At 48.2% G+C, this 71,129-nt stretch overlaps 1 protein-coding gene across 2 annotated transcripts; it reads left to right on the forward strand.

Moving 5' to 3' along the window:
- The first annotated feature begins 1,254 nt into the window (after window positions 1–1,254).
- Window positions 1,255–56,620, forward strand: CTNNBIP1 (catenin beta interacting protein 1). 2 transcript variants are annotated; one of them, XM_036746621.1, is made up of 6 exons: window positions 1,255–1,558; window positions 9,332–9,415; window positions 25,271–25,353; window positions 35,011–35,132; window positions 35,789–35,879; window positions 53,916–56,620. In XM_036746621.1, exons 4-6 carry the CDS (start codon window positions 35,037–35,039, stop codon window positions 53,972–53,974), a joined length of 246 nt encoding a protein of 81 aa, XP_036602516.1. In that variant the 5' UTR covers window positions 1,255–1,558; window positions 9,332–9,415; window positions 25,271–25,353; window positions 35,011–35,036; the 3' UTR covers window positions 53,975–56,620. The 2 variants fall into 2 exon arrangements, with proteins under 2 accessions (XP_036602516.1, XP_036602517.1); XM_036746622.1 differs by lacking the exon at window positions 25,271–25,353 and having other exon boundaries at window positions 1,373–1,558.
- The last annotated feature ends 14,509 nt before the right edge of the window (window positions 56,621–71,129 follow it).

Here is a 71,129-nt window from a genome sequence, read left to right on the forward strand (position 1 = left end):
TCCACGCCCGATGTTTTCTCCCCTAAGCCACACTGCCTCTCCTGTTATTGTTATGGGTTATGGTTACTATTGCCACCCCTAGTTCCTAATCCTAGTACGGCATGGTTTCCAGTCCCCTTCCCATCTTTTTCATCTTTTGTTTTCCCTCTAGTTTGCTAATGTTCTTTCTAAAATGATCTCCAGATGTAGGGGTCCTGCAGAGTCGGCTTCTCCAGGCTCTCCAGGCAGGGAAGCTGCCTGTCAAGGAGGTCAGTCACCTCTGTGCTTCTGTCAACGCAGCCTCTATTGGCGTTAGATCGTTTGGCTGCAATGTCTTTTTTTCAGAACTGCTATCTAATCACGTTTCCACCCTCACCTCCAGCATACCCCTGCAGTGGAATCTTCGGACACAAGTTTAGGTTTCCCATTTATTCCTGCTCACCTCCATCCTATTAAATTCACCCCAGCTTTCCTGCCTGTGTCTCGAGCTCCCAATTCCATCATAGCTATTACCCCCAATTTATCCTGTATACAGCTTGTTTGTACGTAGTTGTTTGCATGTTGTCTCTCCCATTTGTGTGTGAGTTCCTTTAGGGCAGGGACTGTCACCCTTCTTTGAATCCCCAGGTCTTGCCTGGCATACAGTAAGCGCTTAATAAATGCTTTTGTCGAATTGAGTTATTCCCTTCTCCCCCTTCCCCCGCTCCAGGACTAGTCTAGTCAAACAAGCTCAAACCGGCTTTCTGGGCCCTTCCTGGTTTGGCTTTTTCCTGCTTTGAAATATAATTCTGTGCGTAGGAGAGGACATTAGTTTTACGGGATCACAGTGGCCCTAGAACCAGTGGTGATCCGCAGGTTCCATCCCCAGAAGCTCCTTCGCCGGACCCGCCTCCGACACGCCCCCGACACGCCCCCATCCCGGCCCACTCGGTGCCTCCCCTGGGTGCTCCCAGCCACTTCCCCAACCTCTACCAAGCTTTCCCCGTCCATACCCCGCCCCCGAGCTCCAGGTCACTCCCCCTTCGGGAGAAAGCGCCTGCTCCCCCTTCGGCCCCGCCCCCTTTCCCCGTCCAGGCTCCGCCCTCCCAGCTGCGGACGTCTCCTCCCCCGCTCCCTCTGCGGCCCCGCCTCTTTACCGTCCAGGTCCCGCCCCCTCCGGTGGAAGCTCCGGTCGCCTTCGCGGCCCCGCCCCCTGAGACCGTCCAATCCCCGCCCCGAAGCCTCCAGGTCCCTCCTCCAGGTCCCTCCCCCAGGCCGCAGCGCCCTCCTCTCCACAGGCGGGCGTGGCCGCCGCCGCCGCCGCTACCCGCGCCGCGGCCTGTGCGGGGCCGAGGCCGCCCTTGGTCGGGTCCCTCCCCCGGCGGCCTGGCGCCTCCCTCGCGCCCTCCCCGCCGCGGTGACTCACGGAGCTGGAGGCGGAGGCTGCGCTGAGGCGGAGGCGGCCCGGCTGCTGCTGCTTCTGCTGCTCCCGCTGCTGCAGCCGCCGCCGCCGAGAGGAGCCGAGCGGAGCCGAGCCGAGAGCGCGCCCCGGAGCAGGCTGGGCCCGCAGCCCCGCGCTCCGGCCCCGGGGCTGGCCCAGGTAAGAGGCGTGCGGGGCGGCCGGGGGACCGGGCCCGGCGGGGAGCCGCCGGCTCTTTGTCTCCCGGGGAGGGGCGGCGAGGCAGCGACCCCCCCTCGTCCCCCGCCCCCCGGCTAGAGCCCGACGAGACGGGGCAGGACCGACCGGTGCCTTATCCCCCAGCCTGTCCCCTCCCCCCGCCGTGTGTGCTCACCCCCAATCTGACCAGGCCCCCCCGTGTGCACACCCCTAATCTTACTCCTCCAGCCTCCGCCCCTCCCGGCGTGTGCATACCCTCAGTCTGACCAGGCCCCCACCCCCCAGCCTCTGTTCCCCCCGCCCCCGCCCCGTGTGCACCCTTCCAATCTGACCAGGCCCCCAGTGTGCACACCCCCAATCTTACTCCTTCAGCCTCTGCCCCACTCCCGTGTGCATACCCACAATCCGACCAGGTCCCAACCCCCCCAGCCTCTGCCCCCACCTCCATCTCTGTACCCCCTCCCCCCCCCCCTTGGGCATACCCCCAGTCTAACCAGGCTCCCACCCTCCCCAGTCTCTACCACCTCCCCCAGCTCTGTGCCCCACCCCCGCATTGCATACCCCGAATCTGACCAGGCCCCCACCCTCCCAGCCTCTGTGTGTTCTCCGCCCCCGTGTGCACACCCCCAATCTTACCAGGCCCTTACTCCCCCAGCCTCTGTTCCCTCCCCGACTCTCCCCGTGTGTGCACACCTCCAATCTGACCAGGCCCCCACTCCTCCAGGCTCTGTTCCCTCTCTTCTCCCCACCCCGTGCACACCCCGAATCTGATGAGGCTCCCTTCTTCCCCTCCCTGTGTGCACACCCGAATTCTGACCAGGCCTTAATTCCTCCAACCTCTGTCCCTTCCCCCCTGCACACCCGGAATATGAGGAGGTGTCCCCCGCCCCAGCCGCTGCCCCCTTGCACTTCCGCATGTGCACACCCCCATCCTGATCAGATTCTCCCCTCTCCTAGCTTCTGTCTCCCCCCCCCCACACTCCCATTCTGACCAGTTGGGGCAAACAGGCCCCCTCCTCCCCCACCCCAAGCCCAGGCCTTCAGACTACCCCTAAACCTTGTGCCCACCCCCATTCTGACCATGCTGGGGCAGGCAGGCTCCCTCTTCTCCCAGCCTGGGCTTCCCCGGCTCACTTCCCCGCCACCCCTCCCCAACCTGGCTTTGACAGACAGGCTCACTTTTCCACAGAAACACCCCATTAACCCATCAGCTAGGAGCTCCAATGCCCCCCTTATCCTCCCCTTGCCCAGACCTCAAGGGGGCACACTGGTCATTTTTCTCATTACACTCTGCCTCTCCTTGCTCTTCTTCCATCCATCCACCCATCCTGGCCTAGCCTAGACAGACTTGTGTGTTCCCCCACCTCCCCTCCTTTTCCCTTCAGTATCCCTTCTGACCCCTGTGTCTCCAGTCATTCTCATTTTCCTGAATCCCTGTCTGCCCCTAATAGCCACAAAATCACCTGAATCTGCTCTTCAACCCCTGAAAAAATACAGATTTCCATTCCCTCCCACTTACCTGAACAGATTTGTCCCCTGCACCCTCATTTGCTCCTTTCTTCTCCCTCAGTCCTCTGCACCCTCACCCAGGACATACAAACACTGCCCTTAGGTGTCCAGATAGAGCTGGCCCCTCCATTTACCTTTCTTCTTTGAACCCCATTGCCCATCAGGAGTCTCTGTGCCTTCTCCCCATGCAGTCATACATACCCCTTGAGTCTGTCTTGGACAGACTTCTCTCCCTGCTCACTCACCCCCAGGACTGTGTGCCCAGCTTCCAGCTTCCCAAAGTTCTCCTCTGTCTCGCATGTGCATGCACACACACACACACACGCACACGCACATGCACATGTGCACGAGTCATGGTCATGTCCCAGCCAGATTTGTCCCCCAGTCGTGTCGTCTTTCCTATGGGTCACCCCTGACTCTTCCACTGAGTTCTTCTGTCCTGGCCCTTCCCTGCCCCACCCTCAGCACCCTCCCTTCTCAGGTCTCTCACCCTGCTGACCCCTACTTAATACGCTACACATTTCTGACCCTGGACTTGACTAGGACCCAGTTGTCCTCATATCACCCCTTCCCTCTCCTCATGCCTGTAGGCAGGGCATCCAACCTATGGAGTCCTCCTCTGTCCCTGAGCCCCATCAGATCCCCCCAGTCAGCCCCGGACCCTCGACTGTCCCCCCCACAGTGAGCAATTCCTGCACTGGCCATCCCACAGAAGTCCCAGAGTCCCAGAGTGGCGATTTCTGCCAGCATTCTTCTCTCCCACCATTCTCCCTGACCCCATCCACCCCACCACAGCGTCTAGGCTCACTGCTCTCTTGACACCCTTCTCTGTTCACTTGCACCTGGTCCCTCTGCTACGCTTTCTCCCTTCCCCAAACTCTTTGTACCTCCTAAAAATAACCCTGGTTCACCTTCCTGCCTTCTGCCTCTGTCCCTGCCTTCCCACCCCCTTCCTCCCAGCCCCCCAGTCTCCCAAGTTGGAGAGAGAGAGGCCTGTTGGTTTTTTAAAGTCCTTCCTAGATCTCTTCTATCCTTCCCACTACAGTCTTCTAGGGGAGGGGCCCATTTAAGGCAGGTTTCTCACCTGCCTGCCTAGAGATGACAGCAAAATTCACCTCTCCAGCTAATTCCCCATTCAGCTTCTTACAATCTCTCTCCTTGGACCTAGTAAAGCCTAGAGGCCTGGGAGCTAGAGCTGTGTTAGGCCCTGCTTCCTCCCCTTGGGTTCTCCCTGTCTAGCTTAGACCGAACTTGTCTGAGCAGTGCCTGCTTCGGGGCTGCCAACTTGGCTCTGAGGCAGGCGGTCTGGGGACTCCCCTCCCTGGCAGCAAATGAGAAGCGTTATTAGCCCTGAGCTGGGAGGCAGCACCTCCCATCTGAAGTTCCCAGTGCCTCCTGACTGTTAATTACTTTAGCTGGTGTCCTTCCTGAGGTATGGATGGGGAGCAGGCCTGGAAAAATGGGGGTACAGGAAGAGCCCCTTGTGAGGGGCCTGTGGCCCATCTGGCTTGGGCCTGCCTGCCGCTCAGGCCTAGCCCCAGGCCCTGCTCACTTTGTTAGCTTTTTGCTTTAATGACCACTGAGTTCCAGTGCCTGACATTTAAAGCCTCAGTCATATTGACCTCGGGCTGTAAAGTAGCCAAAGAAATCAGCCATGTCTGACCCAGAGCAGTGCTCTGCACGTAGTAGACTTTCATGAATGAGACAGGCAAAACAGTTCAGTGAAAAGAGTACTGTCCGTGGAGTCAGAGGACCTGGGTTCAAATCCTGCCAGTGTGATCTTGCACAAGTCCCTGTAACCTTCCTGGCCTCAGTTTGGACTGATGACCTCTGAGGTCCTTTCCAGGCTCTCATTCTGTGATCCTCTGTCTGAATTTGAAGTTCCAAAGCTTTGTTCTGCTTGGGTCCAGTGGCAGCAGTGAGCTAGGATTGGGGTCCTGAGGAGTTACAGAGGCAGATTTCACCTTGATATCAGGAAAATCCTTCCGAACAAGTAGCGATGTCCCAAAGGGAACTCATTGCCGCAAGTAACCGACTTCCCTGTCAACTGGAGATCTTCCAGCAGAAGCTGAATGCCCTTTTTCAGGGATTTTGCACATGGGATTCCTGCTTAGGTATGGATGGCAATGAATGACCTCTGAAGGCCCTTCCAGCTCTGAGGTTCCTGGGTCATGAATGGTGCAGATTGTTCTTTGTGTGTTTAGCTCAGAGGCTCTAGAATAGGAAGGGGCCTCAGGGATCATCTCAGCCAGTCCCTGTGTTTCATATATGTGAAAACAGCCCTCCAGGGCTGAACTAACTTGCCCAGGGTCATACAGGGAGTCCACCACAGGGCCAGAATTCATGCCCAAGTTCCCTGGGACTGCAGTCCCACGTGGTACCTAAGAAAACAAGGTCCCTCTGTGGGAAGTAGGGTTACCAGCTGATTGGAATGGGAAGAGCAGGCAGTGAGGAAGCCCTTTGGGGAAGAGAGCCTGACGAAAGGAGGAGGCTTTGAGGTCCTAGCCGTTGTAACTTCAGTTTTGTCTCTGAGGTAAGAGAAGCCGTTTTAAGCAGTTTGGGTGGGACTCGTGACCCTAGAGTCATAGGTTAGTCGATTTCGACCAGAGATGTTGTGATTTGCTCAGGGCTGCACAGCCTTTTAGTGTCAGCGTTGGGATCTTGGTCTTCGTGACCCCTTTTTGGCACTCTGTCCTTATGCCAGTTACTCTGATAATTTGTCCACAGTTTTTCCAGTGTTTCAGACGCATTTCTGGTGGTCTGTGCTTGCATGTTGTGATGGCGTCTATTCCTGACCCTCTTCACTTAGAGGAATTGAGTCAGAGGACAGTGGAAGGTGGGGCGCTCCTCTTGGAGGGCTCATCTGGCAGTGCAGCAATTGCTGAGTTTGAGAATGGAGCTGGACAGAGTGAGGCAGGAAGTGTTCTCGTGGTCAGGAACATTGGAGTGGAATGAACTATTACCTAGTGTGAAACTAAAAGAATAAGTAAAACCACCTCCTCTCTACCTGTTTCACCAGGAGGTCCATTAAGGGATATTAAAAGAGGAGGTGGCATGGGGCCCCTTTGTCCCAAGAAAGCCTTTCAGGACCACCAGGTGACCAAGTCTTCTCTGTTCTCCCCGTGAGCTAACTGTGACTCATTGGCAAACCAGTTCTCTTGGGCTCTGGGGCCCAGAGATGTGGAATCTCTTAGATAGGTTACTGGAGATAGGCCAGGGAAAGGATGCATTTGGGGTCTGCAGGAATCATTGTGCTTTGTATTTCTTGACACTGCGAAGCTTTCAGTTTCTTGTTTGGCCCCTGCAGTGATGTTTGCTCATCCCACACCAGGGCTAGTGAAACGCTGAGGCCCAGCTGTCTCCTCTCCTTTGCTTGTCCCTGAATGACGACACAGAGGCTTACCCTCTTCATGTTTGCTGTTGATTTTGATGTGAATACTTGGGGTGGGGGGTGGGGGGTACAAGTGGAGAGGGAAGAGGGAGGACTCTATCAGTGTCCGAAGTTCTCTACAGAGAGTCAGGTGGTTCTGTCACCCTGAGCACTTCCTGTTTGATCAGCTCAGCAGGAGCAGGGTTGCCATGAAGAAAGCATTTTCCTTCTTTGGTCACAGGTGGACGGAGATGGAGAGCTCGGCCTTGCACTTTGTGGATGACACGTCTCAGAGCTCCGCTCCTTAGGAATCCGGTCTTAGGTGGTCCATGGACCACTGATTAAAGTGGGTATAGCTGACCAGCTTGTAATGTAGAGAAGTTAGGCTTTGACATGCCAAGTGGCCTCCTAGTACTTGCTTTTCTGACCTTTGGAGGACCAGGGGCAGACAATCAACGCTGACTTTCCTAGAAGATCCTAGATTTAGAGTTAGAAAGGACTGTGGAGCTTGTATAGTTTCATTTCCTCATTCTATAGATGAGGCATGAGGATTTGAACCCAGTTCTTCTGACTCCAGAGGCACTTTCAGCATCCTGGACATTTGCATCTGAAATGCATCTTAGTCAGTAGTCACCTGTAGCAGTGGAAAGCATGAGACTGAAATGAGATGGATGGGTTGATGGAGGTAGCTAGTGTCGCCTGGGTTGGTGGGTTGGTTTATTTGTTTGGTCGTGTCTTTTAACTTGTCTGATCTTGGACTCTTGGCCTTTCTTGGCCTTTCTTTCTCAACCTGGACAGGGGGATAAGACTTTTTCCTTGCCTAACTTCCAGGGGCATTATGTTGTTTGAGCTCCACTGCTTTGGAACACTTCTTATGAAGGGGGAGGGTGAGTAGCAAGTGTTGTTGGATATTGTTAATAATTTATTGTGGCCTGATGGCATAATCATCACTGAGGGAAAAGGATAATCCTGAGGAGGAGTTATGAGTGCAGCCCTGGTGTGGGTGGAGTTGGAGGGAGTGGAAGCTTCTAATTCGTTTTCACCTTCTAAACAATTTCAAAGAGTATGAGTCCTGGGTGCTTCCTTTCTTTTTCACTTTTTTGCTCTTTGTACCACTGTCACTCCCCTACAATCCTCCCTTCAGCCCTTTAGAACCTTCTGTTATAGCAGAGAATAAGAAGTAAGTGAAATAAACCTATACTCATCACACCCTATTTACAACAGTCCACACCCAGAAAGGGGGAAAGCTTGGTTCTTTACCTGTTCCCTGGGACCAAGATGAAGCATTGTACACAATCGGAATTCTCATGTTTTTAGTGCTGGGTTCCTTCTCATCCTTGTCATGATTCTGTATGTTCTCTTTTTGCCCTAAGTGAGGTCACACAAGTTCTCCTTTGGGGTGTTTTTCTTCCCTCACTTTGCACCTGTTTTTCCTTATGCTTCCAGAAGGACTATCACTGAGTGTGGATTGCCACAGCTTTGTGGCGTAGCAGGGGAGTCAGTAGAGGGCCAGTTGGTGGAGTTGGGACCTTTGACCAGGGCACTGAGCATCTGGATTCTAGCCCTGGCTGTGCCGTCTCACTGTCCTCACTACCAGCAGCAGCAGCCAATGCTTGAAGCCTTGTGAAATGACAGCCTGGGAATTGGTCCTGCCACTGACTCTCATCTTTGACAAGTTGCTTCATCTCTTTGGTATTAGTTTCCTCATCTGTAAAATGAGAGTGTTGGACCAGATGGTTTCTTAAGGTGCGTTACAGCAGTACCATGCCCAGATTCAGTGATCGAGGGAGCTACGTACCAGATGCTAGGAGCACAGAAGAGATGAGACACAGATATAAGCACCCGCTGGCTTTAAGGTGCTCACAGTCTAGTCAGGGCATCCTCTCTCTGAGCCTAATGTCTCCATGTCTTCATCTATAAAATAGAACAGTTTGTGAAGGAAAAACTGGATGGCCAGTGTTTTAGCAAGAATCCCAGGGTCATTGAGTTAGAACTGGAGGCTATCCAGTCCAACCTCCTTATTTACAGATGGGAAAACTGAGGCCCCCAGAGCCACACTGCCTTGCCAAAGGTCACAAGTGGGGCCTAACTTCAGACCGTTATTTTACACGACTTCTGGCGTTTAGTATGGGTGATAACAAGGAGTTAGTCTGGCCGGACCAGAGTCCGCATGTAGGTAATAAGCTTCAGCGGTGGGATTCGTACTCACGTCCTCTGACTTCACCTCTTGGGTAGAAAAGAAGGATCAGAATCCCAGGTTTCAACTCTGCCAGGTTTCCCCTTCAGTGTTTGGGAAGAGAGAGCCCAGGCAAAGGAGCTTGTTTGGAGTAACTAACGCAAGTGGAGGTAAGGCTCGTGACTAGGTTAAGTCCTCTCGGTGAACTCCTTACGTTATTAGAGTGTTGGCTCCTTGAGGGGAGGGGCCTTGTTTTATTTTTCTTGGTACCTCTCTCGGCCTAGCATAATGTTGCACACAGGTTCTTAATAAGTATTGAGCTGAATTCAGTATATGCCTAACAAAGGGATGCTCTGTTTAGCCATCATTAGAAACCGTCTGCACCTTGGCAGCTGTCACTTAAAAGAGAGCTCACTTCCAGTAGGTGTTTAGAGCTCTTCTGTTGAGTGAAGAGAAATGCTGATGGTGATGATGGTAAGACAGATACTGGGAAATTGTTGATGGAGTAGGGCCCTCTAAAGTTTTTGTTTAAGAGCCGGGAATTTAAACTTCTACAAAGGATCAGACGTAGTCTCTCTCTCTCTTTTTAAATTTCTTTTTCATTTGATCTTTTTTTCCAAGATTTTCTTGAGGGCTGTTGATCAGATACAATATTGTACATATACGTGTATATAACGCCCATTAAACCTCTTTCCTCCAGGATTCTTTCATCACTGCCAAGCCCTGGTGGGTCAATTCTCTCTCTGCCAATTGAGGACAGAAGGCACACGGAAGCACACGGAAGGTAGGTTGGGGGGCTGGGAGTGTCTGTTTTCTGGTAGGATTTATTAGCTTCCTGTAGTAATTGTGAGTTTGGGAAGTTGTGTTCCTGAGCCCCCAGGTTTGAGTGGATGTATTCATGGCATCACATGGTGGAGGAGAAGGCAGTTTGTGGAGGGGCGTAATGGAGCCAGAAGGAGATTTTTTCCCTAGGCTTCCCCAGCACCAGGTCCCCAAGTCTGTGGAAGGAGGCAGGGCAGTTCAGTGAGAGGGCACACAGTGTTCTTCCTGTCGCCTTCCAGTCAGGGCTCAGGTGGATCAGGCAGAGGACTGGATGAGCTTTCCACCCACAGTCTTCCCAAGAGGAACATGCAGGCCAGGGTAGCATGGTCTGTGGGTGCCTTTACCCCCCACAACCGGTGGATTGCTTCATGAAGGGCTCTTCATGCAACTAAGCTTCTATCTTCAAGCAGGAGCCCAGAGAGAGCTTCAGAATCTGATTGAAGCCGAGAGAGTCCTGAGGAGTACAGAGGAGAGCTGATTACCTTTCCTCTACATGAGCATTTGGAGCAAGTGAGAGTGTGACCTAGTTTAAAATCAGTATATTCCTGAGGAAAAGGAGAGGCTCTCCAAGACCTGCTTCAATTAAGTTTTTTGGGGGTCAGAGTACATTGAGTTTTTGACAGTCCAAGTCAGTAAGCATTTATTAAACACTTACTGTGTGCCAGGCACCGTGCTAAGTGCTGGAGACACAAAGGCAGAAACACAGTCTCTCCTTCAAGGAGCTCATAATCTAGTGGAGACAAGCCTGGTGCCCTGGAAAGAACACTGAATTTGGAGTCAGAGGACCTGAGTTCAGAACTCGCCTCTGCCACTTACTGCCTGCCTATGTGACTTTTAACAAGGCATTTCACCTCTCTGGGCCTCAGTTTCCTCCTCTGTAAAATGAAAGAGTTGATCTCTAAGGTCTGGCATTAAATCTGTGATCGTATGTCCCCTGATCTCTTGGTGCGGGAATCAGTGGGTTTGTGTCCCTGAATATTTTCTCTTGTGGCAGTTTCCTTCCAGGGCTCACTGAAGTAGAGGCCAACTTGAACCAGTTGGCAGGTAGAATTCTGAGAGGGTTTTCTTTCTCTACTTGAACTCTTCTGCTACAACCAGAAAAAGAGGCACCTGCCAGGCCTATTATTTCTTCCCAACCCCAAACAACCTTCCTCATTGTTGGGCAGGCAGCTCAGTTTCTCAGGCCTGTAGGCTGTGGTCCTGGTGATGAGCCTCCAGGGCCACCAGAGTCTGTCTGGGCTGACCTGGCTGAGGAGCTTCCCCCCCACTTTTTGTCTTGATCATCTTTAGCCTCCTGCTTTGCATTTGCTCTCAGCTCAGAGAGTTCCCATTTGGGAGACTTCTTTTATCACAAACCCATCCTACTTTACCTTTTCCAAAGACCTGGACAATATCTGTTGTGTGCTTTATCTAGGTTTCCCTTCTGACCTTTGGCTCCTGGTCGAAAGGGCCACCTTCTTTGGGAAGAGCACATTTACTGTGGGGCTAAGCTTGCTGTTCAGTACTAGCTGAGAACTGTTTTGTTCACCAGTGACATTTGAATGGTGGACACTTTCACTGGTAAATTACTTTCAAGTAATCCCATTTAGATCTGCTTTTTCTTATGCTTTTGTGCTGGAGATTTTTTGCATAACAAAAAATGTGTGGCCTAAATGAAATTTGTTTTGCAGGGTAGTTCTAGAGATAGGTTTTTGAGTGGCTTTCATCTTCAGAAGGAGGGACATTACATTACATTACGTTAGAGATAAATTAACTTTTTTCTTTTGTGCTTCTGGTTGGGGTTAGACTAAGTGATCACGGTCCCTTTAAACTCAAAGATTCCATAACTTTGTGATTGTAAGCACGTTAAGTTGTCACCAAGTAACTTCCTGTTTTTTCTTTTCAGTTGAGAATTTGTGTGTAAGAAGGACAAACCCAAAGTGTGCTGTCTTGGTACAGACTTGTAAAAAGCCTGCCAGGTTTCATTCTGGAAGTGAGACAATCTTTTTTAGCCTGTAAAACCTGGAGTCATTTGACCTGGGAGCTTTTGCAAGCTAATTCCTGCCTAGGGCTCCGGCTTCCATTTAATTTGGTGACTAATGGTTTCATGATTTTGGGAATGGGCAGCATAATTACTGATGGATGATGAAGATTTGGCTTCTTAACCAGTTAATCAGGGTGTGCCTGATTCTGGGTGTTTGCACCTGCATTGTCCGTAGCTTGTATCGCCTTTGGCCTTATTGCCTAGCCTGGATGCCGAAGCCAGTAAGGTACCTCCCTTTGGACCCAAAGTTCCTTATCTAGCCAGAAGAATATTTGGGTCGGCCAAACCCATCAGGGAGCTTCAGTGTGGATTGAGCTCTCCACTGATCGTCTGAGGATTTGGTGTGCCACCCTCTCTTTTTTCCCTTCATCTTGGTGATGCGCGTGTATTTGTTCTCATCCTCTTGTACCCACAATCCAAGGCTATCTATCAGGCTCCTTGCCTTCCTCTCAAACATGAGTAAAAGTGTCGCAAAGACTTAGGCTTTGTGATCTGTTGAGAGCTTTGGGTCATGTGATTGTGGTGTCCTGCTTCAACTGTATAATTAATTGTATAAACTTACAGGGGATTCTGACTTTCTTCTGTTTTTGGATTGCTTTGTGTATCAAATTGTTAAATGCTTGGAGAGGAAGGAAACTGAGTCCTAACCAAGAGGGTGTCTTGAGCTGAGATTTCCTTCCTCCTTGGATTATTTTATTTTGGGGCATTAAGAGAGAAAAGAGAGGGAAGGGCTTATGCTTGTAATACACTGGGAGTAGTTATTCAAACACAACTTATAACAGACTATAAATATATGTTTAATATCCACATCTATATATACATAGTGCATGTGTTTTTCTCTCTGTAAATTTGTAGTGTGTATATATATTTGTGTATGTATATGCTTCAGTGATTTCAAAAATCTGTGACTTCCTCTGTGGAAGCACTACTCCCTTCCATGCACATTGATTGCACTCTATTTACCTGTTAGTAGGTGGCATCCTGGAATTTAACTACCTTGTATTTATTTTGTTTATACTTCTGTATGTACATATTGTCCGTAAGCTCCTTGAGGGCAAGGACTGTTTGACTTTTGTCTTTGTTCCCTCCCCCTTTCCCCCCTGTCCCCCTTGCACTTAGAATAATGCCTGGCCCATAGTAGGAGATTAATAAATACTTGTTGACTGATTGATGATCTTGAAGAGCTGCTGTGGCCATAAAAGCTCGTTACCTGGTAGCCATGCTTCTTGTGATGAGCATTTGCACTCGGTTCCAGGTGGATCTGTGGATAACAGATAAGATCTAACATGGGCCCCAAGCTCTGCTTTTCTGGCTTGGTAGAACCTGCCAGAGCTTGGACTCTGCCGTCCTGGCCATTAAGAACACAGGGTCACCTCCCCACCAAGGAATAAGAACCAAACAGGTGGCTTGGCACAAATGATATTCTATAGCCAACACCATCTTGAGTCACACAATCAACTGGAAGATGTGGTAGAGGATACAGGATCTCACCACTGACTGAAAGATGTGGTAGAGAGTACAGGATCTCACCACTGACTGAAAGATGTGGTAGAGAGTACAGGATCTCACCACTGACTGAAAGATGTGGTAGAGAGTACAGGATCTCACCACTGACCGAAAGATGTGGTAGAGAGTACAGGATCTCACAATCAACTGAAAGATGTGGTAGAGAGTACAGGATCTCACCACCGACCGAAAGATGTGGTAGAGAGTACAGGATCTCACCACCGACTGAAAGATGTGGTAGAGAGTACAGGATCTCACCACCTACTGAAAGATGTGGTAGAGAGTACAGGATCTCACCACCTACTGAAAGATGTGGTAGAGAGTACAGGATCTCACCACCTACTGAAAGATGTAGTAGAGAGTACAGGATCTCACCACTTACTGAAAGATGTGGTAGAGCGTACAGGATCTCACCACTGACTGAAAGATGTGGTAGAGGATACAGGATCTCACAATCAACCGAAAGATGTAGTAGAGAGTACAGGATCTCACCACCTACTGAAAGATGTAGTAGAGAGTACAGGATCTCACCACCTACTGAAAGATGTAGTAGAGAGTACAGGGTCTCACTACTGACTGAAAGATGTGGTAGAGGATACAGGATCTCACAATCAACTGAAAGATGTAGTAGAGAGTACAGGATCTCACCGCTGACTGAAAGATGTGGTAGAGAGTACAGGATCTCACAATCAACCGAAAGATGTAGTAGAGGGTATAGGATCTCACCACCGACTGAAAGATGTGGTAGAGAGTACAGGATCTCACAATCAACCGAAAGATGTAGTAGAGAGTACAGGATCTCACCACCTACTGAAAGATGTGGTAGAGAGTACAGGATCTCACCACTGACTAAAAGATGTGGTAGAGGATACAGGATCTCACCACCGACTGAAAGATGTGGTAGAGAGTACAGGATCTCACCACTGACTGAAAGATGTGGTAGAGGGTACAGGATCTCACCACCTACTGAAAGATGTGGTAGAGAGTACAGGATCTCACCGCTGACTGAAAGATGTGGTAGAGAGTACAGGATCTCACCACTGACTGAAAGATGTGGTAGAGAGTACAGGATCTCACAATCAACTGAAAGATGTAGTAGAGAGTACAGGATCTCACCACCTACTGAAAGATGTGGTAGAGAGTACAGGATCTCACCACTGACTGAAAGATGTGGTAGAGGATACAGGATCTCACCACCGACTGAAAGATGTGGTAGAGAGTACAGGATCTCACCACTGACTGAAAGATGTGGTAGAGAGTACAGGATCTCACCACTGACTGAAAGATGTGGTAGAGGGTACAGGATCTCACCACCTACTGAAAGATGTGGTAGAGAGTACAGGATCTCACCGCTGACTGAAAGATGTGGTAGAGAGTACAGGATCTCACCACTGACTGAAAGATGCGGTAGAGAGTACAGGATCTCACAATTGACTGAAAGATGTAGTAGAGAGTACAGGATCTCACTGTGAGGAGTTTGACTGTAAGAAACTAAAACAACCTTGATTGATTCAATAGAGCAAAAAATCTCCTTAGAGCTCCTCTCCCAGTAGTGTCTACCATACATAGCTCAGACTCATATGGTGCTCCTTGAATGTTGTAACAACAGAAATTCCTCTGTTTGACCCTCTGATTCTATCTTTGTCCAGTCAAAACACAGGGAGTCCTGTGCTTACCAGAGGTGTTGGCCACCTACTCTCAAGAAGGGCATCCATCGTAGAGGGATTACCTATAGCTAGTGAGGTCTTTTGTGAGGCTGCTTCTGTTCATGGGATAATGTTGGTCTAAGTCAAGTCCTGAAACGGAGGCAGCGCAGTGGTTGGAATGTGGGGCCTGGAGTCAGGAAGATGAGTTCAAATTCTGCTTCAGACACTTACTAGCTTTGTAACCCTGGCCACATGACTTCACCTCTGCCTGCCTCTGTTTCTTCTTCGGTCTAATGGGGATAATAATAGCACCTACCTCCCAAGGTTGTTGTGAGGATCAAATCAGGTAATACTTGTAAAGTGCTTTGTAAACCTTAAAGCTGTATATGAATACTGACTATTATTATTATTAGTTCTTAAATAAATATCCTAAATTTCTTAATGAGACCCATTCCATAATCAGGCAGGAGACTTCACCATAGCCATTCATAATGAAAAATCCAAGTAGAATTCCACAGACTGTGTCATGCAGTTGGGTGGACTCATGTCAAACTCATCTGTACATCAGGATCCCTGCAGGCCTCATAAATGTAATAGTATCCATGAGTTATTGTATTTTTCTTTATTTTGTTAAGTATTTCCCAATTACATTTTAATCCTGTTCCACCCAGTGTTTGACCCCTCTTTGTCCTGCATGATACTACAGAGCAGCAGAGTGGGCTGGATTGCCCTTAGGATCCCTCTCCTTCTCCCTCTGTCTTCCTCTCCCTCTCCCTTTCCCTCTCCTGCTCCCCCTCCCTCTGGCACTCCTTCTCCCCTTCCCCACTTCCTCCCTTGTTGCTCCATGATTTTGTGTGGTTGCAAGGGACAGAATACTAGAATCTCTGATGGATGGAAGTGAAATGCCTGAACTGTATTTGTTATGGGGGGTTTGGGAGGGGAGGGAGTAGTCACTGAAATGTGTGAGAGAAGCCAAAAAAAAAAAAAGAGAGAATTGAAAAGCAATGAAATATCTTCAGAATACACAGAAGCAAAGTTGAGCAAAGGATACAAATAGGGTGATTTTACGTTAGTTTAAGTTAGTCAGGTAGTCACTTCTACCTTAAACCACCCAACAGGAATTCACAGGCTCACGTACAACCTTTCTTGTTCTTTCAAAAATGTTTTGAGCTTGTTGGTGATTAAGTTCATAAATAAAAACTTTTTTTTTTAAAAAAGGATTGAAGTTGAGGAGGGCTCAGAGGGCAGTGGAGAGAGGGGTGCAGTGGGTGGGAACAAACCAGTGCATGTTACCAATGAGGAATTGTGCTGGAGAAGTGGCCTGGGGGAGATTGTCGCAGAGAAGAATGACTGGATCAAAAACTGATGTTGTGTCATAACTCACGTTATGAGAGTATGCGGTAACCAGCCAATGGCCAGCCAGTGCCCCATTGGTAAACAAGGTCAAGAGAACTTGAAGAAGGGTTCTCACCATGTTGTGGGGACTCCTGGTACTCTTAGAGGACAAGGACCAGGGTTGGACTGGATGAACTGTGATCCGTACTGTTGGCAGTCATACCCACGTTAAAAAGATCATTGATCCCTGGGTCTCTGTGATTTGTACACCCGCGAAGTATTTCTGCTAATAAATCACGCTCGTGCCAACAACCTAAAGGACCCTAAGTCTAAGGAGTTTTAACGAACCTCACTCCGCTCTTTAAAAAGAAAAAGAAAAGCTCTTCAGCTTTGGTTGCGTGCTGTTGAGGAGCCCTTCATTGTGTTCAGCAGGACTGTGTATGTCAGCCCATGCTAGATAAAGTGCCCCATTATCATTGCTGATAAGGAGAGCGTCAGCAGGATTACAGGGCAAGGATCCTCAGGGCAGTAGTCTTCCTTCTGTTCTTCAGGTTTAACGAAAGGAGTAGCTTTGGGGGAGAAAGATGGTCATCGGCCTGCTGCATGCATGGAGTTGAGTCTTTGACCAGGGAGTTGACGGCTGGGCACTCATCCTACAGGCGACCCAATTGATTTAATGACCTAATCCTCCCAACAGGAAGCTGGAGGGGTTCCCAGTTGCTGTGATTCTTAGGGGAATGCAATGAACTCAGTGCAGGAAGCTTGTTTATTTGAACTAATTATAGGAAACTTTACTGGAGGAAAAGCAGTGGGGGGAGCGAAGAGAAGCAGAAAATGGGGAGGGGGCCCTGATACAGAACAGCCTGTAACTGGATGCTCCTCAGCAGCGTTGGGCGACTGGGCAGCAGGCCATGGTGCAGCTGGCTCCAACTTATGCATCTCCCCCCAGCAGAAAACAAGGCTTGCTCCTGTGTGACTGTCACCAATCCTAAGTAAACACATTGATTCAGCATGTGGGAAGTTTGAATGGTCTCCTCCCCATAGATAAATAGCATCGAATCTTCTTTTTCCCTTCCTGTTTTTGTTTTTATGTTTCTGATTTAATATCATGATTTTGTGGGGAAGGAAGAAGAACAGAGGATGACTGTAACAGGCAGGGTTGATGGAATTTCTAATGCATAAAATCTCTATCCCAGATTAATTCCCTAGGGGCAACATAAGTCATATACGTCCATGGTAGTCCTCCTCCTGAGACTCTTCTGGGACTGACTAGAGTTGATTTCAGCTTGTTCTGAGATTTGGGACCTTGGTGGACTTGGCCTTCAGACAAAGTAACCAGAAACAGAACCAGAATCTCACTCAAGGGCTGTCAGCTCACCATGGATGAGTCTCAGCTTCTGGATTAGAAAAGCCAAGTGGCAAGGTTGAAGGAGCCTTGGACTTGACCTCAGGGGTGATCTGGGTTTGGATTCTGGGTCCAGTTCTTATTACCTCTGTGATCATGGGTAAGGCATGTCATCTCTTTGACCTTCCTCTTTGTAAACCTGGAAGTACTATCTAAATGCAAGCTATAGCCTGGAACAAGAAGGGATCCCAGTCACCTGTCCCATGGGGATAGGATAAGGTATTCCCTGCCCCCCCATTGGCTAATGAAAAAACTTGCACAGCTTTTTCAGGCTGTCAGATCCCAAATGTGAGTTATTGGGTGAATGTCACTCAAAGGATAGGAGGCAATGGGAATTAGGGTGGAAGGTTGTGCCATTAATCAATAGCATATTGGGGAGATGAGCAATCTAGCCCTTACCAGTCACCTAAAAATAGATAGGTGGTATGGATTCTGCAGCATCCATCTCTGGGACTTCAGTGTTGCAAGGAAGGTCACAAGTCAGATTGAATTAGAGGGAAATTTGTAGCCAGGTCCTGCAGACCCCGGTTCCTGACTCCAGGTTTCATGCTTTAGCTTGGCCAGATTTCAGGACTCCAGTTGTTCGGGGGTGGGGGCGTGGCGGGCACGTGTGTGTGTGTGTGTGTGTGTGTGTGTGTGTGTGTGTGTGTGTGTGTATGTGTGTGTCTGTGAGAGAGAGAATCCTTTTAAACCAGTGGAGTATAGAGCAGCCTTGTTTTCTTTCTCCCCTGGCTCACCCACTTGTGAGCAGGATCAGAACCACTGAATTACTTTTGGGTAGAGCTGCCCTTGTCCTACTGATGCTTCTGGAGCAGCAGCATCCAGCCTCTTCAGGCAGGCCAGCCTCTGGCAGTGAGCGTGCTGCATTGGGCCCGGTTGGCTTGTCAGTTTTGCTTTTGAGCTGTCAGAAGGTGGGTTTCGTGCACTTTCGGACTTGACAGAGCAAACTGTGAACAGTATTTTCATTCTAAATTAGGGCAGGATCAGGAGGGCAACAGCTCCGTGGAGGCAGAGATTCTTAGCATGTGAACAGGGCCCCAGTATTAGCAGCAAGACTTCTTACCTTCAGCCCTCCGCAGAGACCTCACCTGTAGATTTACACATGCACATGCATATCTTCATACACACATGCACACACATCCTACAGTGGGGATACTTCCTTTGTGACTCTTCAATGAAATTGACTCTGGTTCGTCTTCCTCCCAGAGAGTCTGAGGAAGTGTGTTGGATAGCTTAATCTCCATGGAGGTGGGGAAATGACAGCTGCTCTTTCCTTTTCTTGCTGTTCAGTATCCTGTCTTGGAATGGATGTGCACGCTCTCTCCTAGCTCCTTTTGTCATGACTGCCTCCTCACCCTCTTTGATTTAGGCTGGGCCCTGGCCATGGCACCATGGACTTGCGCTGACGTGTGGAGGTTGCTGTAAGATGTGCGAAGTGCTGTATGTATGAACACCATCTCACAGGAGCTTCTCCCCCACAACCCTGTGAGTTACGCACCCTAGGGCTTCTTAGTCCCCCTTTACAGATGAGGGATTCCGCTGGTTACAACGTGGTAAATTCATGCTCCTAACAGATGCCACCTTCTATACACATGGAGCCTTTCATGAACCTTCCCCATTTTGGTTAGTGCATGCGCATATTTGTTGTCAAATGACTGTATCTGTTTTGTGCATGAAAGGCAGTATGTCATAGTGGATAGAGAGAGGTACCTCCAAATGGGAAGACCTGGGTTCAAGTCTCACCTCTGGCACATACTGGCTTTCTGGCCCTGGGCAGGTCACTTAACTTCTCTGTGCTCTATGCAGCTAAGGATATAAATTTCGAAGAAGGTTCTCAGCTGTGTTGGCTGACAAAGTTCACCACCAGGAGCTCCCTACACCCGTGAGCTCACAGGTCTAGGCTCTATTTCTACGATCCTAATTAGATCGTCTGAGATGACCCGCCCTGCCCCACCCTGCCATGATCTTGTTCCATGCAACTGGTAGAGAAAAAAAAATCACCCCCTCTCCCCAATGGATTAGAATCAAGGACCTCAGCAGGGCACATTTTGTACTTCTAAGCCAAGTCTCCCAGATTGTGCTGCTGTTGCTTGTAAGAAATTTTGTAAGAAATGCCAACAGGAAACCCACTAAACATACTGCATGGTGCCGAGTGCAGTTCATTCCCAAATTTTGTGTAAAGATTAATGTTTACAAGAAATATGGAATTATCATGGGGAGTTGGGGGGCGAGGTGGTTGCTCATGAGGTCTAAGAGGACTGATGATTGAAGTTTAATTACTGAGAGCAGACTATCTGGCCGTTCGTTCTCTCTGGTTTTCTGATTTTGATGTTGTGAGAGTATCAGAGCTGCCTTGAAGCTCTTAAGGTGCTGCCCACCTGGTGGGTGAGATCCCAGCAGGAGGCCACATTTCCATTTTCTGTTTCATTTTGTTGTTCTCTGAATTCTCTGGCTCTGAGGTCTTTTTATGGGGTGTGGGGGAAGGGAGAAGAGAAGGGAAAATAGAGAAATTTGGTCTAACTTTACCTGTTTAATTTTGAAAATTTGCCTTCCTCTTGGGAAGTGCCCAGCACTTCTCTGCTTGCCCTCGACCTGGCCTCCTTGGCACTGATGGGGAAGAATTCAGCAGGGATATTGAGCACTCCCACTGAACTTTTCCTCAGCTTTCTCACTCTTATTTCTGTGGCTCCCTAGCCCTGACAGGCAGGTAGTGAGCTTCCTCCCTGATAAAGTCGTTTTCCACCTCAGGTTCACTCCCCCTCTCCTCGTTCCTCCAGACACTCTCTTCCACGGTGCTCTTAGCTCCTATTTCTTTAAGGGTCTAATGAAATAAAATCAAGCCTGTGGTCAGTGATCATATGGCAAAGATCTATATATATTTGAGTGCTATTAATGGGAGGAAGTGGCTTCATTTGCTACCTCATACAACCTGATCACTCAGCCTGAATACTCTTTGGGATAAGGGACAAAACCAAAAAAATCTGTGTGGGAAGGGGATCAATTTCTCTCTTGATCCTTCCTGCTTGAGAGGTTTATTTCGGTGAGTGGTGGTGGCTCTAAGCATGGTGGCCTGCTCCTTGGGAAGTGCTCTTCCAGGAAGGATTAGGGGAGAGCAGGAGCTGAGCCTCTTGGGTTACCTCCTGGTAAATGAGGGTTCACCGTGGGAGCAGTGAATTCCTAAGCAAGAAAAGAGGGTCCCTGATCAAAGCATGTGTTCTCCCTTAGCCACAGCCTATTTCCATTCTTGCTTCACATGTGTGGTGCTGCATCTCCCTAGACACTCCATCTCCTGACTCCGGACATTCTCTCTGGCTGTCCCTCATGCCTGGAATTCTCTTCCTCCTCATCTCCACCTTCTAGTTTCCCTGGCTTCCTTTAAGCCCCACATTCTATAAAAAGCCTTTTCCAATCCCTCCTAATGCTAGCGCCTCCCCTCTGGATTATTGCCAATTTATCCTGTATGTAGCTTGTTTGGACATAGATGTTTGCATGTTGTCTCCCTCATTAGACTATAAGCCCCTTGAAGGCAGGGCCTGCCTTTTGGCTGTCTTTGTATCCCCAGCACACTTAGTGCAGTGCCTGGCACGTACTCATGTTTATTGACTGGTGGATACTGTAACAGTGCCCCCTATAGAAAGCACAGCCTTTTGGGACCATAATACCAAGGAAGGGTATGTTGGCCAAAGTAAGGTCTGCCTTAAACTCAAAGATATCTTGGTGGGTTTTTTTTGAGCTATGATTTGATGAATACTGCTATGTATGCCACCCTGGATTTCCCCATAAGCTAAGGCAGGGGTAGGGATGCGGCCTCAAGGCTACAAGGGGCCCTCTTGGTCCTCAGGTGCAGCCCTTTGAGTGAATCCAAACTTCACAGAACAAAACCAAAGGATTTTCCTGAGTTAAGGAATCCATCTAGCTCCCAGGTTATACCATGTACACCTGGGGAAAGATGTGCAGTTGGAAGACCTAGTTCCCTATAAGTTCATGCCATCTGGTTTTATCACGCCATTGAATTCCCTGCCCCACTGCTCAAATGCTTTCTGTTGTCATCAAGCTTCCATCGGCCCCTCTCCACCACCCACACATCCCAGTTCTATATTGATGAGAAACTGAGCTGCAAATCACCTCAGCCGCCTTGCCTTCCCCTCAGTATAGCTCTTTACTTCTGTCTTCTCCTCATCCCATTCCCAAAGGAGGAGATACTTCCAGTCTTTTCATATGCCCTTTCAAGGCTGACATTCAGATTTCTCTCTAATTTGGGTCTTAGATGCCATCTCTTCCTCCAGCTTCTTCCTCTCCACCTTCAGATATGCACAGATCAGCAATATAGTGATCCACAACAGTTCCAAAGGAGCCATGATGAAAAATGTTGTCCACCTCCAGAGAGAGAGTTGATGGACTGAGTGTAGATTGAAGCATAGTTTTTCACTTTCTTTCTTTTTTCCCCTTAATATGGCTAATGTAGAAATATGTTTTGCATGACTTCATATGTATAATGGGTATAATATTTCTTGCCTTCTCAGTAAGTCACCAGGAGGGAGTTGAGGGATGGAGAGAATTTGGAACTGAAAATAAAAGGGAAGAAATTTTTAATGCACACACACACACACACACACACACACACACACACATACACATACACATACAGCTTCAGATGGAAGCTACTTGAAAAGCCCTTCTCTTGGCTCTCCCATGCCCCATCACTAGCACCTTGTTCTCTCTTCTTCAGGTATGAAGGTGGGGGTCAGTCTAGACCAGGGATGAAGAACCTGGGGCCACCTGGGGCCTTCTAGATCCTTGATATCAAATGATGATCATGGGGGAAGAGAGAACCTGCTAGAGCCAAGTGATCCTAGTAGCTGCTCTGGGTATCCCACTGATTGAGGCGTTTGGACTTAAGACAGTTAATGCAGAGGGCGAATGCACCACACAGACAAGCTATGTATGTGTAAAGACCCGCCTCTATTCCCCAGCACCAATTCCACCCCAACCCTCTGCAGCCTAGCATCATCTCCCCGCCCCCAAAAGCTCTTCTTCATATTATCACCATCATCCTCATCACATCCTAGGATCTCTCTTTGGCCTTCATTTTCCTCTTTTTAGAGCATTTGACACCTGTTGACCATCTCCTCCTTGACCTTTCTTTACCGACTAGTACCTTTCTTCTTTTCCTTCAAGGTTCAGGTCAAGTCCCACTTTCTCCAGGAGAATTTCCATCTGTATTTATCGTTCCCTCTTCAGAATGCCTGCTACACTCATTTTAACACATAAAGAATGTAAGACGATGCATACATAACTTTCACATGTGTGCCTTGTCTCCCCATCAAGATGGTAATTTCTTTGATTGCAAGGGATTATACCTTTTACTTTTACCCCTCACAATGTCAGACAACATGTTAAATGCTCAGAAAAGATATTCAGTAAATATTATTCTAAGAACTTATATAGAATGAATTAAAAAAGCATTAAGTGCTTACAATGTGCCAGGTGCTATCCTAAGCATTGGGAATGCAAAGATTGAGGAGTTTATATTCTCACATGGAAGAAAACACCCATGGGGAAAAAGATATACTGGGCTAAATGGCCTGCTTCATCTGTACTCATTCTCCAGTCATCTGGGCTGGGCCCTGGAGTAGGGGCCCTAACAATGAATGACTTAACTTCCTGAATGACTGAGGCCTGGATTCCAGAAGATCCTAGGATGGAGACCCAGGCCCTGGCTTTGTGCTGGTGGGTAGGAGCAGGTGGTGAGATGGCCTGGGTGGGTCTCTGGATCGCTGGAGGAAATGGAAAAGTGAGCCAAGGGCCAGTATCTAAGGGGGCCAACCACTAGTTAGAGTGGTTTAGTTTTTGCATACACAGTCACCATTCAACAGGGATCAGAGGCAGAAAGGTCCTAGGATTATTCCTTAGCTTCCCCTCGTTCTCTCCGCCCCACTCTCCCCCAGCCATGGAAGACTTTCCTGGTCAGTGTCAGTTTCCTTTTCTTTAAATTTGGGTAAAGGCAGACAAGAGATGTTGGCCTGATGGATTGAGACAAGGAAAAAAGAAACATGGAAACATGGAAAAATCCATTTGTTCCTTCTTTCATAAATGCAAATGTGTCTTTTGGGTTCTTAGGTTTTGAGCCACATAAACATTGGTCATGTTGGCAGAAATTAAGACACTTCAGAAATGGAAGAAGACCAATTCTTTTAATCTCAGAAGGATTCAGGGGTTGGGGGGAGCAGATTCCTCAGAGTTCCTTGGGATTTTAGAGCTTTGACATCAGGAGGAGTAAAAAGAGCAGTCAGTTGTCATTATCCACGGGGCTGTCCTGAAAGTGGCGTGTTGATGCTGCTGGGGAAGAATCCATCATGGGGCCAGGCCTCATTGTGGAGCTCTGCAGCGGGAGAAGTCGTTCAACAGGATGAGCAGGGAGAAGGGAGAGTGAGACTGACCTTAGGGAAGGTAGCAGACTTGAGCTGAGCCAGGCTTTTGTGTTGAGGCAGTGCTGTGTGGTACCTTGCCCATAGTAGCTAGGTGTGAAGGTGAGAATTCAACACCTGTTCTTGTGCCAGTGACTCCCATTTGGGAGATGACTAGAAATCCCTTGCTTCCCTGATGTAGTAGGACGAAAGAAAGAATAGCAGGGGAGCAGAGACCCTAATCTTGGCCCCCTCCACATAGATGTTAGTGGTCTGCCCCTCTCCCCAAGGTGCCCAGGAGAGAATCTAGACCCTGGTTAGCTATACCTCTGGACGGTTCCTGGCGCATAGGTTTTTGTTGTTCTTTTTTTTATTAGTACTTGTTGGCCAATGTGGGAGGGGGCACAGTGGGCTGTCCTGGTAATCAGGAGGACTTACATTCAAATCTCCACCCTGGCTTTAATAGTTGTGAAATCAAGACCAAGTCACTTCATTCAGTTTCCACACTTGGACCTTGGTTTCCTCATCTGTAGAATGAGGGGGTTGGATTAGATAGCTTCTTAGGGCCCCTGCAGCCCCAGATCTATGAATCTGTGATCCTGTGCTGGCTTTAGGTTACTTTAGAAAGGGGAGAGAAGGCAGAGGGTATACACCACAGGCAGAAAATGTTATTTTTTTTAAACTTTGTTGTTCTTTGGTCTTTAAGGCACCTTCATTTCTGATCTTGTCCCTCTTCCCTCCCATACCCAAAGAGCTCTCTCTTATATCAAAACATTAAAAAGAGGAAAAGCAGTTCAGCAAAGCCAGCCTAAGTCAACATGAGTCTAAAGTATATGTAGTGTTCTGTACCTGTAATCTCCCACCTGGACAAAGAAGGAGAAGGTTGATGCATTGAGAAAACTTTCTTCATCATGGTGAGGTTTGGGTGAGTTAATGAGCACGTAGAAATTTTGATGGGTCAGCAGAAATTTGGCCTGGCTGGTAGGTTTTGCAAGTCTTGCAGCAAGGGTGTTTTTTATATGTAAATTGTGCATGCATGGATACAGTTATATAGATGCAATACCTAAGCACACAGAGAGATTAAGTACTGATTCCCAGCTTCTTTGCTCACTTGTGTTTGGGCAAGAATGGGGTGGAACTAAATCTTCTTTAACCTGAGAGTCTGTCAGTCAGCTGGCCTGGAGTGATTCACTGGGGCCTGGGCCTCTGCTGGGCTGGGTGTGTGATATCGGGCTGGCTGACCTGATTCAGCCGGAAATGCCAAGTAAGCATTACCGCCTTCACTGTCCTCTTCCCTCCAGGTGCTGGTTCCTTTGGGCTTGCCAGAAACACAGGTATTTCTGGACCTGTGGGGAACCAGCTGTTCTTGACTTTCTGAGAGCACTGTGAGGGATGCGGAGCCAGAGCTTTCTCAGGATTTGAAGCTGGCAGAGGGTGCCACCCTCTTTTCCCACCCTTCTTCCCCTGTGTGTGATCGTGTTATATTTTTCCACAGGCGGCACATCCTTTTCTCCCAGCCTGTGATTCTTCTGATCACAACTAAGCATCCATCTGGCTGAAGCTGATTTCCAAAAGCAGGTAAGAGGCCTGTGACAGAGGTGAGCCCTGGAGAGTGGGAATGTCAAGGCTGCTGCTTCTCCAATGCAAGCAAGGTTAAATGACTTCATTTTTGTTTCTCATCTTAATCTATAGTTTTTTATTTTTCTAAAGATATCTCAATTCTGCTAGGTTTTTAAGGTAAAAGCTATAAGGTTGAGACAACTGAAGAGATTTCTTAGGCTATGGTGGCGTGCTTTTTCTGAAGGAATCACCCTGTTGTTGGACTTTGCCTGAAATAGTTTCCCAGCAAACCCAAAAAAGCATTCTGTGTCATTGATATATTCATCAATGTGCCTATTTACGATTAAAAAAAAATGAATGAACTTCCAGTAGGTAAACTAGTAAAAACAGCACATTTATATTCATGGCTAGTTGTCCCTGAAGAGGAAAGGTCAGACTTGTAGTCTTTTTCCCCCAATGGGTGACATTTCTGGGACCCAAAGGGAAAATAGCCAGTTAGCCTTTGGTGAGTACAGAGGACTCTCAGTAAGTAGCCTGCTTACTCAAGATCAATCTCACAGTGCCCTGGGTGCGGTATAGTGGAAGCATCCTTGGATTAGGGGAGACAAGACACCTGGGTTCCCGCCCTGGCTCTGTACCTGCCTAGCTCTGAAACCCTGGGGAAGTCACTGAACCTCTCTGATTCTCATTCTCTTTCCCCCTGAGCTTTTTGCTCTTCTGTTTTCTGTCAAGGATACCACCATCCTGCCAGTTCAAAACCTCTGACTGCGTGTTTTCTCATCTGTGAAATGGGGATGATACCTTCTGGAATTGTTGTCAGGATAAAATGAAATCGTTTCTCTGAAGCGTTTAGCCCAGTTCCTGGCACACAGTTGGTACTTAATGAATGCTCGTTTCTTTTCTCCTTCCTTCCTCAACTCTTTCATCCTGTTTATCCCCATCTTGTTTCTCTCTTAGCCACATTTCCCCCATTCATCTCCTCACACTGGGTCAGGCCTGCATTCTCTTTAGACCCGTCTGTTACAATAGCCTTCTAATCGGTCTCTGTTTTTAAAGTGGCCTTGTACTCCATGCCATTCTCTCCAGGACTGCCAGAGTAATTTTCCTAAACTGTAGCAAACTGCAGGCCTGCCCCCGCCACTCCCTCCCCTACTCAATAAACTCAATGGCTTCCACTGCCCTTGGGAGCAAATCTAAGTTCCTCTGTTTGGCTTTTAAAGTTGTTTATGCCCTCGGCCCAGCCTCGCTTTCCAGCCTCGGCACACACCGTATCCCTTTCTGTGTTCTGGAGTCTAGCCACACTTGCTGTTCCTCAGATGTGGTGCTCCATTTCCCTTCTCCACGCCTTTGCACTGGCTGTCCCTCATGCCTGGAGTGCATTCCCTCCTCTCCTCCATGTCTTGGGATCCCTTGTCTCCTTCAGAACTCAGCTCCAGTGCTATCTTTTGATGAAACCCTTCCTGATCTCCCCCCAACTGAAAGCAAAAGACTGAATGAATGAGCACAAGCCAGTGAGCTATAGTCATGGAACTTTAACCTAATGAAATAGTTGCCAATTCTTGGCCCCTTTCGGCGGGGGAGGAATTAGAGCTGCTCCTGTGGCCTCGGTCCGGATGGTGACTGTGGCCCTGAAATACACTGGTGTGAGGGTGTCCTTTGTACAGACTCATTCTGACTTGTTTACGCGCTGTCACGCTCCTGACTCTGCCCACTCTTCTGGCTGGCTAGCGAAGGCATCATTTTTTTTTAAGACCATTTGGATTAGGATGAAAGAGAGAAAAAAGAATGCCTTTAGACCAGATCCCCATCCATTTAATAGTGAATTTGCAAAGAACGTGAGTACATGATCGCCCTTGAGCCTCAGAGCAGCTCACCCTGTGGGGTGTTATTTGTAAAGCATCTTGCAAAGTGCTGTAAAAATGCTCATCGCTATTGCAGCGTATTATCTGGATTTTACGGATGGGGAGACCGAGGCTCAGAGAGTTTAAGCGCCCACAGCCACACAGGGAATGAGCAGATAGCGCCAAGTATGAACCCAGGTCTTCCTGCCTCCAAGTCCAGGCCTCTAACCACCGGGCCTCACTGCCCTCTTTCAGTTAGCCTTTCTACCCAGTGAGGGAATATGAACCTTTTGGAGTCAAGGATGGGAAGAAACCAGAAACGCAGAATAAAGCTTAGGAGAAGAGGCCAAATATTGGGGGGAGTGAATTTTTTTGCTTATAGGAAGCAAATTAAAGAATTTCTCTAAAGGAAACATAGTTAACTGTATGATAGCCTGACTTCAGCTGGAGCTGGGTACCCCAATGGTTAGCGGGTTGGACTTGGAGTCAGGTAGACCTCAAGTTCAGATCTTGCCTCAGACTCGCCGTGTGACCCTGGGCAAGTGACATCACCTCTGTCTCAGTTTCCTTATCTGTAACGTAAGGTCAGTAATAGCACCCCCCTCTCAAGTGAGGCTCAAGTCAGCTAACATGCGAAAGAGCTTTGTCAGCCTTAGAGTGCTGCACCAACGCTGGCTAAATCTAAACCCCAAGTGCCGGCTCTCATGGGAATCGGTGAGGCAGGGAGCAGCCCCTGACGTTTTTGTTAGGCCCGGGCCTGTAATTACTTCTATAATTATAGCATAGAGAATTGAAGATCCTTGTGAAAGTGATGAGGGCACCAGAAAGAGGAAGAAAAGGCAAATAATATTGGCCTTTAAGATCATGGGAATATACATGTAGAGCTGGAAGAGAGCTTAGAAATGATTGAGTCCAGCCCTCCTCATTTTACAGACGAAGAAACTGAGGCACAGAAAGACTAAGTGACTTGTCTAGTATCGACGACCAGTAAGCGTCTGGGGCAGGATTTGAATTCAGGCCTTTCTGACTCCTGACTAGGGGTACCAAGATGGCTCAGTGGATAGAGTGCTGGACCTGAAGTCAGGAGGACCTGAGTTCAAAGCCAGCCTCAGACACTTACTAGCTGTGTGACCCTGGGCGAGTCACTTAGCCTCTGTTTGCCTTAATCCACTGGAGAAGGAAATGGCAAACCACTCCAGTATCTTTGCCAAGAAAACCCCATGAACAGCATTGGTGTGCAGTTTGGTCCATGGGGCCATGAAGAGTCAGACTCAACTGAACAGAGCCATCCAGGAGGCGTTGTGCTTAGTAGCTGTCTAATAACTCAGACTTCTGTCCCTATAGTGACATCACTGCCCATGTAAGAAAGACCCCACTTAGAATGGTCTTTTGGTGCCCTCTGCCTTTTCACTTTGAGCCCCACGTAGGAAGCAGAGTTTAAATGGCATTAAAGAAAAGAAAGAGATGTGGTTTGTTTTCCTGGAGGGCTTACATGTGTGGAAAAGGAATGGCTCATCAGTGTCGGAAGGGGAGCCTTCCAGGAGCCTGCTTTCCATGCTGCCCCTCCCTATGGCACGTTCCCAGCAAGACTTGGGCGCTGGGCCTCTGGTGCCCTGGTCAGGGCTGACACCTAGTGGCCAGCACTCATACGCTGTCCTGTATTCGAAGAAGCCAACATTAGAACTTGGGTTTTGGATGGGTTTGAAATTGTAAAACCACCTGGAACCTATTACCTGTCAGACTTATGGATAGGAGAGGAATTTATTAATAAACAAGAGATAGAGAGCATTGGGAGCTGTAAAATGGATAATTTTTATTATATTAAATTAAAAGGGTTTGTACAAGTCAAAAGCAACATAGCTGAGATTAGAAGGAAAGCAGAAAATTGGGGGAAGATTTTGTAGATAGTTTCTCAGATAAAGGTCTCATATCTCCAATATATAGAGAACTTCATCAAATTTATAAGAATAGGAGTCATTCCCTAATTGATACATGGTCAAAGGGTATGAACGGGTAGTTTTTTGATGAAGAAATCAAAGCCATATATAGTCATATGAAAGAATGCTCTAAATCATTTTTGATTAGAGAGATGCAAATTAAAACATCTTTGAAGTATTATCTCACACCTATCAGATTGGCTAAAATGATAGGAGGGGTAAATGACAAATATTGAAGGGGATGTGGAAAACCTGGGCCACTAATTCACTGTCGGTGGAACAGTAAACCAATCCAGCCATTTTGGAGAGCGGTCTGGAATGGTGCCCAAAGAGTTCTCAAGCTCTGTATACCCTTTGACCCAGCAAGACCACTGCTAGGTCTGTTTCCCAAGGTGATCAGAGAGAAAGGAAAAGAACCTATATGTTCTGAAATATTGATGGTGGCAAAGAGCTGGAAATTTCAGGGATGCCCACCAGTTGGGGCATGGCTAACCAAGTTGTAGTGTATGATTGTGATGCAGCATTACTGTGCTGTAAGAAACAACAAGCTGGCTGATACTAGAAAAACATGGAAAGACCTGCATGAAATAATGAAGAGTGGCATGAGAAGAAACATGAAAACATTGTATACGCTAGCAGCGGTGTTGTCTGAAGAATAAGTATGAACGACTAAGTAATTCTGAGTATTATACATACTGAAATCAACTGCAGAGAACCTATCAAGGAGGATGCCGTCCACCTCTAAAGAAAGACCAAATAAATAGAGTATGGTTTTATGTATACATACACATATACACATACATATACACATATACATAGAAATGTCCTTTTCTAGTACAGGGCAGGGAGCGGGGAGACAGTTTGGAACTTAAAATGTAATAAAAATAATCAATTAAATTTTAGAAAAAGAAAAGATCGTGAACTCCCCAAACTCCTAACTCCCAGGGGCCGGCTGTTGTGAGCATTTCTGGGGTCCCATTAGCATGTACAGAATGGCCGATGGAATGAGATCCTGGAAGGAGGCTGGATTGGAAAGAGTCCTAGCCTCGCAGGGTTGGAAAGGCCCCCCTCGGAGGCTGTCTGCTGGGTCTTGTACCAGAAGAAGAAGCCTCTCTGCAGCTCCCCCTAAAGAACTTATCCAGCCTTTGCCTGAGGCCTCCAAGGAATGGGCCGGCAGCCCCTCCCATCTGGGGACAGCTTTAAGTATTGGGAATTTTTTCTGGACCTCAGTCCCAAATTGCTTATTTGAAGCCCCCATCCTTTGCTCCTGGGTCCTCCTTCCAGGTCAGAACAGAACCAATTCATTCCTCTTACACATGGCAGCCCTTCAGATATTTGAAGACAGCTGTCATGTCATCCATGTCATGTCATCATCTCTTCACATTAAACATGCCCAGGTTTTTTTTTTTTTCAACTAATCCTCCTGTGGCATGATCTAGAGGCCTTTCCCCCATCCTGGTTACTGCCCTCTTCTGGCCATTCCCCAGCTTTTCAGTCCCCTTTCTTAAACTGCATTCCTGTTGCCATAGAGAAGGATTGGAGAATGGGCAGCAGTCCAAACCACCGCCCCCCCCCCCCAGCTATATGTTTCTACTTGTATCCCCAACACTTAGCATAGTGTCCTAGTGCGTAGTGTGGGCTTAGTCAATGCTCTGGCTACCTACCTACGTACTGACATTCGCGGGCCACATGGAAACACTGGTCTTTTGGATGCTTTAAGCTTCAGTGGCCCTGGAGCCATCTCTGCAGCCACTGGTAACCAAAAGAGCCGCATGTGACTATTTTAAGCCTTCTAGAGGCTGGTTCAATCTAATGTTTTAATACAGAGTTGAAGAGGTACAGATGTCACCTAAAAGAACTGAAGTGTGGCCCAAGCCTGTCATGGCCTTAGAGTGTAGGTTTTAGTGCACCTGCATATTTAATAGGGGGCCTGAGAGATCAGGAAACCAAGCACCAAAGTGGCAGGTTGTCCTTTGACCTGTCTCTGAGCTTTCTGGCTGGAGCTGTGTTAGAAAGGCCCCTTCAGCCTTCTTGCTGTGTGCTTTTCCCCGGCCTGTGTGGTACTTGTGATTTCCTCTTCCAGAGGAGTGCTTCACCACTTGCAAAGAAGGCTGCACAGGGCCCTTTGTCTTCCAGAGGCAAGGTAAAGGGAAGGTGGAGCGTAGAGCAGTGAGGAGCCAAAAGCCTCAGGGCTGGACAGGCAAGAAGCTGCAAGGAGATTCAGACCCAAAGGAACACAGGCCTCGCTTCTCTGTAAAGGGCTCCCCCTTTACGGGGCAGCCCCTGACCTCTCAACATGATCACAGCCTCAGAAGGGATGTCAGAGGCCGTCGAGTACAAGGCAGACCTGAAAAAAGGATCCCTGCTGCACAGTCAGCTGGCTTGTGCTTAAAGACCTTCAGTGAAGGGAACCTGCACCCTGCAGGGCAGCCTCTCCACTCTGGGACAGCCTCAGTTGTTAGATACCTTATGGCAGCTTCTCCTGTTGCTCCTGGTTCTGCCCCCGGGGCTGAGCAGAAGGTCACAGGTGACGGCCCTTCGCACACTTGAAGATGGCTCTCTGCTTGTCCCCCCAGTCTTTTCTTTTCCAGGTTAAACATGCACAGTTCTCCATTTAACCCACGTGACATGGTTGGTCCCAAACTCATCACTCTCCTACTGGACTTGCCAGGTTATCATTGTCTTCCCTAAAACGTAGCTACGAGAACTCGGCCTAGTCTAATTGCACAGATGGTCTGGCTAGGGCAGAATACAGATGAGCTGTCTCTTCTCTAGCCCCAGATCGTCTGCCTTGTAAGACAGCAGAAGAGGGCATTAGCTTTTCTGGAGGGTTTTATCACACCCGACTCACGTGGAGCCAGATCTTTTTTAGATAGGCCACAGCTTCCCTCTCTTGAAATGATGAGATTTGTATTTGGGACCCAAGCACAAGACTGCCTTTTTATCTCCATTAAATGTCACTTTACTAGATTCAGCTCTGTGCTCCAGTCTGTCCAGATCTTTTGGGGCCCTGACTCTCTTAGCTGATGTGTTAGCAGCCATCCCTTTGAGTTTTGTGTCATCTGCAAGTTTTATAAATGGGCCTCTGGGCCATCATCCAAGGCATTGCCTAAAGTGGCTTAGAGTTGACTCCTAGGACCCTGCCTCGGAGACCTTCTCTGTGCAAGTTGACATCAGATCAATCAATAAACATGAAGTACCTACTGTATGCCAGGAGCTAAAGATACAAAAAGACAAAAGACAGCCCTTACACACAAGGAGCTTTAATGCAGACAAATACAGGCAGAACAAGCTATATATAGGATAAATAGGAAATAACTAACTGAGGGAAGGCATTGCAATTAAGAGGGCTTGGGAAAGGCTTCCTGGAGAAAATGGAATTTGTGTTGGGACTAGAAGGAAGCCAGGGAGGTCAGGAGGCAGAGTGGAGAAGAAGAACGTTCCAGATTTGAGATACAGCTAGAGAAAATGCCTGGCGCTGAGAGGATGCCAGTGTCACTGAGTCAAAAACTATGTGTTGTGCAGTAAGGTATAAGAAGACTGGAAAGGTAGGAAGGGCTTTAAAAGATACCAAGCAGGGGCAGCTAGGTGGCTCAGTGAGTAGAGTACTGGCCCTGGAGTCAGGAGGACCTGAGTTCAAATCCAGCCTCAGACACTTGACAACACTTACTAGCTGTGTGACCTTGGGCAAGTCACTTGACCCTAATTGTCCTGCCTTCCCCTCTCAAAAAAAAAAAAAAAGATACCAAGCAGAGGATTTTGTATTTGGTCCTAGAGGAGATAGGAAGCCACCGGGTTTTTTTTTTAATATAGAGGTAACATAGTTGGATTTGTGTATTAGTGGTTGAATGGAAGATGGATTGGAGTGGGGAGACTTGAGGCAGCTAGACCCACCAGCAGGGGCTGGCAATAATCCATGTGTGTGGTGACGAGGGTCTGCACCAGAGAGATGACAGTGTCAGAGGAGAGAAGGGGGCGCATGTGAGAGATGTGGCAAAGGTGAAATGGACAGGCCTTGGCAACAGCTTAGACATGGGGGGTGAGAGAGGGGGAGGTGTCCAGGATGACTCCCAGGTGATGAGCCTGAGGGACAGGGAGCTGGCGATGCCCTCTACAGTAATAGGAGGGGAGGAGGACTTAGGGAGAGTGATGATGAGTTTGGTTTTGGATGTATTGACTTTAATATGTCTAGTAGACATCCAGTTTGAGATGTCTGAAAGGCCCTTGGAGACGTGAGACTGGAGGTCAGCCGAGAGTTTGGGGCAGGATAGTAGATTTGAGGATGGTTAATGACCATTTTTGGATCCAATTAATTGTATGATCCTCTAGCCCCACACCTGGCTATTTTGTCGATAAGAATGAGATGATTTGTCAAATGCTCTGCTGACACAGAGACTGTCTGTAACGTTTTCCGATCTCCCAGTATAGTAGCCTAGTCTCAGTTTGGCATGAGCTGTTGTTGGAGCCATGCCCCTGCTCATTGCTTCCTTTCCTAAATGTTTACCAACCATCCCTTTTATAATAGGAATTTTTCAGGACTGAAATCAAGCCCACAGACCTATTTACTCTCTTCCTGCTTTTAGAAATCAGGATAACATTTGCCCTTCTCCAGTCCTAAAGAGAGCTCTTCCTTTAGGAATACTCTGTCAAAGATCACTGACATCCATTTTGGAATTAGGGTGGGACAGTCTCTAGTGTAAAATGATGAGGTTGGAGTAAATGGCCTCTGAGATCCCTTCCCTGTGAACCCAAGCACTGAAACAGAGGGAGGCCAGTTCCAGTTAGTAGCCATAGACAGATTAGCTGCTGGCATCAAATATAAAGACAGCCAGAGCCCCAAAGTCTTTATTCTCTTTCCCAAATCATTTTTCTAATGAGGACAGGGCTTCCTGCTGCTTGACCTCCATATCATCTGTTCAGAACTCTCTTAAGACTGTTTTCTCTGTTCTAGCCTGGGGATTGTTGAAAACAATTGGGCCACTTGTCAGTCCATTTTGGATGGGCCTTGGAAGTAGGCCTCAATTTTTAGAGCCGAGTATCATTTGAGTTTATTTTTTTAAGGATTATTCTTTTTGTCTTCCACACCTCAGTCATGTCCTGATATACCTGTTCCTGAACTTGACTCCTCTCTAACAAAGAAAATCATTGAGCAAAACTGACTTTAGAATATGATTGTATGTTATGTGTATGTTACGTTGAGTTGGTTATGGGCTCTGTGTATGTCTGTGTGTGGTAAGTTTAATGGATTTCCTCTTTACGTAATGATAAACCTCCCAGCTCCTGGAGCCCAAAGCCCGGACAAATTTGCCTTTCTCTGGCTCTGGTACTTGGCTTTGGTTTAGAAACCCAGGGCCCTTAAAGTGTCCACTTCTTCCACTGTCCCCTTCAGAAGAGGAAGCAGCCCCGACACAAGACAGCATCCTAATCAGGCGAGATAAGAGAGGGCATCCACACCTTCGGACCTCTGCTGACTGACTAAAGCTGAGCTTGGGTGAGGGTGGGGGGAGAAGGGGTCAAGGAGGGCTGTGGCTCAGGGAGTGTTCCTGGGGAGGCAGGCCTGGCACTGTTGAGAAGAGCAACAGGCATGTGTTTGGCACTGTCTTCCATATCCCTTCCCTGTCCTTGGCTTCTGCTGTTGAACATAGCTTCTAAATCCAGCTGGCCAAGGCTGGCAGTGGGGAGGAAGAGAGGCATTGTCTCCAAGCTGTCAGTAATGAGATTCCCAAGCATCCCAGGCCAGCTGTCAAGTTACTAACAAAGCCTGGCCTCTGGGGGAAAAAAGGTGGTTTAGGGAGGAAGGAGTACAGTGGGCTCCCCAGCAGGGCCCAGCTCTGTAACTCTCTGCCTCTAGGTGTGTCTCTCAGCTTCACCCTTGGACTTTGTCCCTCAATCCGCAGGAATCTCTGGAGTTGGACTGAGGGGAATGAACCGTGAGGGAGCTCCCGGGAAGAGTCCGGAGGAGATGTACATTCAGCAGAAAGTTCGGGTCTTGCTCATGCTGAGGAAGATGGGATCAAACGTAAGTTCCGTGTCACGCTAAAGGCTGTGGGCCCCAGTGGGAAGCATTGTCACCCTGAAGTGGAGATGGGAGGAGCCCAGTGGGTGAGCCAAGCTGTGTCCCTGGGGATGTCATCCTATCCCAACTCCAGGACAAAGTGTATGACATTTCTTGGGACAGGGGAGGGAGGCAGTGGAAGCAGCCTCAGAGCCCTGGGCATAGCTCGGATATGGGCAGTAATGTCTGGGAAGGATCCTGATGGTGGGTAGGGAATGGGGGTGGGGCACTCTGGGCTGGGAGCACACAGCACAGGCCTCCCACAGGTGTGAGGTTGGCATGGGTGGCCATTGGGATTCTAGAAGCGGTTGGTATTAGGACCATGAGGCTTTTTTGATCCTGAGGCAACCAGGGGTCGTGGGTTGAGGATCAGGGTCTTGTCCAGCTTTGGGGCTGAAGCTTTTTAAGGCATGCATGTGGATTTCTTCCTGAGCCTTCTATGACTTGTTCCCCAAATGTCCCAGCCACCATGGCTCGGGTGCTCAGGAGAGGCGCCTGGTGGATGACATGGAGAGATAGCTGCTGCTCTAGAGAGGAGCAGTGCACCCCGGTGTTTGGAGACAGCAGGCAGGAATGCTTTGTGTCCTTCACCCTAGTGTCTGTCTCTCTCCGCCTCACAGCTGACAGCCAGCGAGGAAGAGTTCCTGCGGACGTATGCTGGGGTTGTGAGCAGCCAGCTGAGCCAGCTTCCATCACACTCCATTGATCAGGGTGAGTTGGGCCAGAGGTGCAGGGAGCAATATGACACGCGGGGAGACTGTGGCACCTCTGTAGGCTCCTTGAGGCCTTTCTGGGGCTTTTGGAAAACGACAGGCAATTTACCTGAGATGGAGGGGGAGACATTTGTGTGTGACTGCAGTGACATCAATGGGACAGAAGACATAGGAGGGTAGGAATCAAGCCTGGCTTAGTGGAATTAATAACTATAGAGACATTTCTGGACTTTTGTTCTGGCCAAAGTAAAGATGGTTCTTGTGCCTCCTGGGCAAGCACTGGGAGGGTTCTCAGGATCCTGAGAGGGCTGCTGATTTCCTGCATTTGCTTATCTGTGTCATCTGAGCTTGAGGTGGGCAGGGCAGTAAATGCCAGGGGCTTGTGGGAGGGTTACAGCTTCTCTATAAAACTGACCTAGATCCATAACCAAGTAGTAGTCTCCTGTCTCAGGGCTCTTTGCATCTTTTAGGGACTGGTTGACAAATAGTGAAGTTTGGGTGTGACAGGATCCATGTAGCCCAGCTCAGCAGAAATCTGTATTGGCCTGGGCAGCTGCCCATCACCCCCACCCCAACCCCATGTGGACTAGCCTGGGCAGTACACTATTCAAGGCTGGGGAGGAGAGAGAGCCCAAGAGGCCAGTGAAGGGATCGCCCTCTCCAGGGCTCATCTAGGGTGTGTTCCCCTAGGGCATCACTGGCTAGGCTGGGCACTTTAGCTTGGGGTGGGCTGCAGGGTGCTTAGCAGGCATTCCAAGGGGCCAAGCCGTCCTGGAAAAAGAACTGGGCTCATGCATAGGCTCTGTTGCTTTTTGCTGCAGCCTCTTCTTTGCCCTCATTCCCTATCACACACACAGTCTTTTGGATTTGCCAAACTGTGCCCACAAACCAAACCTTAGTCAGAGCCCCATCAAGTCTGGAATTCCTTGGGCCTCACCTTCCCTGCCAGCTTACCCATTTACCCTGTAGAATATGCTAGAAGCTCAGTTAGCCTATGTTTGAGCTGGGGAGAGGCCAGAGCTCTGTCTCACCCAGCTAGGCTAATGGGTGGGGACAAAGGTCAGCTCTGGTGACCTGAGAAAAGGAGGTCTCAGTGCCCTGAAACAGCTGCTGCTTTTCTACCAGAATGAGGAACTGCTCCCAGAAAGAAGTGAGCTCCGGTGGCCTCTCTGAATGGGTGCCCTTGGCCTGACCAAAGGCCAGCTCGGCCACGCCTTGTGGGTGGCATGATGGCCCAGGTCACCAGCCCAGCTGTGTGGTCAGCCTGACTGGATTCTCTTTGGGAGGGCAGCCAGCTGAGAGCCCCTGGGCTGTTGTCACTCATAGCTGGCACCAAAGTGTGGGACAGTGGAAAACAAACCAGAGGCCTGGGGGCTCTTGAGCACAGGAGGTGGAGGGGGGGCAGGCCCAGTCAAGCAGCTGGATCGCTCATACCAGCCAGCCATCTGAAAGTCACACAGGCACCCCATTGTTTCCCTTCTCTGGATAAAGAAACAAGAGGCAGGCTGCCCTTCTTGGAGGACTGGGGGCTGAGAAGAGGGGCCTGGGCTGGCCTCTCTGCCTGTCCACGCCTCCGGCTTCAGGCCATGGGACCATGGTGGGAGGTCCTCCCTTCTCTCCCCTGTCCATGGTCAAATTTTAAAAGAACTTTGGGTTTTCCCCCAAAGTCCTGGTGGAGGGGGCCTTGGGGGTCAAAGACATGGTGCTTGTCCAGTTGGCACAGTCACTGGAGGTTGGGGGTGTGTGGAGTTTGGGGGGGGTGGTGTCTGTGGAGGGTGGGGCAGGGAAAAGAGACAGATGGACTTGGGCCGAAGAAGTAGCCTAGAGAGCAGCCTGAAGTGGGAGCTTTCTGTCCACTAGGTGGCAGGCTACCTCAGCAGATGGGGCCACCCCCTCCTCCCCAGCCACATCCCTGCCTCTCCTCCATATTCCCTCCCTCCCCATGAGCATTCTTTCCTGACCCTGCTCTCTCACCGAAGGGACAAGAACCAGCCTGATCAGGCTCCTTGGCCCTCTCCTCCCATGTCCCCCTAGTGGGACCCTGGGTCCCCACTCCTTTGCTGGGGGGTGGGGTAGGCCTGGCTGCTGCTCTCCACTTCCACCCCCAGACTGGAAAGTTGTAGAAAGATAGCCATGGCGTCCTTGTCAGATGTGAGCCCAGGGTGAAAGCCTGGAGTCTGAGAGGGAGGAAGGGTACGGGCTAAGGCAGTAACAGTGGTAGCTGCCGCCCTATGCAGGGCCCAGATGCCCTTGGGCTTGCTAGGGAGGAGAGGGGCCTTAGTAACCCTAGAGCTGACCATAGGCCAGGATACCTTTGGCTTTGAAATGGAAAGGCAGGCTGGGATAAGAGTGGCTGATCAGGTCATGCGAGTTGCTTCCCGGAAGGCCCCAAAGTCACGGGGCAGTGAGCCGCTCTGATTGTTCCTTCTGCGGCAGGGCTGCTGTGAAGCCACCCAGGCAGCAGGCTCATCTCCTTTGTGTTGCCAGGCCTACTTTGGAAAGGCAGGACAGGCTGAGCAAAACTTCTGGTCTTGCCTTTCTATAGTCTTACCTACAAAGTTAAAGCTGCATTTATTTACGCTGCTATATTAGATGTTGTTTCCATGTTGTCTCCCCTAATAGACTGGGAGCTCCTTGAGAATGGGGACTGCCTCTTACCTCTCTCTGTATCCCAGAACTTAGCGCAGTGCTGGCCCATAGTAGGGGCTTACTTAATGCTTGTTGACTAATAGTTTGATAAGACTTTTGGAGGGGCAGTTGCCTTCTAGCTTCCTTCTGCCTCAGTAAATTTCCACCACTTATACAGAATCGAGGTTACTCATTGAAGTCAATGGCTGTAAATTCCAGGCCTCCCAGCAAAACCTTAGGATACCCTGTGAAGTCTTACCATCCCTTACCTGATATGGGTGCCATCTGCCACAGGGTCTGTTTGAGCAGCAGCTGAAGGTCCCTTCTTGTAGCTAAGACTGCTCCATCTTGTCAGAAAACACCTGGGACATGTCTAACATGGACTACCTGTCTGGCTACCTCTGGTAATAGGCCTCCTTCAGTCCCCCCTCTAAGAGCAGGAACCTTGGGCACAAAGAACTGACAGTTCTCCGCCTTGTTCCTTCAGAGAATGTTTCCAGGGCAGGTTTCTCAAGCCTGGAGCTGTTTGGGCCTGCTCAGTTGCTTACAGATGTTTTCCTGGGGCTGTGTTACCTTCCTTCAAAGGAAGCTGAGGTAGCCCACTGGGGAGGAAGGGGAGGAGAAGGTCTCCAGACTTGCCGTAGCTGAGGCTCTCACCCAGATAGCCAGACTGGAGGCCCTCACTGTTTACCTGAGTGCTTTCCAACATGCAGAGCTTGGTTGTGTTGCTTCTGCTCCACAGAGCCTGGCCCAAGGGGGCCGGGCTGGGTGGGAACAGAGATGTTCCTCTCTATCTCCTATCATAAACAGGAAGGAGATCCCCAAGAAAAAAAATCTCAGTCTTGAATTTCCGTCTGGGTAAATCAGTGAGGACAGGCCCAGTGAGGATTGCAGGGGCTCTGGGAAAGGAAATTAATCTTCTCTGACTTTAATCAACACTTATCCGAGAATTACCTGTAACCTATTAATAAAAAATGTATGACCCAGTGTGTGTACACACACATACACACACACGCACACATACACACACATACATACACACACACACAGAGGCATCAGCTAAGAGTGCACACACACACACACACACACACACACACACACAGGCATCAGCTAAGAGTGCACACACACACACATCAGCTAAGAGAGCATGCGTGCGCGCGCGCGCGCGCACACACACACACATGCAGAGTTTTAAGGGAAAAACAATTGAAGAAAGGACAAAGAATATGTTGAATAGAGGGCAAAGTGGTTCCAGATCAGCATTCTGGCCCTCTATTTGGCCTTCTTAGCTTGGGTGATGCGGTTTCGTGTCTCAGACTGAGGACCAGCAGCTGGAAGGTCTCTGGGCACCCAGCAGATAACAGCTGGCATTTCAGCTCACCGAGTTCTTTCCTCACAAGAGCCTGCTGAGCCCAGTCATATCCTCAATTTGTGGATGGGGAACCTGAGGGCTGAGACATCACACGGCTAGGAAGTCAGAACCTGAATCCCTGCCTCTCCCAGTGCCCTTTGAATTGTGCCAGCCTTCTTCCTGAAGGAAGACAAGCTGTTCCTAGTCCACAGACGGACTGAAGCATTCCAGGCTGAGGACAGGTAACAGCAGAGCAGAGGAGCACGGACTGCCCGGCCATCAGCCTGAAGCTCCGCACTGCAGAGACAATTGGCACAGAGCATGATGCTGAACTGCCTCACAGAGAGATGAAGATTTAACCTGGGCCATGAATGAGGGATTTAGAAAGACCTAAAAGCCTTGTGGAGACGGCACCAAGGAGCTGGGGTGCTCAGCCTGGAGAACCTTGATTGTCTTCTTCAAACCCTCTAGTTGAAGGGCTGCCACGTGAAATATAAAAACTGCCCTTGCTCCACCTGACCCCAGAGGGCAGAGCCAGGAGGAGTGGAGGGAAGGTGCGAACGGTCACATTTAGATTTGGTATAGGGAAAGATTCTTAACCCAGCTATCGTCTCGAGTTTGTATCATTCCCCTCATTAAGGGTCTCCATTCTCTACCCTGGGTATGTAGATGATGGTGACGTTGGAAGCGAGTTCTGGTGCTTACCTTGGGTCCTTCCTCTTGCATTCTTCTCCCTTGCCTATGGCCTCTTGCCCACCGTGGCCTGAAGAAGCCTTTGGCACATTCCTGCATATGTGTGGGACAAAGAGAGGCATGATCTGCTCCAAGGACAGTAGAAGCATGCTCTGGGGAAAGGCTCTGGCAAAGGTAGGCCAAGCTCTAGTGCCTGCCCTGGATCCTCCGTGCAGAGCTGCCAGGGCCTCCGAAGCCACGAGTCCAGCCCCAGGAAACTGAGGATCAAGGTGAAGCCAGAGGTGTCAGAAGTCGATGTCACAGTAGATAGAACGGATCCCAAGCCCTGGAGAGCAGTGAGGTTTGGGTTTTTTTTCTTTTTACATCCAACTCCAAGCACAGTGTCTGCACACACTAGGTGTTTACTAATTGTCCATGGCTGGATGACTTCCAGAAGTGATCCATTCCACGACAGAACAGAAGCAATCCCTTCCGTATATGAAGAGAAGTCCTTTCCTATCTGTTTCCATCTGTTGTTTTCACAGCATCCTTATGAGGGGAGTACAGTAGAAGGAGCACTGGACACAGTCAAAGGGTCTGGGTTCAAGTCCCAGCTCTGCCTTTTGCTGCTTGTGTCACCTTGAACCAGGAGGGAGGGGTGGGCACAAGCATTTATGAAGTATCTGCTATGTGCCAGGCACTTGTTAAGTGCTTTACAGATGTCTCCTTTGAAACTCACGACAATGCTGCTAGGTTGGTGCCAGTATTAGCCTCATTTTGTAGTTGAGGAAACTGAGACAGAAGTTGACTTGCCCAGGGTCCCACAGCCAGGGAGAGTCTGGGACCAGATTTGAACTCACATCATTGGACAAGTCACTGTCCTCATCTCTAAAAGGAGGGGGGTTGGAGGAGATGGCCTCCAAGACCTCCGTGATCTAGGTAGCATGATTCTGTTTCTCTTCATTTCACAGATGAACCTGAGGGTCTAGAGGGGACCTGTACGAGGTCATAAAGCTCAGGAGTTTCCAGGCTGGGACTAGAACCCGCTGTCTCAGCTGGCAGATTTTGCTCTTTCCATTGGGTCATGCCCTGATCTGCTTGGCCCTTGGGGGATGCTTCAGCTTCCGCTTGTGTTTTGGCCTTGGGAATTTGAATCCGTTTCCTCCAGATAAGATGATGCCAGAGATGCAGAGCCTCTGACAGGAGCTAATCCAGCTGGCCATGACTGCCACCCCCCACGCTCCCCGGGGCCTGCTGGCTGCTGTGGCTCCCACATCCCATCCTCCTCCTCCAAGTGTTCTGGGGGCCTCAGTGTCCTGGGTGGGTGGTTGTCAGGTTGGAGCTCGGCAGGTGCCCTGGAGCCTGGTACCTGCCCTTGGCTGCTGAGACCTTGGTGGCTCTGTGGCTGCTGTTCCCATGGCAACAGAAGTGTCAGGCTGTCTCCAGGAGAGAGCAGGGCCTCTGGAGAGACTTGAGGGCACTGAGCTGAGGCAGGAGGCAGAGCAGATCGAGGAGACCATACAAATAAGTCCTGGTGCCTAGGCAGGGCCTGGGGTCGGGGATGTTCTGTAACCCAGTCCTTTGAGCCCGCTAGAGCAGTAGTTGTGTCCTTTGTCTTTTCCAGCCAGCCCTGGCACCACACTCATTTCCTTGGTGGCTCTAGCAGCGCACCAACCTTTGTCGATAGCAGGGCAGCACACGGGCCTGGTCTTGGCTGGGGGAAGCAGGCATGTAGGGGGCGTTAGGTGGATAGGATAGGACTGATGTTCAGCAGAGTTTTTTGTTGGACTTTGTTGACGTTAGTTTTCCAGGCCCTGGTGAGCTGAGGAAGAGATAAGTTTTACCTCCTGGTTGTGGAATTTGGGAGACCTTTGAACTTGGTGCTAAGATTTCTGTCTTTGAAAAGGTTTTCTTGTATTTTACTTGTTATGTGGAAACAGTAACTCTTAAGTTTTCAAAGTCTATGAAGGGCTTAACATGAAATGATTGTCTTGAGAGAGAAAACCCCAAAGGGCCAGAGTTTTATCGGTTCATCAAGAGGATTGGAAGAACAGTTCTAATTACTGAGATCCCTCAGGTTCCCTGTTTCTAGGCCGCTCCATGGTGCCACCGCACACAGACCATTGGGCCTGGAATCGAAAGACTCGAGTTCACATTCAGCCTCAGGGATAGCTAAGTGACACAGTGGATGGAGCATGGCCCAGGAATCAGGAGGACCTGAATTCAAATGTGGCCTCAAACTCTTGACACTAACTAGCCGTGTGACCCTGGGCAAGTCACTTTACTTGTGTCTGCCCCGATTTCCTCATGTGTAAAATGAGGATAATACTAGCATTGACCTCCTAGGGTTCTTGTGAAGATGAAAGAGGATATATTTATAAGGAAGTGTTCCGCAAACCTCAGAGCTCTAGTAGGTATCAGTTATCATCAGTATGGTCATTATTCCTTGGGAGCTGGAGGAATATGTATGTTGATATTTTTTGAAATCAGAAAAGAAAAAATGGATGTTGGAGGCTCTGCCTCTCTTGTCTTCTGAGAGCATTCACCAAGCTGGTGACATGGGGCTGGGCTGCTCCGTGACTCAGCCCCAGACCAGCCGGTGAGGGGAGCCTCCCAGCATGACAGGTGGGCCAGCCTGCTGGGATCAGCTCCCCGTGAGGGTGGGGCTCACCTTCTGAATCACTGGGGTTTCCAGCCAGACCGTTACAGCCTTATGGGCAGGGGCTGTGCAGGGAAGCGGTGAGTTTGGGAACCATCGTTGGTTCTCACCTTTCCACCAGTTCCCCATTGGCAGATCCACAAAGGTCACCTTTGGTATTGAACAGGGCTCATCAGGTCATAGCATTTGGTCCAGAGGCACTTTACCTTTTCCCGGTAAAATTCTAGACTGTCTTACTGAGGGGATGATAAGCACAGCACTTTACCAATGTTACCTGATTTCATCCTCATAACAACCCTGGGAGGTAGGTGCTCCTGTTGTTCCTATTTTACAGATGAGGAAACTGAGGCAGAGGTGATGTGGCTTGTCCCTCAGCTAGTAAGCATCTGAGGCCACATGTGAGCTCAGGTCTTCCTGACTCCAGGTTCAACACTCTACCCGCTGCACTGATCATGAAGAGCCAATGTGATTGCATTAAGAATAGAACATGCTGGGCTGACATGAATTCTTTTTTTTTTTTTTTTGGAGGAGGGAGAGGAGGGACAAGGATACCCAACTGGTAGATGAGTCTGTGTTCTTGTGGATGAGGGAAGAGGATATGGGTTTAGAGAATAATTCAATCAGGTGGGGTTTTAAACTGGGTAAATGGTAGACCCAAGGAGCACTGGCTCATGACTCTTCATCTGTTTGGAAGAAGGTCTTCTGGGGAGTGTCCCAAGTATCTGCCCTTGAGCACCTGGATAAAGGCACAGGGGACATTCTTATCAAATTTGCATGAAAGAGTCAGGATCCCAAAAGATTTCTCCAGACTGGAGCATTGGACTGGACCTCCTAAGGGTGAATGTAGTCTTAGATGGAGTTAAACAAGGGCTGCTTGGCATGTATGAAATGGGGGAGAGCAGTTTGTGTGGAAAAGATCGAACGGGTTTTAGAAGCCAGCACGCTGGATGGGATATGGTTCCAGAAACATGCTATGACCCCCAGGAAAGCTGTCTGGGGCTCCATTCAGAGAGGTCAGGAGGTGCCAGTCCTGCCAGCCTCTGCCCCAGTCAGACCTGTCTAGAGCGTTCAGTTCAGTTCTTAGAACCGCCTTTTAGCAAAGACACTGACAAGTTCGATTCTCTTCAGAGGAGGGCAACCAGTTGGTGAACCATGTCACAATTCTGCCATAGGACGATCCATGGCAGGACCTGGGGACTGTGAGCCTGGAGACGGAGACTCTGTTGGCCCTGGAAGCTGAAACGAAGGATCAGCTTTGTTCCGATTGGCCTGAGAGAGTGAGAAGAGCAAGGACCCAAGGTTTCAAGGGGCGTGTTTTAGGCTGGGCTTAGGGGAAGTTTCCTGACTATGAGAGCTCTCCCCAAGAGGAAGGTTCTCCCTTGGGAGGGGGTGGTCTTCAGTCCAAGACCGGGTTATGCTGTGGCAAAGATTCTTGTGCAGCTCCATTTTGGCCACTCAGCTCCCTTCCAGCTCAGGGGTTCTGAGATTGTTCTCATTCCTTGTGTATAAGTGTTGAGCTGCATAATTACCCAAGTGAGCTCGGTTAAGTCTCTTCACCTTGCTCTGCCTTGGTTTTCCCTCCTACAAAAGGAAGGGATTGAATTAGATATTGTCCCTAAGATGCTTCCCAGCTCTCAGTCCTGTGATGTTCTGAGTGAGGCTTAGAATCACCCACTCTTAGAGTTGGGAAGGATTGTGGAGGTCATCATCTAGCCAAGCTGCCACGCAGTGCAGGATGGATGCCTTTGAGGACAGAGTTAATGTATGCGTAGACACAGAGATTGCTTCTAAGGCATCCCTGACAGACGAACATCCAGCTTTGGCTTTGAAGATCTCGGCGGACAGGAAGCACTTCCAGCTTCTGACAGAGCCACCTTCCTTGATGGCATGGCTGGTATGGTCCTGTGTCCTCTGGCTGAGGGAGTGCCCTTTGCATGGTGGAGGCCACATGCGTGGAACATAGGACAGCAGTGGCACCGATTCATGACCTCCAAGGTCGATGGAGCACCTCTGCAGAGCTAAGAGGTTACCCCTCCAAGGAGAGGGCAGGGAGGAGAGGGCCAGAGAGTCTCTGCTAGGATTTTCCCCAGGGCCACCTAGTGAGAGGGCTATAGAAGAGAAGGCTTTGTGTACAGTTGCACACATTTGCATATCTCAGCAGCCTTTAGGGAGAATGTTAACATTTATTCTCACCCACATTATTGCCTGAAATCCCCAACAATATGCTGCAGACAGCTGAGTAAGTGTTAAGAGTGGGGTGAAGGGGGGAGGTGTCAGAGCTTCGAGAATTATTTTATAGGCCATAGTTTGGAGACTCCTCGTCGTAATGCTTTGTGTGCTTGTCTTGACCAATGTGCCTTTACCTTCTTGTTATTCTGAGCTTAAATTAGTGGAAATGTAGGAAATGTCCACCTTGAGGATGTATTTTGTGGAAACAGGCTAATGACCCCATTGTCTGCCCCTCGGCCTGCTGGCCAGGAGCCAGCTTTCCTTTCTAAGCTCTGGAAGGTTGATCATTTTTCCCTCCCCAGCTCACTTGACCGTAAATGCTGAGTGTGGAAGAAGCCGGGCTGGGAGGGGACAGAGGGAACAAGACTGATAATCCCCAGCTCCGATTCAGAGAGAAATAGTGGGTAGGAGCAGCGGATTAGTGAGGAGCCTAGATCAGGAGAGGAGCTCTGGGCACGAGGGCAGTCAGGTCCCCTAAGCTGGAACTGTCTAGGGAGAAAAAATAAACGCTCCATCATTGAAAAAATAATAGTTAAAGAAAACAACATTGTGAGGCCTGGTCTTCAGACTGAAACTGGCTCTGGCCATAGGATCGTAGAGTTAGAGGTGAGGAAGGCCACCCTACCCACCCCCATTTTACAGATGAGGAAACTGAGTCTACAAATAGTTAAGTGACTGTCTCAAGTTACATTGCTAGTAAGTATTTAAAGTGGAATTCGAACTCAGGTCTTCCTAACTGCATCCAGCACTCTGTCTAAGACATTCCCTTACCACAGTGATAAGAACATCAAGGAGATTTTGTCCAGGGGGTCTCAGAAGCCCATTCTGTGGTCTGAGTTAAAGGCTTTCAACTTCAAGAACCCAGGTCGTGGGATGAAGGACAGGACGTCTGACACCTGAGCTTCCCCTGTCCACTGTGGCAGGTTGGCAGGTCTTCCAAGAGGCCATCGCTGAGAGACAAGGACCCTCATTCTACACCCACAGTCCTAGACAAGAGCAGCCTCCAGAGGTCTTTCTTGCCTCTGAGATGAATTATGCATGGTAGCTGCTCTCTGGACAAACAGTAGCATTCCTCTGAGCCCTTGTTTCCCAGCTCCTCTCTACTACCCGCCCCAAAGAATTAGACTTTAAAGGCACAGACAAAGGCAGACCTGGCAGCTCTCTGGCTGTCCTGAAGCGAGTTTTGCTCATTCTCTCCCCCAAACTCCATTCACAGGAATTCCTCCTAAGCAGAGCAGTTCTGTCATGGAGGACAGTCCTGGGCATGTCTTTGCATCCTGTGGTTACTCAGTCTCCATTCCTAAGGCTTTAGACTGACCTTTAAACAATGCGTCATGGCCCTGGTAGGTGCCCTTTTCAAATGGGTAGGGCTGGTTTGGGCAAGAATAACTTCAGATAGAACCAGGGGAGGGGGAGGGCAGGAAGCTGAAACTCAAAGAAGTGGAGATGACAGATGGCAAAGTGGGGGGAGCCTCTGGGACTTGGACTATCACTAATAGGGCTGTATAGCACCCCCCCCCATCTAGCATCACCAAATGAAAACAGAATCTGTTGATGGTAAGTAGTAATAAAGAAGTTTTAACTGGTCTCATCCCTTAGTGGGTTTGTGTTTGCTGGAGCAGTGATGACCTTTAGACCTCTTCCCTTCAGGGTCTACCCTCACTCTCCTAGGAGGGACCAGGGTCAAGTTGGTAGAAGTGTTTACCTCCATCATTTGACCTTTATGGGCCCCCATTGGCCTCCTGTAAAGCTGGGACCTCACCACTCTACCTTTCTGCAGGCAGAGGGAAGGACCAGATGATCTGGCTCCACCTCCAGCTTTGAAATTTATAATCTTGTGCTTAACCTTCCTCTCTGAGATAACCTCTCATCTCTCTGTATTTAGAGCTCGTAGGTGCCTGGCTATTTTCCTGTTGTCTCCCCATTTGAATGGGAGGTCCTTGAGGGCAGAGATTGCGGTTTTGCCCTTCTTTGTAACTCCAGGACCTTAGTACAGGGTCTGACACACACTAAGTGCTTCCTAAATGTTGTTATTAAACATTGTCGGTAAATAAGTGTTGACTGAGTGCTTGGGGCACTATGGCAGCAGGTATATTCTGGCCACTAAGAAGAAAAGGAAGAAGGAAAGTAGAGTAATATTCGCAGCCCTGAAATTCTGTTGGCCAGTTCAACCTGATAGAGAACTAGACATTTACCAGCCTCCCCCTCTGCGCTGGAGCCTGCATCTGCAGTGCTTCCCAGAGAGGAACACAGAGAAAACAGTTACCAGCCTGGCAGAGGGCACAGGACTGTCTGCAAACCTGGATCAGTGATGAAAGAGCTTGAGGTGGTGGTCTGAGAAAAGCTGGGCCTTGTTAGGAAATCCCCAAAGGAAAGAGATCCTACTGCAGAGCTGTTGAAAAGAAGATAGCAAACCCATGAGGAATAAGAAAAGGGACCAGGTGATCGAAAACTCTGGAATCCCCCCACTCTTGGAGAGAGCCTTAGCCATGCCTCCCTTGGCATCACATGGGGACCCTACACAATGACATTCATGGACTCTGGAATCACCAAAGGAAGAAACCATTTGGCTGGGGAAGGGAGGAGAGAATGCTTGGAAACTGTGCTGAGACTTCTCCTTAAACTACTAAGACCCCTCAAAGGAAAGCTTCCTTCCTCACATGTCAGATTTCTGTCTACTTGTTCAGAAATAACTGTCCATCATTGTGTAGAACAAATGTGCCTGGCTTCCTCTGCTCAGAGAACACCCTCTAGAGATGTGCCAGTATCAGACGCTGAAGAAGCCAATGAAAAGCCCCAGAATGGAGCCAGGTGAGAGATCCTCTGGCAAGGTCTTAACTGCGGACTTCCCAGCATTCCCCTGGAGGGGCCCAGGCTATTTTTGATCTTGTGGCCCGGTAAAGAACTGCAGGAAAACTGAAGAATCCCAGGGAGAGATGGAGGCGGGCAGGGGCAGAACTGAGTAAGCTTAGTACCAGTGGTTCTGGGCTGCTGCTGCCGCTGCCGCAGCTGATTCCTCTTTACTGTCCTGAGATTCATTAGTAAACATCTCCCCTCTGCCTCCAACCCCCCTCCCTATCTAGTGGGATAGGAAGGAAGCAAATGGAAACAAATTCAGCATCTGTTAGGTCACCAGCTCAGCTCCCATGCAGAGTATGATGTAATCTTAGATTCTGCTGTTGCTAGGAAATTCTGCCTGCAGTGATATTGTGTGGTCCTCAGAACGAGGAGGGAACAGTATGTTCCTGGGATCCTAAGGGAGAGACTGCGGGGTTTCCTGAAAGAGAGGAGCCTTTGATGGCCCTTCTGAAGGAGTCCTAGTTTCAAAAAGTCAAATGACTTTCTCCTCAGAAGCAATTTCTCTGTAAGGATACGGAAGATGTTGGAGAGGGTGGAGCCCTCTTTTTTAAGCAGCATCTTGGGTTCTCTGATGTTGAATCAGGGACAGGCCAATAAGATGATGTTAAGCTCTGTAGGTTTTTCTGCCTGAGAATGGAGAATTGGATTATTGGGTCTCTGTAGTGCTTTTTGAGCCCAGTGCTGGGACCCTAATCTGATTTTCCAATTACAGCAGAAAACAGCTAGACAGGATTCTTGTTGTGGCCCATTGGCCGATTGAGACATTGGAAGGAAGATGCCAAGGAAGGGGAACCAGCTTCGATCATATTGGAGTGAGGCAGGACCCTACATTTGGGTGAGGTGGGACAGGACTTGCTCTCTACTGTGCCCACTCACATGCCAAGAGTTGAACTGCAAAGCAGCCCACACCAGCCCACTGGGCAGCCCTTGGATTGCCTCTTCTGTCACACCATTCCAATCCTCCCCCTCCTAGGAAGAATTCCTCCTTGAATGCTCAATAGAAATGATCCAGAAAAGCCTGACTGGTGTTGTTTGGGTAGCAGCTAAGAGTCCCTCCAGAGAGGAGAGCAGCAGTCCAGGCTGCCAAGTATCAAGGCCCTTGAGGGCAGTTTGAGTCAGATTGCCTGGAACTCAGCTTGAGCCCAAAGAGGACTTTCCTTTTCCCTTTCTCCTCCCCTTAGTGGAGGCTTGGGGGGAAGACTTTTATTTCCCCTCCAGGTGTCTGGAGTTGAACAAAATGCCTTCCTAGAGATTTGGGAATGAGTGGGTGTGGATGAACATTTTTGTTTCTCTTTGTCCCTTCTCCCTGCCCTCCTCTCCAATCCTCGATTTTGCTGGCCCATCATAGAAAACATGACAAAGGAAGTGATTTCATGGAGGCCTAGACAAGAATCCTAAAGTCAGAAAAAAAAAATTTGTATGTATTGGAGTATGCAGGAGCCAGGCAGACTCCTGGCCAGAAGTTAGCCCAGACTTTGATCCTCTGAACGAGCTGTTAAGATTTGGGGGGAGGATGAGCTACCCAAACATTTTCTATTTGCCCACCCTGCACGTCCTCTCTCATTCATTTTATTTTGAATGTCTTATTGATATATTTTGGTTTTTGACACCACAATCACTTCCTGATAACTGTCCACCCCCACCCAGCCCACTCCTGTTAAAATTGTCCAATAAATCAGCAGAGCCTGACCCAGTTGGTGTCTACACACACCTGTAGGTCGTCCTGACTGCCGAGGGAGCAAGTGCGCTCTGGCTTCAGGACTTGGGAACTCCCTTGGGTTGTTGTATTCAAACCAGCATTTATTAAGTGCCTATTAGGAGTCTATGGGAAAAAGCTTAATAGTCCTCGCTCTCAGGGAGCTTCCATTCCATCCTCTCCAGGGAAATAGCATGAGAGAGACAGAGACAGAGAGAGAGAAGAGAAGGGAGAGAGAGCACCCTAGTCATTGAAGGGAAACATTCATTCGACTGAATTCTGTTGTCTTTTAGCGCGCATTCAGAATGTCCTTGTGTCTGTTCATGGTCTTCTCTGCATTAGTTTAGGAAACATGCGTCCTCCCCATATCCTCCCTGACTTCCCTGTTTGTCATGACTTCTTGTAGAACACTATCCCATAATCCTCCTGCATTCCAGCTTGTGGAGCCGTTCCCAGCTGATGGGCACCCACTTCTAGCTTTTTGCCATTTCAGTTGATTAATCAACCAGCATTCATGAGAAGTGCAGCTGTGAATCTTGTAGGAGAGGCAGGAGGGGGAAGTAGATTGAGCTGTGGACTTGGAGTCAGGAAGAAAAGGGGCCAGATCTCGATTCAGACACATCCTAGCTGTGTGACCCTGGACAGGTCATTTAGTCCCTCAGTGTCAGTTTCTCCATCTGTAAAATGGGGTTTATTATTATAGCACCTACTTCACAGGAGATCAAATGAAGTAACAGACATACAGCGCTCTGCAAACCTAGAACCTTTCTGCCTCTGATTTCTTCTGGCTCTCTGCCCAGTAGTGGGAGGCTGACCATGGTGGCTGGTGGCTGTGATTCCCTTCTGCTAGGATGGTTGAGGCTGGTGAGCCCAGGAGCCCTGAGCTGCAGTCAGGCTAAAGAAGATCAGAGGTCCACACCAAGTCTGGCACCAGTGTGGTGACCCCCTGGGAACAGGGAGCAATGAGGCTACCTAAGGAGGGGCCAACCTTTGCCAGTTAGCCAAGTCAGCAACCACTGCAATTCCAGGCTAGGTGGGATAGGGAGACCCCAAAAGATAAACAAACAACAAAGTGTATGGATTGTTCTCACACAATTCTAAATTATTTTCCAGCATGGTTGGACTAATTCACAGCTTCATCAAGCATGTGTTGTTAGTGTGCCTGCCTTCCTACAACCCTGCCAGCATTAGTCTGTTTTTATCTCTTACCATCTTTGCCAGTCTGACAGGTGTGAAGTTACACCTCAGAGTGGTTTACATTTGCATTTCTCCTTTTAGTGATTTGGAGTGGTTTTTTTTCATTTGGTTATGAATAATTTTAATTCTTTTGAAAACTGTTCATATTCTTTGACTACTTTTTGATTGGGGAGTGGGTCTTTCATGTCATTTATTAAATTTAATCAATTCTCAATCTCAGATGAAAGAGTTGACTTCATTTGAACCCTCCAAAAATACTGACTCTTTCAGAGAATTGTGCTCATTTTGAATGCATTTCTTACTGCAGTGTGTCCAGCCAGCCCAGGTGAGTTTCTGATTGTTTGCTAAAATGCTTCAGATTCAGTTCTTGTTCTTATTGTCTCTGGAACTACCCGTGACATTGGCAACTTCACAAGCCAATTATAACTTAGCCTCAAAACTCTGTGAATCAGAAACTGCTGGAGGAGGGAGGTTGTCTGCCCTGTTGTCTGTGCCGTGAAGGACAAGTGTTTTTGGAGCCCAAGCTCCAAAGGTCCCTTCTTGGCTGTGTGGCTTTGGCAAATCACTTAACCTCTCTGTGACTCAGTTTCCTCATCTGCAAAATGAGGTTTGCTTCGATATCCCTAGTTTCTCTTCCAACTTTCATCTGTTATCCTTTAAGCTGTTAGTCCCAGTCTCTTCAGGACAAAACAATGCAAGAGAGTCACTGGTACTGAGTGAAGCCTTTTTTCTTAGTGTTTCCTTTAGATCCCAGAACTTTTCAACCACAGCTTCCAGTCAGTCAATAAACATTTCTTAAGTACCTTCTATGTGCCAGACTCTGTGCCAAGTGCTGAGGCTAGAGAGAAAGGTCAAAGGTAGCCCTTGTTCTCAAGGAGCTCACCGACTAATGCAGACATGCAGAAGACTATGTACAAACAACTATAGGCGGGGTAAAGCTGAACAATTAACAGAGGGAAGGCACTAGAATGAAGAAGAATCAAGAAAGACTTCCTGTGACGATAGGATTTTACCTGGGACTTGAAGGAAATGAGGGAGATTGGTGGTCATAGCAGAGGAGAGAGAGTGGTCCAGGCATGGGGGCAGCCAGAGAAGATGCCCAGAGCCTGAATATGAAGGGTCTTGGTTCACTGGTCAGAGAGTACATGGGGGATGGGGAAGAGATGTAAGAAGGCTGGAAAGGTAAGAAAGGGGGCATGATATCAAGGGCTTTGAACATTAAACAGAGGATTTTCTGTTTGATCCTAGAGGTGTTCATGGAGAAGCTTTGGAATTTAATGGGTATGGGGATAACATGGTCGGACTGGCACTTTGGCAGCTGATTGGGAATAGACAGGAAGCAGGCAGCCCACCACCAGCAGACTTTTGTAAATAACCCCGGCATGAGTTGATGAGGGCCTGTACCAGAGGGGCAGTGGTATCACAGGAGAGAGGGGCTCATATTTAAGGGATGGGGCAAAGGTGAAATCGGCAGGCCTTGGTGACAGCTTGGCCATGGGGGAGTGAAAGAGAGGGAGGTGCCAAGAATGACCCCTGTGTTGTGGGCTTCAGTGACTGGGAGAGTGATGGTGCCCTTAACATCAAAGGGAAGCGAGTTTAGTTGAAAAGACAGTGCACTCGGGTTTGACATATTGGGACAGTTCAGACTACCTGAAAGGCAGGTGCAGATGTGAGACTGAGAGGTCAGGGCTGGCAAAGTAGATCTGAGATTTGAGAATCGTCAGTGTAGATGTGCCAATTGAATCCTCGGGCACTGATGTGAAGTAGAATTAAGGGAGAAGAGGAGTTAGCCTAGGAAAGATGAGCGCAAGTATGACCCCAGAGAGGATCAGCAAAGGAGATGGGGCAGGATGGTGGAATAGGTGTGGCCTGCTTTGGAGTCAGAACACTTGGCTTTGAATTTTGGCTTTGCTACTTACTGTGTGATAAAGCACTACACCTCCCCGACCTTGCCATTCTCTCTTTTCTAAGATGAAGGATTGGACAAGATGACCCTTCTAGCTCTAACCCAAAGATCCTGCGAAGGCCCATATGCTGACATTGTTCTCAGTGGAAAACACTTGACTAAAGCAACTTAGATGATTTAAAAAAAAAAGTGACCCTGGGCAAGTCATGTCATCTGTAAAAATGAGCACAGTAATTGCCCCTCCCCCCTCCCCCAGTGGTATAGCGCAATGCCTGGCACATGGTAGGCACTATATAAATGCTAGCTATCCTCATTATTCTTAGCAGGAGCAGCAGTAAAGGAGGTCCACATCTCTCTTTTCCCCTCCAGCCTCCTAGAGTCTCCAGCAGGCCTGTCCTTGGTTACTCTTATGCCAGTTTGTTAATTACACTTGGTCCAGACCTGGCAAGGGTATAAACGATTGAATGAACTGAGCTTCCAGGTGATTCACTCATCCCTATCCTCGAGCCTACAGGGCAGCTCCTCAAGTCAGCTGCTTCCAGTCCTTAGCCATGGTTATTCAGGGTGGTTCTAGCCCTAGAAGGCATGTCCACATCACTGGGGAAGGCATTGAGGACAGAAGGAGCAGGACCCCCTAAAGACCCATCAAGGCAATGTGGAGTGTGCTGAAAAGTTTGGGTCAGAGTGGCAGAAGAGGCTTCTTGGGTCATGGGAGGTTTGGGATGGGGCCCATTTAGGGAGCCCAGCAGGGTCAGTGGCCATGTTGCCTCCTCAGCCACCAGCCCCACCCCTTGCTGGTGCCCTCCCTCACCCAGCTTCTGTTTTTCTGTGATGCAGGTGCAGAGGACGTGGTCATGGCATTTTCCAGATCGGAGACAGAGGACAGGAGGCAGTAGCTACAAAGCATCCTGGAATCCCCTGGAAGCCAACAAGGGCCATGAGAGCTCTGCCAGCTCGAGAAGTTGGCTGACTGCACCGGGTCCCCTGCCCTTTCCCCCCTTCCCAGTCTTCAGGCCCCCAATCCCCCACACCCCACCCTGGAAAGCACCTCCCAGCCCCACTCCTCAGCTGGCTGTCTTATCAAGGGAGAGACCAGTGGTGCACATGGGATTGGTTCAAAGGGATGGACTCTGCAATTGGCTACAGGGAGAAATCTTTTTATTCTTTAAATCCTGACCAATGGAAACCTTTTCTTTTTATTTCTGCTCTTTTACCACCTCATCCCTTTTCTGGCTGGCTGGGCATAGAACTTCCCAGGAAGCTGTCCTATGCCTTGGTGCTTTATTTAGGTCATTTTTTAGGAATGTGAAAAGGTTTTGATTGGCTGCCTAAAACTGGAAACAACTCTTGATTGGCTGGTGAAAGGAAAGCGCCTCTCTCTTTGATTGGTTTCAGGTGTTCTGCTGATCTCAACAGCTTGATTCTGAGTAAAGAGGGTTTGGGGCATTGGCTGTTACATTTGACTTGAAAAAAAATACAAAACCAAGTGTGCTTTGCGATATTTATTACACAAAGAGCTGCTGCTGCTTTTAAATTTTATTTTTGAATTCGATTGGCTTATGGTCAATGTGTTTGATTTCCCGTTGGCTCCTCCATGGCTCCAGTAACCATAGATTCCCCCCCCAAAAAACAACAACAAAACCACACCGCCTCTGCTGCTTGAAATCTCTGGTCCCAGGGGGAAGCCAACTCAAGAGTGTGTTTGCATTAATAACCTCACTGGAGCTGGAAATCTAAAAGGACCCCAGGAATCAGCCTTGTAAGAGTCAGTGTTAAGAGGTTACCAGGAGCTGAGGGCAGGGGTGTGTGAGTGTGGGTGTGTGTGCGTGTGCGTGTGTGCACTAGAGCTCACTCTGGAGCATGTGTGTGTGACACTTTGTAGAGTGAGGGTGATGTTGCTGGGAAAAATCTAGGCCTCTCTCCACCCTAAAATCTTGTTTGTGCTGCAGCCCAGAAGCTTCTTATACTTGGAGGGGAGGTTTTGGTCTCTCAAGCTCTTCTCAGTCCTTGTCTAGAGATTTCTGCTGCTTTTAGGAGTAAAGGACTAAATACCGTGAGGCTGCATGGGAAGCACACTGGCCCTTCCCACAGGACTACTTGATGCCTGGCTCTGGAACCTGTGGCCAGCTGAGGAGATGGGGCTCAATTCACCAGTCCTCGGGGTGCCTTTGGTCTGCCCCACTTTTCCCACCCCTCCCATCTGCTTCCACCACCCCAGCCCTACACTAACAGTCCTGCAGTAACTAGAGTGTCAGGAGAAACTAAAACCTCTCCCCCAAGGGGCAGTTCTCCCAGTTTATACTGCTCCTTTTAAGATCCCACACTTCGAAAAGGAAACCATCCACCATAGTTGCCAAGGTTTCTGCCTGGCAGGCCCCTACCAGGGCCTTCTCCCAGGTTGGCAGGTAGGGCAGCATCAGCTCACATTTATCAATTCCCCACCTGTACATGACCCTGGGCCAAGGCCCTGTGGAGCCAGGGCTTGGTGCTGAGGGAGCAGGGAGCCCCTGGTGCCAAACCCCTGCAGTCAGTGTTAGATCAGAAGCTCCTCGTGACCACCCAGCCCTCCTCCTGAAGGGTCCCTGCCCCCCACCCCATCTCTCCTGCCTGCCTTCCTGTGGCATGCACAGGACTGTACTTTCAAGCAGGTAAACAGGAAAAGATGCCAAGTCCATACGAAGGTTTTCTTGGGGAAGAGAAAGCCTCAACCCCATCCCCAAACAAGTCCCAAGTTTTTCATAAAGGGTCTAGCTCTAACCCCTTTACCCAGAGAGTGAATGAGACTAAGCCAAACAGTACTTCCTGCCCAAGGGCTTGGGGCCAACCTACAGCCACCAAGGCATGAGTGTATAGATGCCAGTGGTTTAATGACCTCAAGCATATGAAGAGGGAGCAGCCGAGTGTTCTGCTGTCTGTGACCAATTAGTAGTGCTAATGAGGCTGCTACGATCTCTGGTCCAAGCCCTTTAAGGTCAGTTAGTTTGGTACAATATAAACCTTTCACAGCCACACACCCACCAGGCCATAACCTTCGCCAGGCTCCCTGGCCATGTTGCCAGTGCTCTTGGTCACCAATGGGACGGGAGGAAGGAAGGGTATGTGTTACCCTATCAAGATATCAAGACACCTCGATAGTGGGTCAGTAGCAATACCTTCGCCTACAAAGGACAACATGCAAGAAATTCTCAGTGTCATCAGCTGGAATACCAGTCACAGGGCATGAACTCTGAGAGCCCCTGACACACCAGGGTCTCCTTCTTGGAGTCAGGTTTCAGTCACAGTATTGCCTACAGTACTCATTGCAAGACTGCAGCTCTCCTCAAGGGGAAGACCCTAGATGTAGTGGCTCTGTGTTTCTTTTCGGCCCTAGGCCTGCTGTGTCAAGCTAACATGCATCTCTCTTGTGTCCCCAAATGATGACTCTGACCTGTCTCATCTTCTGAAGAAAAGTGAAAGTGTTTCTGTGGTTTAATCTTTTGACTAAAACTGTAACTGTTGGGGAAAAAAAATAACAATAAAGGTTTTTAATAGCTTGCCAGGGATCGGACTGAGTTGATTTCTTCCAGGGAATTATGCTCTACATAATTTCATCATCCCTGGCCAGCCTTGGGGAGCACTTCCTGTTTCCCAGTGAGATGGAAAGAGGAACCAAGACAGCTGAGGAAATTCAGTGTTTTGAGGTTTCCTAGAAGTCAGGAATAAAACTGGGGAGCAGAAATGGAGAGTCTCTGTAACAAAAAATTCATAGCAGCAGCGCCTTGGTAGCAGAAAAGGTGGAAACTGGAAAGCCCTTGGCTGGGAGCAGGCTGGTCACACTGCTGTGAAGATGTAGTAAGTGAGTGAGTGAGGCTCCCTTCGAGGCAGCTCAGATCTCCCCCTTCTGCAGGAAGGTTTCCAGTCCCACAGTAACGGGCCTTTCCTCAGAGTTTACCTTCTGCGTGCTCTGTAGCTTATTTGCATGTTGTCTCCCCTGTTAGACTGTGAACTCCTTGAGGGCAGAGGCTAATTTTGATTTTTTTTTTGGATACATTCTCTGTATCCCCAGTGCTTAGCCAAGTGCCTGGTACTCAGTAAGCACTTAATAAATGATTGTCGCCTGATGGCTAATAGGAATTCAGGGCAACAAGGGAAGGTAAGGGAGCTGGTACCAAGCAAACAAAGAACCATGCCATGACTCCTTAAAGTCACATCAATTTCGGTAACCAATCTTGGCCCCAGACAAAAAAGAGAAAAAGACAGTGGGAAGAGTATGGACTGAACAGTCAGAGGATCTGGGTTTGAATCTCAGGTCTATCCTTCAATAGCAGTATGACCTTGGGCAAGTCACAACCTCTGGACCTTAGCTTCCTCTTCAGTAAAATAAACTAGTTCAGTTAGATAACCTCCAATGCCCTTTCTAGTCCTACATTTGTGATGCCAGGAGGCCTGTCAATCGAGAAGCATTTGTTAAATGCCAGCTATGTTCGGGGCACTGGGGAATACACAAAAAAAAGCAGTCCCATGCTCTCACAAGAAGTATATGTCTTATGAGCTTCCTCTCCATAGACAGCTAAAGGACTATGGATGCGGGATGTTACGTGGACTGCCAGACAACAGTGTCTGTCTTTGGGGATTAGGTTTTACTCAAGTATTTTTCTTTATTGCAAGGGAGGACATAGTGGAAAGTATTCGGATGATTTTTTCCAAGGCACAAATAAGCTATTTATTGGGGAAAATAAAGATAAAGCCATGAGAAAAATGACAGCGAGTAACTGCATGTTCATTTATAATAAACATGAGTACATTGCATTGGGTTTTGTGGTATTTGCTGGGGCACCTGGTTATGGAAGAGGTATGGAAGTACGTTGGGGATCTTCACTTTGTAGGGACAGGAGGAAAAATCAAGTGTCATTTTCTTGCTTAGACCTGAGGAGAGGCTTGGGGGTGGGGGTGGGGTGAATGGGAGTCACGGTTAGAACTAAAAGGAGCTTCTTTTATCTCCCCACCCCCACCTCCCTTCAGGTGAATAAATAGTAGCTGGGAGAATTGGCTGAAGCCAACCCAGCTTGAACAGGCCCCTTTGTAACAAGGAAAAATGATCCTCCGAATTGTTCTTTGTTCTAGTGGCTGACCACTTCCTGAAGGAGGGAGTGGTACAGGTTCCCAGAGGGGCCCTCCCTTCCCAAATGCCCAGAAGGAGATCCCAACACTACATTCTGCCTTAGATTCTCTTTGCCTTACCCCCTATACCAGCACCCACTTTGAAGAGGTGTAGAGTGGTTCATTTTTTCAGAGGGAACAAGTTGAGAATCATAACACAAGGCCAAAAAGGTTACAATCCTGGAGCCCTTGCCTTTAATGTGAGACTTTTCTGGGTAATCTACTATACCAACGATCTAATAGAGAAGTCTCCAAATTTGTTAGGGTAATTGATCTGGAGTCCAACCGCCTTGAAACTGTTGCCCAGGGAGGGTGACTTCCCCAAATCCTATAGGGATCAGAGATGGACCTTGAACCCAGGTCATCTGATCTTGATTCCAGAGTCAGAGCTTTTTCATGATGGTCCCCAAAAGTTTTTAGAAATAACTTTCTTGTCTAGAAGCAAGGTTTTGTTAATGGTGGTAAGAGGATTGGACTTGGAGCCAGGAGATGTAAGCGTGAATTTCACTTCTGACCTTACATTCTCAATCAGCCAGTCGACAAGCATTTATTTAGTGCTTATTGTGTACCAGGCTGTGATAAGTGCTGGAAACAGAAATACCGGCAGAAAAAAAAAAAAGGACAATCCTTACCTTCAAGCGGCTTACATTTTAATGAAGAAGGACAATACAAGAAGCTGAAAGGGAGGGGGTGGGGAAGGAATGCTGGAAAAGTCCGGCATTCAGCCTGGTGAGGCACTAAGAGGTGGTGGACCATGGCATCCTCCACATATAGAGGTTTTGAGAGGAGACGTCCAATTAGAGGGTGGGGTCTCAAGGGTTCAAAGTATTGCCTAGGTGTGAATTTTAAGGTTGACGAACCAATTAACAAACACTTATTAAGAGGTGTATTAGATACTGTGCTGAGCCCTGAAGATAACAAATAAAAAGTAAAAATGGTCCCTGCCCTCGAGGACCTTGCATTCTAATGGACAAGACACCGAATACACAAGTTGGTATGGTCAATTAGCAAGTTTTTATTAAATGCCTATTATGTGCCGGGCACTATACTAAGCAATGGGGATACAGACGAAGGCCAAGACCGTGTTCCTGCCTGCAGATAACTAGGCATATACAAGGTATACATACAGTATAAATAGGTCATCTCAGAGGGAAGGGTCTCCTACAGAACGTCAAATTTGAGTTGGGTCTTGAAGGAAGCTAGGAGGCAGAGGGAGGCATTCCAGGAATAAAAGGACAAATGCAGTGGATTCGAGAGGCGCAGAATCTAGTGTGAGGAGCGGCAATGAAGCTTGTGTAGTTGGTTCACAGAGGAAGGAAGTAAAGTGTCAGAAGACTGGAAAAGAAGGAAGGGGCCCAGTACCCCAGTACAGGTCTGGGGGTAGCCTGGTCTGAGCCTGAGGCTTTCTCTCACCCTTGTACACAGCTTTTCTCTGGATTCTGGAGTGCTCCCCATAGGAATCTTGAGCAAGAAAAAAAAAATCACATTAAGTAAAATATAGTTCGAGTCAAATATAGAAATACAGGAAAGAGGAGTAAAAAAGTAGCCATGCCATTTTCTTTTGGACCACTCCCTTGGAGGAATCAATGGGACTCTTTCTTCCCAGAAATAGAAATTGAGACTCCAAACTCTTTTCTAAGAAGGAGGCGGCAAGGGTACTTCCCTTCTTATGGAATAAAGGTCCCCTTAGGTGAATAGAGGTTCTCTAAGCTTCTCTCAGGTGAATTCTGGGCTAAAGCCTTTAAGTGATAAGGAAAAGATTGCCTTTGGATGGATCAATATCCCAATCCCTCTGAAGGGAGAAAGAGAAAGCTATAAACAAGGCAAGAGTTATTCTTTATTCAAAGATTTTTAATTCAATTCCCTAAGAAAGGCCTTATCTTTTGTTCTGCCCACTTTCCTAAAAAGAAAAGTTTCAGGTTGGTGAGATATTTATTATTTCCATAGAAACTAAAATATTTTAAAATATGCTTCCACAAGCTAGCAGGCAAGTCATTTAAATTTTCTGAATCTCAGTGTCCTCATCTGTAAAATGGGGTGATAAAACCTCTAAGCATTTATTTCACAGGTTTTTATGGAAATCAAACTATATAAAGTATTTTATAAACTTAAAGCCGGCCATTATTGGGAGGGGTTTGGGGACCAAACAAATAAATGCTCCTGGAGTTTCAGGACTGCCTAAGACCAACTCTATTCTATTCAAAGTGTGACAGGCAGTGGACTGGGGCTATATGCCCTGAGAATTCACGACTGATGTGGAAGCTTGAAGGAAGAGAGATTGTTTCTGCAAGGGAACATCTCAGAAGCCCTGAACTTTCTGGTCCAGGTATGGATGCATACCTGGAGACTCTCTGGTGCCTGAGGAATGGAGTGAGCACTAGCATGTGAGTGGTGTGTGCCCAAGGAACTGCTTTTTCCTGTCTTCAAATCTGGCCTCAGACATTTACTAGCTGTGTGACCCTGGGTACACTTAGCCCCTCTCTGCCTTATTTTTTTCCTTCATAAAATGAGGATAATGACTGTACCTGCCTTAAAAGGGGGTTGCAAAGATCAAATGAGATCCCCAGAGAGGTCTTTTTACACACCTGGCTGTAGAAAAACTAGCTCAGATGAATCGCCTTACTTCCTCCTACCTGAGGGAGCCAGGAGAGTCACAGCTCCTTCGATTCTCAGTAGCTCAGGAACCCTCCAGCTATGCCTTCTGAGGCCCCACCCCTTGGACTCAGCCCGGGAGGTAACTCTACACCAGAGATGCCGCAAGGCTTCTTCCTGCTCCTTCCCTTGGCCTTTGGATGGGATGGCAGCTTTAGTTCTACAGGGAAGTTAAGGAAAGGAGGCTGATTTTTACTCAATGTCTTTAAGTCGAGAAACATCCTTGGCTCCAGCCTCTAGCCTCTGGGTTGCTTGTTTAGAGCTGAGAGGGACCTCAGAGATCACCTGGACCAGGGGTGGGGAACTTGGGGCTTTGAAGCCTGCAGAGGGCCACTTGAGGCTCTAGAGGGCCACATGTGGCCTCGAGCCAAAGGTTCCCCACCCCTGACCTAGGCCATGACCTCTGGGATCTAACATGGAATCATCTGTTTGACCTTCCTCCCTCTTTCAGTCTTCTGACATTGTACTCCCCATCCGTCTTACAGCTTTCTTTCCCAATCCCCTAATTCTAATGCTTCTCTCTGTTGATTATTTCCTACTAATCCTGTCCATAGCTTGCTTGTGCCTTGTCATTTGCACACTGTCTCCCCCATTAGATTGGGAGAGCATGGCCTTTCCTTGTATCGCCAGACTTAGCACAGTGCCAGGTATACAGCAGGCTCCGAATAAATGGTTATTGACTGATTGACCCACTCCCCTCCCCTGCATAACTCTGATCTGTACTCCAGGGATGCTGGCCTCCTTGATTGTGCTCCCTGAAGGCCCTCTGTCTCCAATCTCCATGTTGTTGTTGTTTGTCCTTCCTTACCTTTTCACTGGCTGTCCCCCATGCCAGGAATGCTATCCCGTCTGTAAAGGCAAGCAAAGTGGGATTTTTTTTGCTGGTTTTTTCTTCTGGAGTTAAGTTTCTGTAACACATTAAGTGCTTAAAGTAAGGTTAATTTAATTAAGTGCTGACCTCCAAGCTTCTCAGCACTAAGGCAATCAAGGGCTTTTGATTGAGTCTTGTCTTTGATTGAATCAAATCTTTGGTTGAAAATAGTACATATTGCTTGGAAGGAGAAGTGTGGGTAGAGAGAGAGAAGCAGAGCTGGGAGAGAGAAGAAGCCCATGGAGGAGGAACTGGAACTATGGGATTTGGAAGTCAGCCTGGAGTCAAGATAAAAGAGGACTTTACTTGGACACTCTGTATTAACTGAGGAGATTGTAACTTGCTGTAACCTAGGGGTGGATGGTGTTTGTATTTTCTGCTACCCTTTAAGGAAGAGAAGTTGTGCTAGGGAAGACCCTGGCCTGGGACCCCCTGCTTGTGTAAACAAGGATTTTGGAGAATGCTACTGGATGTGATGATAATATATGCTGTATGGGTATTCTGAGAAACACTGTAAGATATACTGAATGATATGTTTTATTTAAGACTATGTGGCCACCTTAATAATAAGTTATTATGTTATGTTGTTGTGAATGTTATGCTTTAGTTCCCAGAACAATGTTTTGTTCTGAATAGAGAGATCGTTATACTATGCAACTAGACCCTTAAAATTATCCGCAGCAGCAGTCCTCTAGTGTGCTGCTGTGATTGGCTTTGTACTGTCTCACCTCCACTTCCCGGCTCCTGTGGCTTCCTTCAAGTCTCATCTAAAAACCTCATCTTCTGCAACCGGAATTCAAATCTGGGTCTGTGTGACCCTGGGCAACAACGTCAACCTCTGTCTGCCTCAGTTTCCTTATCTGTAAAATGGTGATGATAATAGCACCTGCCTCCCAGAGTTGTCGTGAGGACCAAATGAGATGATATTTGTAAAGCACTTTGCAAGGACAAAAAGCTAGTTACTATCATCATCATCACCACCATCATCTCCATCACCATCATCATCATCACCATCATCATCATCACTACCATCATCTCCATCACCATCATCATCACCATCATCATCTCCACCATCATCATCACCATCATCATCATCACCACCATCATCACCATCATCACCACCATCATCACCATCACTATCACCATCATCATCATCACCATCATCATCACCACCATCACCACCATCACCATCATCACCATCATCACCATCACTATCACCATCATCATCATCACCATCATCATCATCACCACCATCATCTCCATCACCATCATCATCATCACCATCATCATCATCACCACCATCATCATCACCACCATCATCTCCATCACCATCATCATCACCATCATCATCTCCACCATCATAATCACCATCATCATCATCACCACCATCATCACTATCACCATCATCATCATCACCATCATCATCATCACCACCATCATCTCCATCACCATCATCATCATCACCATCATCATCATCACCACCATCATCTCCATCACCATCATCATCATCACCATCATCATCATCACCACCATCATCTCCATCACCATCATCATCTCCACCATCATAATCACCATCATCATCATCACCACCATCATCACTATCACCATCATCATCATCACCATCATCACCATCATCATCACCATCATCATCATCACCATCACTATCACCATCATCATCATCACCATCATAATCATCATCATCATCATCATCACCACCATCACCACCATCATCACCATCACTATCACCATCATCACCATCACCATCATCACCATCACCACCATCACCATCATCACCATCATCACCATCACTATCACCATCATCATCATCACCATCATCATCATCACCACCATCATCTCCATCACCATCATCATCATCACCATCATCATCATCACCACCATCATCTCCATCACCATCATCATCATCACCATCATCATCATCACCACCATCATCTCCATCACCATCATCATCATCACCATCATCATCATCACCACCATCATCTCCATCACCATCATCATCACCATCATCATCTCCACCATCATAATCACCATCATCATCATCACCACCATCATCACTATCACCATCATCATCATCACCATCATCACCATCATCATCATCATCATCACCATCACTATCACCATCATCATCATCACCATCATAATCATCATCATCATCATCATCACCACCATCACCACCATCATCATCACCATCATCACCATCATCACCACCATCACCACCATCATCATCACCATCATCACCATCATCACCACCATCATCACCATCACTATCACCATCATCACCATCACCATCACCACCATCACCATCATCATCATCACCACCATCATCTCCATCACCATCATCATCATCACCATCATCATCATCACCACCATCATCTCCATCACCATCATCATCATCACCATCATCATCATCACCACCATCATCTCCATCACCATCATCATCACCATCATCATCTCCACCATCATAATCACCATCATCATCATCACCACCATCATCACTATCACCATCATCATCATCACCATCATCACCATCATCATCACCATCATCATCATCACCATCACTATCACCATCATCATCATCACCATCATAATCATCATCATCATCATCACCACCATCACCACCATCATCACCACCATCACCACCATCATCACCACCATCACCACCATCATCATCACCATCATCACCATCATCACCACCATCATCACCATCACTATCACCATCATCACCATCATCATCATCACCACCATCATCTCCATCATCATTATGTCCCAGTTCCCCTCGATGTTGGTGACTTCTCTCTGAGATCACCTCCCATCTTCCCTGTGTATTTCTTGCTTATACCTTGTTGTTTCTCCACATTGGGCTTTGGACCCTTTGAGGGCAGGGCTGTTTTTATCTTCCTTTATTCCCCATCTGTAAAATGAGCTGGAGAGGGAAATGGGAAAACTGCTCCAGTATCTTTGCCAAGAAAACCCCAAATACTGCAGGTGCCAAATAAATGTTATTGACTGACTGACCCATACCCCTCCTCACCAGGTCAGGAAGAGTCAGAAATGATTGAAATGACTGAACAAAAATGAGCGTTTAACACAGCAAATTCATGTTGACTTGACTGGTCCAACACCTCAGTTTACAAAAGAGTCAACCAAGTCCCAGGGATGTTGTTAAGCGAATTGTCCAGTGTCACACTGGGAGTGGGGGCAGAAGCTGGATATGAAGATCCTTTGACCCCAGAGCCAATGCTTCAACCTGGGAGGAATCACTGATAATCTCTCTGGGTCTCAGGTTCCTCATTGGGAAAGTGGCAAGAATAAGACTTGCTCTGTTTCCAGGACTGGCTTGGGGAAGGCACCTTAATATGCTAGAGAAATGTGAGAAATCAATGCTGTTAATTTTGTCCCTTGGGAATGGGGTCATGAACAGCAGGCTGAACTACTGAGTTTATTGAGAAAATCTGAAGGTGGGGCAGAGAGGTGAATAAAAAAGGCATGGCTTCTGGGGTCAGAGCAAGTCCTAAGCACAGGTGAGGAGGCTGGATTCAGTGCCTACTGTCTCCCCTAGACCTTTAGTTTGAGTATTTACACCTGGGAAACCTACAAACACTACAAATCTGGGCTTGATTTATTGTTTTGTTGATTGTCTAGATTTAAGAAAGAGATTGCAGTCTAAACTTAAAAGTGAGTCACTCAGTTTGTACATTCACCCCTTCCCTACTCCACCCCTCCCCACCCAGAGAGCTGGTTGTTAAACATTTACCAGCACACCACTAATGGGGGTGGGAATTAACAAGAAGGAATATGGAAGCTATCGCAAGAGGGAAGGAATCCCAGCTCCAACCCTCCATCTCAAGTCTCCCTGAATTTCTGACCCCCATGCAGAAATCTCCCTCAACTTTTGTCTCTCTGTCTCCCCTGAATAGCTGCTTCTCCCTGTCTCCCTCCCTCCAAACTTCCAGATCAGTAGATAGCTTGAAAGGCTAGTCCTTGTGACCTTGATCTCTGGAGGGATTTAGCTCCTCTGGACTTTTCCTGCCATCATTTCTCCTACCCTAGTCCACAAATCCAGGCTTCCACCTCATGCCCTAGAAAAGGCGGCATCATGGAGAGGAGGGAACCTTGTACTTAGAATCAACCTGGGTTCCAAGCCCTTTAACCTCTGTACACTTTTATTTCCTCATCGGTGACATGAGGACAACATGATCTCCCAATTTCTTCCAGGCAGAAATCTTACGATTCAAGGAATTCAATGTCTAATTGGGTAGAATGACTCACAAACTATTCTCCGAATACACACGTAACCACAGACCCTCACTTCTATGGTCGTTGCTCCTACCGAATCCAGTCAGAGATTTAGAGCTGGAAATCTACTTGGCATCTTTCCCTGAGGATTCTGATGAAGACTAAGGACCCCTCCTCAGAAGAAGGTTTTTAAGTGAATAAATTAAAATACATAGGATCACAAAGGAAATCTATGACATTAAAACAGTTATCGAAATATTTTTTGAAAACTTCATAGACCCCAGGTTAAGAATCCCTGCTTTGGTTATAATCCTTCTAGACTACATGACTAATATGAAAATATGTTTAATAGGAATGTATATGTAGAGCCTATATCAGACTGCACGCTGTCTTAGGGAAGGAGGGGGAGAAAATATAAAACTTATGGAAGTGAATATTGAAGACTAAAAATAAACTAATTAAAACAAGAATCCCTTGCTTTGTCCAAATCTCTCATTTTATGGAAGGAGAAACTGAGGCTCTGAGAAATTATCTGCCTAGGGTCACCCAGGTAGTTAGGGACAGAGGCTGGATCTAAACCCGTGTCCTGGGGCTAAAGAGCCAGACTCTTCCCTCTGACCCACCCTGCCTCCCTTTGGGTGCCCTGAAGTCCACGTTTTAGGAGAGGGCTTTTCTTCACCATTCCCACTGACTGACAGCCCATTTTTGTTTTTGACCGGACCTGGTGGAGGGAGCTGCCCACAAGGAATTTCCTCTTACCAAGGCAGCTCTGAATGTTCTCTGCAATTTATGGTCTTAAATAGCTGTGTGAAAGAAAAGAAGGAAGCAATCAGTTATTAATGATTACTATGTGCCAGGGACTGTGCTAAGCACTTTACAAATGTTATCTCATTTAGATGGGTGGCTGCTATTATTACTGTCTCCATCTTACAGCCGAGGAAACTGAGGCAGAGGTTAAATGACTTGTCCAAGGTCACAGCTGGTCAGTGTCTGAAGCTGAATTTGACTCCAGGTCTTCCTTATGCCAGGCCCAGAGATCTCTCCACTCTGACACCTACAGGCCTCCTACTGCCTGGGTCACCAACGTTAAGTGACTTGGCCAGGGTCACACAGCTAGTAAGTGACTGAGGTCAAATTTGAACTCAGGTCCTTCTGACTCCAGGGCGGGTGCTCTATTCACTGTACCACCCCGCTCCCCTAAAGCTGTCTCTTTCTGCTATGCATTCTTGACTTCAGACAGCTAGCTCAGGGAGGCCTAATAATGATTGCTGACCTTGTTACAGCCCCTTGAGTATTGTGAAATACCTGGCAGATACTATCTCACAACAATCCTGTGCGGCAGACCAAAGAGTTACGATTGGTCTTATTTTACAGATGGGGGAACTGAAGCCCATAGGGATAGGCGATTTACCCTGGTCACTCAGCCACCAAGTGGAGCAGCAGAAACGGTAGTGACTTTGGGGTCAGATGACCTGGGTTCAAATCCAACTTCTGAGACTAGCTGTGTGACTTTGGACAAGCACTTCCCCCTTCTGGACCTCAGTTTCATCCTCTGTAAAATGAGCTGGTTGGATTACACAGCCTGAGAGGTCTTTTCTGCTCCAGATCTAGGACCCGAGCCTCAGTGCCAAGAGTGAGATTCAAACCCAGGTCTCCATGTCCGGCATCGCCTCCTCCTGCCATCTTCGCATACTTTTCTTGTACTGTTTGTGGGATGGCCCATACTTAATCAGTTCCTCATTAACTGCTTTTTGATGAGGCCTGAGAGAAGGAGTGTCCCTTGATAGAACCCTTGGCAAGAGATTTCCTCCGTACTCTCCCTCCTACTAAGGCGCCCTGCCTTTTCCTAAGCAGCTTTGCCCTGGCAGAAGGATTTTAATTAGAATAGACAGATCCTTAACCTTTTGCAGAGCCTGGCCCTGCCTGCAGAGGCTCTGGGCTGGGGGTGGGGAGCAGGACCCTTGCTGGGCCTTGGCTTGGCAGGTCTGTTTTCACCATATGGGTCTCGATCAGAGCCTGGAGCTGGAGGAGGAAGGAGACAGGAAACTCTGCCTCTCCTTAGGCCCACAATGGGCAGAGCCTTAGAGCTGGGGATAAGAGCTCATGGCTTTTGCTAGCTTGGTCTGTCTTTAGCTGGGGAAGCAAATGAAATTAAATCCTTAATACTGAGTTAGTGGCCCACTTTCTGTCGATTCAGCCAATCAGTCAACAGGCATTTCACTCTTATTCATTCATCTATCTGTCTATCTATATCTATCTATCTATCTATCTATCTATCTATCTATCTATCTATCTATCTTTCTGTCTGTCTGTCTATCTATTTTTGATATTCATTTTAAAAAAAATTGAGTTCCAAATTCTGTCCCTTTCTCCTAACCCTCCCCTCCCTACTGAGAAGGCAAACAATATGATATCGATTATACGTATGAAATCATGCAAGACATATTTACATGTTAGCCATAGTCAACAAGCATTTATTAAACACCTACTGTGTGCTAGGCACTGTGCTAAGTGCTGGGGATACAGAAAAAAGTAAAACAATTCTTGCCCTCAGGGAGCTCAGACTCTAAGGGGGGGAGGGGCTCATGTATATATGTATTTGCACATGTATATATGGAGATAGATAGACCAAATGCAGATGAAATAATTGAGGGGATAGGTCAAAGGTACAAGAGGGAGTAACTGAGCTAAGTCCTGAAGGTAGCTAGGGGTTCCAAAACCCAGAAGTGCAGAGAGTATTCCAGGCTCAGGGGACCAAAGGGAGGGAGATGGGGGACTGTTATGCACCGAGAACAGTGAGGAGTCTAATTCGGCTGGAATGAGGAGTTTGTGAAGGAGATGGATGTGAAATCAGTTTGGAAAGACAGATAATAATAATGATCATTAACATTTATAAGCGCTTCATAATTATTACCTTATATGATCCTCACAGCAGCCCGGGGAAGTGGGTGCTATAATTATTCTCACTTTACAGATGAGGAAACTGAGGCACACAGAGGTTTAAGTGACTCACGCAGCTAGCGAGTCTTTGAGATCGCATTTGAACTCAGGTTTTCCTGGCTCAAGGCCTAGTGCTCTGTCCCCTGCACCGCCCAGTTGCCAATTGCAAAAGGCTTTAAACGCTAAACAGAAGAGTTCCTATTTTATTCTGAGGGTAAGGTGGGCTCACTAAAGCTTGGTAAGCAGGGGAGCAGCATGGCCCTTTAAGGATATGAATTTAGCAGCTATTTGGAAAATAGATTGGTCAGGGGAGAAATGGAATTCAGGAAGGCCAATTAGGAGGTTGTTACGGTGCTCTGGGCAAAAGGCGATGGGGGCCTGGACTTGGCAGGGAGAATGTGGGGTGGAGAGATGAGGAGAGACAATGGGGTGGATGGCAAAGAAGTTTTGGAAGGAGAATCAACAGAACCTGACGACTAATTGGATATGGGGGTAAAAGAGTGAGGCCTGGAATGACTCTCAGATTATGAAGCCGGATGAGGGGAAGGAGGGTGGTAACTCGGACAGAAACAGAGAAATTTAGAGGAGGGAAGCAGGTGAGTTCTGCTTCTGAGTGAGGACATCTATAGACATGTAGACATCTGGGGAGAGAAGGTCAGCAGGCAGTTGGTTATATGGGCCCAGCGCTTAGCAGAAAGATGTTAGCTAAACATGCAGACTTGGGAATCATCTGCAGAAGGATGATAATGTAACTCTAGGGAGTTGATGAGATTAGGGGCAGTGGGGGGGGGGGAGAGACAGACAGATAGACAGACAGAGAGACAGAGAGAGAGAGAGAGAGAGAGCAAGAGAGAGAGAGAGAGAGAGAGAGAGAGAGAGAGAGAGAGAGAGAGAGAGCGAGAGAGAGAGAGAGCGAGAGAGAGAGAGAGAGAGAGAGAGAGAGAGAGAGAGAGAGAGAGAGAGAGAGAGAGAGAGAGAGAGAGAGAGAGAGAGAGAGTGAGCGCCCAGGATGGTTCTCTTCAAATTCCAGGGAAGTTTCTCCCAGGTGGTGGCCCATCTGTGGTTTAGGATATAAGTCCTAGGGAGTGGCCAGAGGCACCGAAAGGTTAAGGGACTGGCCCAAAGTCACACAGCCTCTGAGCATCAGATGCAGCATTTGAACCATGGCCTTCCTGAGCTCCCATCCAGCATGATGTCCCTACTCTGGCCTCCTCTCTGGGACAGCAGAGAGGCCTACATCAACCTCAGGCTCAGAGGGACCCAGAAACCACTTTCCTTTGTTCCACTTTTCCCAACGCCTTCTGCTTCCGATGAGGACCTAGCCTCCTTTTCCTCTCTTACTTTCTCCTTCCTTCCCTATTTTCCTCCCGATTGGTGTCGGTGGTCAGCCTTCTTTCAGCACATTTATAGTTGCCCAGGCACATCCATCTCTTTTTCTGTAGGACACAACCAGACCAAGTCTTACAATTGTGCAGTGGGCAGCCCACTGGGCTATGGGGCCCTTTTACCCTCCAGTTGCATGAGGCAGCTAAGTCACACAGTAGATAGAATGCTGGGCCTGGAGTGGTGAAGACCTGAGCTCAACTCCTGCCTCAGACACTCGCTGAGCTGTGTGACTGTGGGCACACAGGGCCCATTTACCTCTGTTTGCCTGAGTTTCTTTAACTGTAAAGTGGGAGTGATAATGGCACATGGTTCTCAAGGTTGTATTGAGGATCAAATGATGAGGTAATATTTGTAAGGCGCTTAGCACCAAGCCTGATTCCCACCCCGACCCCTGGCCACTTTCCTGTCGGAGTATTCCTGTAGCCTGGGAGACGAGGCAATCCATTCTCTTTTTAACCCCCCAGCTCTGGATGAAAAGCATCGGCGTTCACTCCCGTAGAAGCTCTCATGACCAGATTGTCCAGTGCCTTCCCTCTACTTTCTCTCCCCTTCTGTAAAGTCCTACTGAGTGCGGGTTTGTTGGGGACTGCCCTTCTCCCTTGATTCCTTCCCATAAAATAGGGAGAATGGCTTCTCTGTTAGCTAATTCCTCTTCGCAGAGAATGGGCCATTGAGTTGGGGGCCCATCGGGGGATCTGGCAGCAGAAAGAGAACCCTGTGCGGGAGGTTGCTACACAAAGTAGCAGTAGTAATAATGACTAACATTTATATCCTGCTTTAAAATGTGCATTGTGATACACACACACACA

This window comes from Trichosurus vulpecula, chromosome 2 (assembly GCF_011100635.1).
Source record: "Trichosurus vulpecula isolate mTriVul1 chromosome 2, mTriVul1.pri, whole genome shotgun sequence".
In the NCBI taxonomy this organism is placed as follows: Eukaryota; Metazoa; Chordata; class Mammalia; order Diprotodontia; family Phalangeridae; genus Trichosurus; species Trichosurus vulpecula.

Bases quoted from the DNA above. Each gene is read 5' to 3' on its own strand.
- CTNNBIP1 (XM_036746621.1), top strand. From the start codon at position 35,037: ATGAACCGTGAGGGAGCTCCCGGGAAGAGTCCGGAGGAGATGTACATT. The intron at 35,133-35,788 runs GTAAGTTCCGTG...TCCGCCTCACAG, and splicing joins TGAGGAAGATGGGATCAAAC to CTGACAGCCAGCGAGGAAGA. The intron at 35,880-53,915 runs GTGAGTTGGGCC...TCTGTGATGCAG, and splicing joins ATCACACTCCATTGATCAGG to GTGCAGAGGACGTGGTCATG.